Raw genomic sequence first — 72,089 nt, 5'->3', positions numbered from 1 at the left:
AGAGGCTGTTCCTCAGAAGGGGGTCGGCAAAGCTGACACTCTCCCCACACCTCAGTTTCCATCTGTGTGAAATGGCACCTTGGTGGTAACACCCAGAAGCATCATCAAGAGTGTTGGTAACTCATGTGGGGTGTCTCCCTTCTTCTTTTAAGTCTTCTCCAACAGAAAGACCAAAATACAGCTCTAGGCTGGCTTTGCACAATGTGACAAGAAGACAGGGCATCCCTGAGGTCTGAGGGAGGCTGCTGTCACTGTGGGAAGAGGACTTGGCAGCATAGGCAGTGTCCACACAGAGATACAATCTCCAATGTGTCAAAATTGTTTTTTCTTAGAAGCCTTGATTATTCTAGCATGCTGTCTATCTGATTTGATAGTCTTTCTTCGACCTTCTCCCTACAACTGTTACCACAACCAGTCAGGTTAGATTGAGGCCAGGAAATACACACACCCATTAGGGAAAAACAACATATGCATGTATATTACTACAAGGACAAAACTGAGAATAAAACACACACATCATATTTTTTTAGACCAGATTTTGTAGGGAGAGGTAGCAGGAGAGTATGAACAAGAGCTAAAGGAAACAAGACATTTGTGAGTATCCAGGAATAAAAATATAACTCAACAAGTAGTTCTTTTACCCAAAGGACTGGAAATGTGTTTAAGAAGACACGCCACTGCTTGAATCAGTCAAGCAAGTCATCTAGAGAAGATAAATAAACAGGATTTACTCCTTGCCTCCTCTTTCCTCAGCCTTGGCTGTTGACTTGAAGCCCTTGGAAGGACAAGTTTGGGTGGAATCATGACAAAGTTCCTGAAAAATGGGGCAAGCACAAGGGATTAAACCATCCATACTTTGACAGCTCCTTTCCCCCCCCCCCAGTTCGGCCATTAGAGAGACCTTCATCTCTGGATGGACTGGATCTGTTGTTAGGGCTCAGATGAGAGGTGAGAGCATCATGGGTAATAATCTGAACTTGAGTCTCATGGCCAAACAACTAACCATGCAAAGTGTTATCAGGAGCTTCTTCTGAACCATCCTAAAAAAATTCTGGAACATTCTGCTTTTGAGAGAGACTTGAATCTGGAGCTTAGAAATAATATTAAAAGTGATGGCATGCAATACATTTGACTGAGACTCAGTATAAAACAGATGTTGGACATGGCAATCTATATATACATACATTCATGGAAATGAATCACATTGCAAAGCAATAACAATTCTGGATAGGGATACCCAGTGGTCTTTTTAAAAAAGTATATATTTTATAAAATTTTATTATAGATAATGGTTTACTCTATTGTAATTGATTTCCATTTTACTCTTTTTGGTCATCCATTCTGGAACCTGGTATTGGGTACAAAAGAGACTTTCTTGGAGCTTGGTTTCAAAGTTATCTTACTACATGTAGATCTGTTTCATGTGCCCTTTTATTCCAGGTTTTTCAGTCTTTGAATACCTGGGAAATATTCTTTTAAAAGAAAGAACGGGCCTGGAGATATAGTTGCATTGGTAGAATGCTTGCCTAGCATACATTTGATCCCCAGCACTGGATACCAATCCTATAGTCCCCAACTTTGTAACATAGAAGTAAAGTAGGCACATCAAAAGTCCCAAGTTCTCTTCTACTGCATAATAAGTTTGCCACTAGCTTGGGATACATGAGACCATATCTTAAAATATAGACATTAATGGAGGACATTTGAAAATGTCTACAGATTATTATTTTGCTTTGGTGTATCAGACTGAATCAAACATAAGTTATTTGAAGCTAATTTTAATATTACATTAACTTATTCATGAAACAACTATTTAGTTTAAATTTATGTTGGACGAAGTACAGATGTGAAGGGCACTAATATTTACTAAAGCCCAATATGTAGCCAGAATATTAAACATGTTATCTTATTTAATCTTGAGGGTCTCCCTGAGAAGTAGGTGCCACCCTCATCTGTTCACTGAATGCAGGCAGAGAGATACTATATATACTCTGGGCAATTGCTGATTAAGGAATTTGGTGTGGTTCTGTTACAACAAAGTAGATGTGTTAGTCAGCATTCCATTGAGGTAACAAATGCCCGAGACAACCCATTTATAAAGAGAAAAGTTTTATTTTGGTCCACGACTCTTCTATCACAAATTTGTTCACAATCTTCAGGTCTCTAGTGAGGCAGCCCATCAGGGTATGAAATCTAGAGAAAACAACATGGAAAGTGGAGTCCAGAGCCCTACGGCTTCATCAAGGGTGTGCCACCATGCCCTAAAGCTCTCATTCAGCTCTACCTCCTAAAATCTGACTGTCTCCTGGTATGCCATGGGCTTGGGACCATCCCTGTAACACGTGGACCTTCAGAACATTCCAGAACTTTTTACCTTCTGTAGTGCTTCCAGCTAAGTTCCACTTTCACAGATTTCCTCTAAGAGTGGTTCTGTTTTCTCCTATATCCATATCTACATGAAGCATAACTGAAATAAACACATTTTAATTCCATAATAACGAACATTTTCTGGACAGCAGAAGATCCTGGTTTGGGTTATTGCTTAGAATATGTATTGCATTTCATAGCCTTCCTGCTGATACCATGAATGCTTTTGAAATACAAAGATCTTTAACATTCATCTGTTATGGAATATTTGTTTCCACTATGTGAAGATGTGTCACTGTGGTTGGCTTAATAAAGAGCTGAATGGCTAATAGGTAGGCAGGAGAAAATAGGCGGGACTTCCTGAAAGAGAGAGAACTTTGGGAAGAAGAAAGGTGGGCGGTGAGTGGGGGGCGGGGAATCCAGCAAGACAGAACAAGTCAATCAGAGGAGAGGTAACCAAGCCATGTGGTAGAGCATCGATTAATAGAAACAGGTTAATTTGAGTGACAAATGTGAGCTGGGAAAAGGCCTAAGCCACGGCCAAGCTTTCATAATTAAATAACAGAACAAAAACAAACCCACAAAGATCTAGGGAAAGGGAAAATAGGACCTGCCACTAGATGTGCTTGCCTACCAGCAGACACCAGCCCTGCTTAGAAGTTGAGCGGTATGTCGCTGGCAATTATTATGCTGCAGGATTTGACTTTTAGTTGAAGGTTACTAATTAGAGAGAGGATTGCATCTGGGAGGGACGGCAGACTCCGGAAATCAGAGGTACGATTTCTAGTGTAGGATGGACCTTTCACTGCTGTGAAAATCTGCAAAAACTGCCTGATCCCCACAAGCCCATTTCCTCATCCTGAAAATGAGAAGAATTATGGATCTAGTCTATGGACTTGTTGGGTGAACATGAACATACAATAGTGTATCCCCCAATTCAGTCAGCTCTGCTGTCACTAGTTCTCAGAAGCCACAATTCATGTCTGATTTGTGGTGCCAGGAAGCAACACAGACTGCGTGGGCTCCAGATAATGTTACTTTTTTTTTCTTTGTCGTCTCAAATTCATTAGGCCTTGCCATGCAAGGTCCCTGATTCTTCCATTTTTCACATCCTAAGTGGAGAGACCCCTGTTGAAACAGTGAGGCTTTGAGGGGAAGTTAGTCTTGCCGTAGACTCAGATACTTTAGGAATTTCACTTTCTCAATTTTGATATGTGTTCCACTCTCCCCTCTGTTATCCATATTTTGGCAAAGAGGTATAGTACTTATGGTTTGCTTGTGTGCATGTGTGAGCAGCGTGCATGTGTGCAATAATGAGACCATTATTACTCACAATTGTTTAGAAACAGAGATAAAATGGAGGCATGAGTACAGAAGTAAATGGGCGTAAATTTTTAAAGATGCGATGTTAATTATTTCTGAATGAACAACAGACAGTAGTGAGAATAGCTCTCAATAGGAAGGTCTGGGGAAAGATCTGTCTTTATTAAACCTCAGGGACATCTCTGTAGCATAATTAGCTGGAGTTGGAGAGAAATTAGTCAACAAAGGAACTCATCCATGAGGGTGGATAGAAACCAAAATTTGGGACCTGGAACTTCCACACGGAGACCTCCCCTAAGACCCATGTTCTTCATTGCTATTTCCACTAATGTCACCAGAGGAGACAGGAGGGGAGAGATGGCTCAGGGTGTCACTTGTTCAAGAGGATCCTAATTAGAAAAGTTACTTTTCTCAATGCTATGATCAAACATCTGACAAAAAGCTACCTAAGAAGGAGGGGCTGGCCTTCAGTCTGAGGTAATAGGATCCATCATGGTGGGGAGTCATGACAAGAATGGGAGGCAGCTGGTCATATTACATGTGCAGTCAGTGAGTGGAGAAGAAACAGGAAGTAAGAATGAACAGGAAGTAAAACCTCAAGGCCCACCCCCAGTGACCCACTTTCTCTAGTCAGGCTCCACTCCCTAAGGTTTCCATACTCTTCCTGAACAGCACCACCAACTGGGTACCAAGTATTAGTGTTTAAACATATACCCTAGGGGGCATTTCATTTCAACACCGAACTAGGCTCCTTCATATTCAAGGAAAAGAAATTGGAAGTTCACTTCTTTGTCACGAAGAACATTGACCACAAAGGCTCCATGTTGAGCTCAATTTTCTCCAGAACTGAATGGCCAACGAAATGTTCTTGAGCAGGTGTCCACAGTGGACAGTGACCTGTGAAGTTTCATCATAGCTAGGGTTGTCCAGAGACATTCACCCAAGGAGAGTCAGAACATTTCAGATTTGTCGTGATCCTAATGTATAATTATTGGCAATCCAATGGTGCTTGAGGGCTGGACCACTGTACTGGATTTTCCTTGAGGCCATTGGCCTAGCAATGAAGTGCTTTGTCTTTAGTCAGGATATAATTAACAGTGGCTCCTGGCGGCTTGTCATCTCATAGCTTGTATGGAAAATCAGTGGCCTGTACTACCCCTCATTTGCATGCTGTGGCTTTTGCTTAAGGCTCTGGACAGAAATTGGCTCTTGTGGGACACACTGACTTCAGAGAACCAATTCATTATTTCTCTGTTTTATAGAATCTCAAGGGATATGTTTGTCTTGTTTCTGTCCCACTCAGATAGTATCATTCAAATGCATTCTATCTTCTCAGCCCAGGCATCTTCCTTCCTGCTGGCCCCTGGGGAAAGGACGGGGCCTGCTTCTTCCTAGACTGCATCTTACCCAAACTCTCCCAATATACCCTGACTTCAGACTCAACTCCCAATTCCCATTTCTTAACCTCAAGTCCAATCCTACTATCAAAAGCAATATGAAAGTTTCCTCCTGAATTTTAACACCTGGTGCCATTGAAAAGTTTGGCCTTTGGGCTGGTGAGGTGACCCAGCATTAGGTAAAGTGCCTTCCCACTTACCGCTGAGCTCGAAGGTTTAAGTTAGTTTCCTGGGACCCACATGTTTGGATGGAGAGAACTGACTTTGTCACCTGACCTCTGCCTGCATGCCATGGGAGGTATATATGTATGTGTTTACAGGGGTGATCAATACATAAATTTGCATGTAAGTAAATACATAAGAAAAAATGCTTAAAAGCCTGACCCTTCTCAAGGGCGTCACATTGCATATGGTGACACTGTTCCTAGGGGTTGACCTCTCTTCCTTATTTTTCCCATCTCCTAATCTGTGATAACTCTTCACGCTTTTATTTCTACAACTTGTCTTCACCCTTTATTACCTGCAGAGCTCATTGCTGCCTTCTCAGATACCGAGATCTTCACAATTTCTAAAGAACATAAAACTCGACTTAGGGTTTCCCAGCTGTCCATCTACACTCTCTTTTCCTCACTGCTCTCTGGAAATGAACAACCCTTTATGCCATTATTGGGGCAAACCGATAGTTTCCCTCCCTGGAACCAAACCAGGTCCATCTTGAGTGCACACCGGTCATCTTACCTCAAGCAGGCTATTGATATCAGAGATTCTCAGATGGAAACCCAAGACTCATGGGGACAATTTCAGTCTTCTGAATCTGACACACTGTCTTTTTCCTGGGCAAGTGCCCCTTTTACAAAGCGCATTTAGAAAAGTCAGAGAGTCAGCCAACTAGATGCTTCAGGGAAATCAGACTTTGGGTCCAAGTTTGGGTCTTTTGTGCACTTGGGTGGCACGATGCCCCTCATCTTAGTGTTTTGTTTATTCATTTGTTAAACCTAAGACCTTGTCCCATCATTTGTGGACACTAAGATGGGACTGCCACCTGGAGAAGATGAGACATTTACATGTCCTAAGCACAAGGAGGAGCTCAAGTGAAAATCAACACTGTGACAGACACACACACACACACACACACACACACACACACACACACACACATTGGAGTATATATACATATGCAAACACATGTATATATGCTTATATTGTACAGATGTGTCAGTGTATATCATGGTATATACTGTTTTGTTCTCAGTATGAAGTGTTGGGTGATGAGTTTTATCCTATAACAAAGGTTCCTATCAGTTTCTCACACCTTATGAGGAACATGTCTCTCGGGAGCTTGATATTTGAATTTCTCAGACATTACTTTTAGCAAAGTTTTATGAGGATGAGGCATGTGGTAAGTTTAGGGCATGGTCTTCAGCCTTGTCAGAAGAAGTAAAAGATGGGTCTTATGCTCAAAGAATATCTTCAACCTGGTGAGCTAGGGAAAAGTTAATGTGAATGCTTAAACACAGAATGAAAAACATTACAGATATTATAATACAAGTGTTGAGAAAAATTCATGAGAAGAAAGATGAAGGAAAAAATAATTCTTGTAGAGTGAAAGGCAATAAGAAATTGCTATAAACATTCTAGAGAAGCTAGCAACTGATTTGAGCCCAGTGAACAGGCAGATTTGAGGGACACAGAGAGGAAGAAGGTGCATAGGAAGCAGAGGGACTAAAGGATGAGAGGAAAGAGCCTGGACATGGCTATAGTTGGGACCAGAGAGAAGAGACTAGTGTGTGAGGCAGGTGTGTTTTGAAAAGGAGGGTAAAGTGAGAGAAAGCAATGAAGGTAAGATAAACAGCCTTCAAATTTAATGCCATGTCAATAAGTGACCGACCAGGTCTCATTGCTGGAGAAAGGAGGGAATGCTTCGTGATACATATCCTGGGAACAAAACCATACACTCTTGGGGTTAGTTTTGGAGCTGGGGAAGTGCTTAAATTGCTTAAATTCTCCTCAAGCAGATCTCTTGACATATTGAATGTGCACCCTCAGCCTTTCCTGTGTTCACTGAACTCTCATGACATGAACTGGCTGACCCTAGTCCAGTGTATGCCTAGACTGTTGACTCTGATTGTCTCCTACAGTTCCTAGCTCCTGCGTACAAACAACGACATCCTCCTCTGTCTGAGTCTGCCAGCCCTGAGTGAAGCTTTTCATTGCATAAATACAGACATTTTGCCTTGGTAATTCTTGCTTCTGCTGAATTGTTTTCCACTAGGCATTTACTTTATTGTTGTGTAGCTCATAGTTTCAATGCCTGGGATGGCTTTCAATGCTATGGATGCCTTAGGAGCACACACACACACACACACACACACACACACACACACACACACTGAAACAGAAAACAAAATAAAAACTGTCACTATCAAAAGGCTTCTGACTTCAATGAGTAATGAAGTTGCATGGATCCCAACTTGTGGTTTCAACAGATTTCTATAAGCCTCTTGATTTCCAAATGAGAAATTTCTGATAAGCAGTTAATTAGCTGCTTGAGCAAAGGCAAGACACCACAGACACCATGAGGTTCTCCATGCTCCCTGGAGAGGGAGGACAGCACCAGGGCCAAGAAATTATGCAGCATGGGCATGAGAACTGAGTGCATATAAATTCAAGTAATGTCCTTTGACTTTTCATTAAACCGGGCATGTCCCAGTTATCCCTTTGAGACTCCCTTAATGTTATCATGGCAACATACAATTAAGTCAGATTACATTTTTTATATGCGGGGAAAGGTGTAAAGATACCATTCTAAATTATTCATTGGCTCACTTTTCACAAAACAACCCTAGATATGACTTGAAGATGTGCAATATTAAAAAATAGCAGATAATTTGATATTGCGAGATGACATAAAGCCGCCTTTCCGCCTCTCCCTGGGAGGACAAAGGACTTAATGGAACTGCACACGTGTGGCTTTGCTTATCATAATTCACCACATTACTCTGATTTATGTGGCAGATTGCAAACTCTTTGAGAATTAACAGAAGTTTCTTCCTCAGGCTGGAATATTCCGATTTCAGCATTACAAAACCAAGGAGACCTCTGAAAAGAATAAAAAAAGATATCTAAATCATCTCTCTCTCTCTCTCTCTCTCTCTCTCTCTCTCTCTCTCTCTCTCTCTCTCTCTCCCCACCCTCTCTCTCTCATGTGTTTGACCTACTTATCATGACACAGTCACTAAGGCCTCATTAAAGACATTTATTCAATAAAGGCACCTTCAGAATGGCATCTGTGAACAACGGTTAGCCTTAACGGTTCCCCTTAGTCACTGGAACAGGACCCCTTTGTTTTTTTTACTGTTTTTATTGAGCTATACATTTATCTCTGCTCCCCTCTCTTCCTCCCCTCTCCCATTTTTCTCTCTTCTGTGACCCCCATGATCCAAATTTACTCAGGAGATCTTGTCTTTTTCCCCTTCCTGTGTAGATCCATGTATATTTATCTCTCTTAGAGTCCTCTTTGTTGTCTAGGTTCTCTGGGGTTGTGTGCTATTTTGCCTTACTACAGGTCAAAAGTCAATAGTTCCTATGGACTGACACCTCTGAAGCCAGGATCCAAAATAAGCTGTTCTGCTTGTTTTTTTCCTCAGGTATTTTTCATGGTGATAGAAACCTAACCAGCAATCTTCTCAAATTTGAATATTTCTCTCGATTTATCTTGTAATTTCCTAGATCCATATAATCATAATTTGTTATTTATTTTCTATCTTCAACTGAACTGACTAACCAAATTTCAATGCTTTTCCACCCACCCCCAGAAAAACTTTTCTTTTAAATACCCAGTTTTTTGTGAATGAATCTTTTGAATGCCTTTTTTTTCTGTGTACCATGTGAAGGCCTGGTTACATGGTACCCATGCAGGTCAGAGGAAGGCATCATAACCCTCAGGAATACTGTTACAGATGGTTGTGAGTCACCATGTGGGTTCTGGGACTCTAACATGGGTCCTCTGGAAGAACAGCCAGTGTTCTTAACTACGGAGCCATCTCTCTAGCCTGTCAAACAACTTAAGTCCTCCAGTTAAAACAAGCTTTTAAAAAATATGGAAATCTAGACATGGTCTGAAAACTTTCCTGCTTAGAAAATGCTCCTACGATAAAATCTGAACAAACAGTTCATAGTTTTCCTTTTGTGACTGTTTCATCCCTCACCTGCAGCAATTTTTGCAATATCTTCATTTTCTTTTTGCTATAGTCATTTGGAACCTCATTCCTTTCCATAGATAGTGATGCTTAACGTCCATGAGTATAAAACTTGCTCCTGATTCAACCCTTATACTTTACTCTGGTGTCTCTTCTTTTGTGTTAGTTTAGATTTTGGTCTCACAAAGACTGGAGTAGGTGCTTACTAATTTCTTTCCATAGTACCCTTTGTTTTCTTAGTCCATCACCATGTTAATCTTGCTGTCTGAATGTTCTGCCTGCCTCATAGTGGCTAAAGTGTAGTCTTTAAAGCCTGTGTCTGTGGAATTTTTTTCCTGAAAAGTATTTGATTATCGGACTAGTTATGAACCTTCATGAAGCTCAGTCTTGTCTCATGTAACTATGAATCACAGCAGAGCCTAGTACATGGAAGGTATTTTAAGTATCATTCTTTGGGGTTATTTGCGAAGAAAATAGGTATGTCTAGTTTTCTGAAAAGTTTGCAACTAGACGTGCTGATTACTAAAGAAATTTTTTGAGTCTTTTAATTGCCTATTTGGTTAGATTAATAGTGTCTTGAGGGCGAGTAAGGGTTAATAGCTATTTAAAAAGGAGGAAAGAACCTGTCTATGTTCATGATGACATTAATTTATGAGGAAGGGTTGGAGGAGCAAGCCAATCAAATACTGGATGCCAAATGAACATATATCACACAATTTATGAGGCAGTCAAAAGTGTTATTAAATTGGAGAAGAGACAACCTTCTTAATTCATCCTTATGACAGTGATTGTAATGACTCTCAGAACCTGATTTAACCTGAGTTCATTATCTGAAGGCTTTTCATTTTTTAACATTACATTTATTGAATTTTATGGAAGTCCTGGCTTAAATGTATACAGTTAAAGCATAATAAAAATTGCTCAAATAATGGGCCTACCTTCTATACCCAGGTTTCTGGCTCCCATCACCTGTGGAAGGTATGCATAGATCCTGGTTCGCACGTGTAAAGTGAGTACATAGGCTGAAGACAACACTGTACTATTGCAACCAAAATATTTCTCTATAATATGAGATTTGTTTCCATGAGCAGTGACTATTACATTTTTCTTTAATGATGTTTCTGTAGCAATGTTAAGACTAATACTGTTCATTGTATGTTCTCTAATTGAACTGTCATTCATCCATTTTTTTTTTTTACAAAAAGGAGGCTGTTGCTTAAAAATAGTCTTGATGTATTTTTCTTTCTCTCTATAAAACAAAATGACCTCGAGATTTTAGCAAAGCAGTGGTTGCCTTCCTTTTTTCTTTTCTTTGGGATTATTGTCTGTGTGTTATTCATCTCTCCAACTGGACACGAATCTTAAAAGAGCTTAGTTGGACCTCATAGAACCCATTTTCTCCCCTTCTTTCTTTATCTGTTTTTGAACCCCGCATTCCTGGGTAGCCATGTTTAACAATCATCACACAGGTTGTGTGCAAGGATAGCTTTGAACGCACTGAACTCCAAAGAGCAAATTTATTTTAGGTGTTATGATGGATTGGTGAGATAGCACAGCTAATGAAGGTATGTGCTATCAAGGCTGATGTCCTGAATTCAATCCCTGGGATTCATGTTGTAGACGTAAAGAGAAGATTCCTACATATATGTGTAACCAGTAATTTGAATTATGAGTTTTTTTTTTAACTCAATTGAGCATTTCTTGAGCATGAACTTTGTAGAAGACAACCTCATGTTATATTACCAAAAGGTTGAGAGTATGTGTTAGGTGCCTTATGTGTTAGGTGCCTTATGTAACTCTAGAGAACTCGGCCTGCCTGGCTCATTTAATGATATTTTATTTATGTTTTAATAAATAAAATTTGTGTAAAGATCAGAAGGACAAAGATAAGCTGTTAGAAACCAGGCAGTGGTGGCACACACCTTTAATCCAAGAATTTGGGAAACAGAGGCAGGTGGATCTCTGTGAGTTCAAGACCACCCTGGGCCACGTAAGACCAATGCAGAAACAAATCCAGGTGGTGGTGGCTCACACCTTTAATCCTGGTACTAGAGAGTCACACCGTTAGTCCCTACACTAGAGAGAAAATAAAATGGGAGGAGAGAGGCTCTGTCTGCTTAGTCTGTTTGCTTAGTTGACTGAGTCTGCTGTGTCTGCTTAGTCTGCAGTTGCCCAGCCTTGGTAGAGGTAAGACTTCTCTAGTAGCTTGGATGCTTTGCTCTTCTGGGTCACCCCAATATCTGACTCTGGGTTTTTATTATTCACACCCTGTATCTCATCACACCCTGTATCTCTTTCTTTGAAGCTAGCACTTATTCACAAAGAGATGTAGTTAATGAGCTCTAGCAGCACAATTATACCACTCAGTAAAGGGAACTAGCTCTTTTGGACCAGGCTGTCCTTGAACTCACAGAGATCCACCTGCCTCTGCCTCCCCAGTGCTGGGATTAAAGGTGTGAATAACCACCGCCAGCTAAGATTACTGATGTTTGAAGTTAGCCTGGTGTACATAGCAAGTTCCAGACAGGCCTACACAATAAGACACTGATAAACAAAAAACAAAGAGATAAAAAACTAAACTCTAAACAACAGAAAGAGTAGGACTTGGGTATCATGGGCCTCTGATCTTGTGAAGTCAAATGAAAGTCATGAGAACAATGCTATTTCTACCTCCATTGTTGACTCTTAATGAGAGGGGATGGTAATAGGTATAATATTTGTACATGACTTTCAACCAAGCACCAAGCTATCAGATGTTCAGCAATTTTTGTGAAAAGAGAAAAACATATTTTTATTGTTTATTCTCTAAAATGTCTTGGCCTTTATAACCCATTGATTCACAGTGTCCATCCAAGACCGATTCGGATGAGGATCAGCTATGATGCTTTTGTTTATTTGGAGCCGTTCTGTCTAGGATGTTGCCATGGATGTGCGGAGCTCATGAAGCTGGAGGCAGATCTACCAGACTGAGTGGCAGTGAGAACAGCATTTCAGTGTGAACTGTGCTGTGGCCTCAGGTTTCAGAGCATCTGACTCTCTCCATGACAGCCAGTCCCTCTGTAGTGGAGAACAAGGGAGCCTTTGCATTCTCAGCTCGGCCTCTTTGCTAAAAGTCATGTTTCTATTGACCTTCCAGTTGGCATGACCCCTGCAGGGTCCTGCCACTAATGGATTAGTTTATAGACACATCATTGAAAAAAGTTAAATATAAGGGACTTATTATGTAGCCATTACATAATGTCAATACTGTATTTTATTATTATTTAAATTTTATTGGAACCTGTGCCAGTTTGTCCACTTGTTGATATTACTAGACTTGGAAAAGATAAAAGACAAGTAAAGGTAAGAAACATTCTTAAATTATGAAGTTTTACTGATCTTTTAACAGTAATTATGAATTATTAACTCAACTCACACTACAAAGCTACTGGAGTAGAAACAAGTAATTCAAGGTAAGACACAGAGAATGAGGAATATCAAGGAGTATATGGAAAATTCCATGAATTTCAGTAGTGTGGGGCCTCAGTGACTGGAATTTAAGGTAAAGGTTGAATTTTAAATAGCTGAGAAATTTCTAGTAGGTTTAAAATTTATAGGCAATGGTTTGATGTCCGTGAAGGAACACTGGGAAATTTTATGCAGTGGTGAATAAATTGATCATGTTTTCAAGTTTGAAAGATCACTTTTTCTGGGATATTGAAGGAAGCCGCTAGTTAGTTCCCCGCTGCTTATCCCCAAAATAATCACACAGAAACTGTATTAATTAAATAACTGCTTGGCCAATTACTTAAGTGTATTGCTAGCTAGCTCTTACATATTAATTTAATCCATTTATTAATCTGTGTATTACCATGTGGCTGTGGCTTACTAGCTAAAGTTATGGTATCTGTCTCTGGCAAGGCTACATGGCTTCTCTCTAACTCCACCTTTCTTTCTCCCAGAATTCAGTTTAGTTTTCCGTGCCTACCTCTACTCCCTGCACAGGCCCAAGACAGTTTCTTCATTAACCAGTGGTATTCACAGAATTCAGAGGGAAATCCCACATCACTGGGAACAATATGGGGAGTAGATTTGAAAGCGAAAGTCGAGGGAACGCATTAACAAGTTGATACAAAAGTGACCTCTAGGAACTGATCTACTGTTTCTAATTTTCTGGAGCCTGATCTAATTCTATCCCAGAATGTCTAGCCCAGCATTTTGAGCAAAAATGAAAAAATACAGATAGACTTCTGGGAGCTTCTACTATTCTCTCCAAACAGGCTCCCTTATAAGGCACCCATTGTGGGTCCCCATTCTTACTAACAGGAACAGCCTTAGGTCACTTATATAAGCTTTTCATTATTTAGCAGCATGCTACACATTAATCTGTTTTTTAGATTCTTTCTAGAATTTTAGAATCTGGGATCAGCATTTACTGCAGTGTTAAGATCTTTTCAAATATTCCCTTGTTGACATCTGGTGCATCCTTGAATGCTCCCATCAACAGGAAATACTCTATATTTTGTGTGTGAACTTTCAATATTATAATAATCAGACTCCCAAAATCTGTTTCTACCATTAGTTCTGCTTTTGTTCTATTTTCTGAGCCTGACACATAAGGACAGAACAGCATAAACTCTTGGCCCTCAGCATCCATGTATCACAGCCATCTGTAACTGAGGGCGAACATTCTCCATATCTGCAACTATCCCCCACGTTTCAGGATTTTTAAACTCACTTCCATTTCCACACTGCTCTAGATGTATTTCTTTTTTGTATTAGTACACGATACACTGACTCTAGTTACAACAATGAGCATTCTCATAACGAGGTATGTGGTGGTGGGGATTAACTAGGAGGGAAGAACAGCAAAGGTCTGAAGGAAAGAAAGGGATAGGGAGGAGGAATTGGTGGTCAGGACTCTCACTGCAGATAGATCTATTTAGTGAGGGAAGGCAGGGAACACCCGGCTGCCATTATCAGAGCTTTTAATCAGAAGCACCCACTGTAGCAGCTAAAGGAAAGCTTTTGTTGAGTGTGGCTTGGCTTACAGCATCCTTCTGGAGCCCGTTGCTGTGACAGGAAGCACTGAGGCACTGCCTTGGGTAATGCTTGTTGTATGATGTTTTCCTGTAGCCAATGGGAAAGGCTGGGATGGAAAGGCACTGTTGTGTTTTGGAGACCCTCAGAGCATCCTGGAGTGTAAGAGGAGCAGGTTTCCTGAGAATGATTGCTACTCCTAGAAAAGGAGGGTAAGGATGCCAGGCAATCAAAATCATTGGCTGTCTCCTACAGAAATTGAGGAAGAGAAAGAAATAGCAAGAATGACAGGAACAAAGTCAAGATACTCATCCTTGCACTTCCAAATTAAGCCAAAGTCATCGGAAGAGACTTTGTCAATGCCATATGTCTGCCCTTCACAAGGCTTTCACTAACCTGCCTGAAGGATGGCATCTATACACTCTGGGGTGTGTTTCCCGAACATCGTATGTAAAATAGGCTAGTAGGTGCCATAGTTTCTATCTCAGATTAATAATAAATGAAAGGCATATTTTGCCTCTGTCTACCCTCTACCAAATAATGTCCCTTTGAATTATGGATTTGCAGAAGGTGCCGAGTCCTATCTATCTTCTGCACAGAAAAGAGTAGGAGAGCTCAAAAACAGCTTGGCTCTGGGCCCTTGAATTTTCATACACCCAGAAAAAAAAATCCACAAAACTCTCGTTGATTGAATTTCACCTTAATGGACCCAGAATTTGACCTTATAATTGAATGGCCACTTAAGGAAAATCTTAATAAGCAATTCCATCCCAAATATCCTCTTAATGTGATGTTTTGAAAAGTTGTTTCAGCTCCTTTAAGCAAAACGCCTGCCTGTACTTTATCGTAATGATTTTCTCAATACCTCATCTCCCCAGAGCATTCGTGCATTGTGGGTACCTTCTGTCTGCTGCTTAAGCTATTTATTAATCACATTCTTTCCTATTCAGCCATAACCAGGAGAAATGACAATTTTAGGCATTTCTCAGTTACCTCCTATAAATTGGCCCAATTACTATATGATCTTCTCAATGATTCCTTGGGATGTTTCGTCTGCTTCAGCACCGTAATTGGTTTGCTAAAAGGGGAAAAAAGGGGGTCCTAATGCTTTGCTATGGGGTTTTGGCTGGAGACTACGTTTTCTCTTAAATAGCTAAAGGAGTTTAGCATGTATATCATTATCGCAGCTGTAACACACACAGCAATCACATTTAATGAGGACCTAACTGTGTACCACAATTTTCATGAGAATATACTGTTTTTTTCAATATATTTATAAACCTAGAAATTGAGATGATCTTTCAATGCAGAATGGGCTACGGAACTGAAAAATCTAAGCTGGCTTCAGTAACCATTTCCTGGATATTTGGCAAACAACCCTTCACATCCAGGCATTTGGGCATCACTTTCTTTGTCTTTCCGGAACTTCTCAGACAGCTAGAGGTTTTCTTATTTTCTCCTCCTCCCTCAAAGGAGAACTCCTTGGTCAGATTTGTCATTCGCAGTCCTGAGCGTGTGAGATGCCACAGAGCAAACACTGGGGACATGTGGATAGAGAGCAAAGAGGCCAGCTTCATCAGACTGATGGTTCCTTGGGTTGTGCAACAGGGCCACAGGGTAGCGCACATGCACACAGACACATACACACACATTTAAATCATGGGACTATTTTTAGAAAAGTAAATTTTAAGTTAAAGGTGGCACAGATGAGAGTTTAAGAAACTCTTCAGTGCGTCTCATTTACATCCTCAGCTTTCTCCACACTTACTTAGTACAAGTCTTCTCTCTAGAGCATCAGTGCTGAACACCAGCCCTGGGTTAGTGACTCCCTTGTAAATTCTCAGACCCACATGCTTCCAAGTACCAGTGACATTGCATAACAATGATCCAGTTATAAAAAACAAGACAAAACAAACAAAATGGAGGGAAATAAAGAAAGAAAGAAAGAAAGAAAGAAAGAAAGAAAGAAAGAAAGAAAGAAAAAAAGAAAAGGTGGACACCAGGCAGTGGTGGTGCTTACCTTTAATCCCAGTGCTTGGGAGGCAGAGCAGGCAGATCTCTGTGAGTTCAAGGCCAGTCTAGTCTACAAAAGCTAGTTCTGGGATAGCTAGGGTTGATACACAGAGAAACCCTGTCTTGAAAAATCAAACAAAAATATTCAGTTATTATTGGCTGCCTTCAGAAGACTGAGCCTTTATCTGCCTCGTGCTTGCTCAGGGCCTGAGATAGTAGGTACACGGCACATAATTGTGACATCTATTGTGAGATCAGGCCTAGTATCCTAGGACCCTTTTCTGTGGGAACACAATGTGGTGTTCAGAGCTACAGACTACATGTATCAGAGCATGTGAGGATTTCCCTCCTTTGGTTCAGGATGCTAAACAGAGCAGAGAGTCACAACTGGGGGATATGTGGACCCAGCCTGGTACAGTAAGGTTGAATGGTGATATAGAGTATGCAATGGATACATGATGGCAGAAAGATCTCCTAGATGAAACAAAGGAAATTGACTGATGGAAGGGAAGCCAGATGAAACTTTCCTCTTAGCTATCGGGGATATTGGTAGGCGCTTTTTGACCTGTGGGCCCTACACTGTCTAACCACTTTAGGTGTACTATGTTATTCTTAATATTGGAATATTAGAGAATTGACAGCATAGTCATCAAGTCCTTTATTAGATAATATGCCTCCCAAATGTTATACAATTGAGGCTGGAGCATTAACTGACCTTCTAAGGCCAGATACTGAGAACAGAATTCCAAGTCTTCTTTCTTTCTTTCTTTCTTTCTTTCTTTCTTTCTTTCTTTCTTTCTTTCTTAAGATTTTTGTCTCTTCCCCGCCACCGTCTCCCATTCCCTCCCCCTCCCCCAATCAAGTCCTCCTCCCTCATCAGCCTGAAGAGCAATCAGGGTTCCCTGCCCTGTGGGAAGTCCAAGGACCACCCACCTCTATCCAGGTTTAGTAAGGTGAGCATCCAAACTGCTTGGGTTCCCCCAAAGCCGTTCGTTGCTTTGGGTTCAAAACCCATTGCCATTGTTCTTGAGTTCTCAGTAGTCCTCATTGTCCGCTATGTTCTGCGAGTCCGGTTTTATCCCAGGCTTTTTCAGACCCAGGCCAGCTGGCCTTGGTGAGTTCCCGATAGAACATCCCCATTGTCTCAGTGTGTGGATGCACCCCTTGCGGTCCTGAGTTCCTTGCTCGTGCTCTCTCTCATTCTGCTCCTGATTTGGACCTTGAGATTTCTGTCCGGTGCTCCAATATGGGTCTCTGTCTCTGTCTCCTTTCATCACCTGATGAAGGTTAATATTCAGGAGGATGCCTATATGTTTTCTTTGGGTTCTCCTTCTTATTGGTGGGAATGCAAACTTGTGCAACCACTTTGGAAAGCAGTGTGGCGGTTTCTCAGGAAATTCGCGATCAACCTACCCCTGGACCAAGCAATACCACTCTTGGGAATATACCCAAGAGATGCCCTATCATACAACAAAAGTATATGCTCAACTATGTTCATAGCAGTATTGTTTGTAATAACCAGAACCTGGAAACAACCTAGATACTCTTCAATGGAAGAATGGATGAAGAAAGTATGGAATATATACATATTAGAATACTACTCAGAAGTAAAAAACAATGACTTCTTGAATTTTGCATGCAAATTGATGGAAATAGAAAACACTATCCTGAGTGAGGTAAGCCAGACCCAAAAAGAGGAACATGGGATGTACTCACTCATATTTGGTTTCTAGCCATAAATAAAGGACATTGAGCCTATAATTAGTGATCCTAGAGAAGCTAAATAAGGAGACTCTAAGTCTCTTTCTTAAATTTGTCTCTGTAATTGCCCTCATCTACTAAATGTTCCGTGTCATTTTCCACTGCCATGCATTTAATTATGCATCATAGTAGGGCTTAAATAACAACTTTTACTTCTAAAAGCCTTCTTCTCCATGTCTTTCACCATTGCTAGTAGAAATCCCAGGGATTCAAGCCTGTATTAAGATACCAAATGAAAAATGCATAAACTACATCAAGCCAATGCAATGTCAAGCTTACCAATACATAAGAGTGCAAATGAATAATATTTTATTAAATGTAAAAAACATGCATAGATTCCTATGTGGGACTCAAGTATATTAGTAATAAATATGTCATAAAAGTCAACTGTGGGACAGCTACAAAAATGAAGTAAACACTTCTATTTTAAAGTAAACATTTCAAAATGGGAGGAATAAATACATTTACTATGTAATTGCAACTGGGAAAGTTGACAGTGATTTAGTCATTGGTCCCAAGTAATCTCCAAGCACTTTAAGATCTCTCCATATATATGGTTATACAATTGTGGAGCCCGGGAAGGCTCAGAGTCTGGAATCTCTAAGCTGGATCCAATGGTCCAGCTGCAGTCTGGGGTGAAATATGAGAGAAATGGAGAAATGATGATGTGGAGGAGTCCAGAGAGATAGATAGAGATGGAAATATAGATAGATAGATAGATAGATAGATGATAGATAGATGGATGGATAGTAGATAGATAGCTAGATAGCTAGATAGATGGATAGATGGATAGATGGATAGATGGATAGATAGATGATAGATGGATAGATGAGAGATAAATGCATAGATAGATAGATAGATAGATAGATAGATAGATAGATAGATAGATAGATAGACAGACAGACAGAGAATGCTTTTGTTTTATTCATGCCTTGACTTTCTAGATAGGAGCCCATATATTGGAGTAAACCATCTGCTTTGCTCATTTAGTGTAAGTGCTATTCTCATCCAGAAACATCCTCATAGACACATCCCCAAGATAACATTGGACCACATGTATAGAACTTCATGGGCCAGTCAAACTGATATATGAGATTAGCTATGATAACTTCTATATCCTAGTGTGTTCCAGCAAAGGTGGGGTGCCTACCTGAATTTGCAGGAGTAGATAAGTGGTAAATATGACTTATATAAAGATTTAGAATAACCACTTTTGGACTGAACATGACATCAAACTTAGTGTTCATTTTTGTATATAATATTTTGTCTCTAAATTAATTAGAGATATTGTGTAATGATTGTGATAAAATTTACTTAAAAGAGATGGATGGATTAATATTGGAAGGCATTTGACTCCTACTTCTTCAAAATACTGTTTTTCCTAAGGCAACAGGCTTAGAGTGATCAAATGGAACCAGAACCTTTAATAACCACCTGATTCTGTGTTCCCTGATCAACTTATAGTCACCTTGGGCCATCATGTTTCTCCATTTCTTACATACAAATTTAAAAAGAGAGCAACCAATGTATTTATAGATGAAGTCTTAAAGGAACCCACTCTTTCTTCATTCTTAACCAGATGTTACACAAGTTTTATGACATGTGACCTAGAGCAAACTTTTTAGTTGGAGTGTTGATGTTTAGAGGCTTGTGTAGGGACTGTTAAGGTGGCTCAGCTTGATGACCTGAGTTTGATTTGATTTTCAGAACCCACATAAAGGTGGCAGGAGAGAATTAATTTTGCAGTTATCCTCTGATCTCTATGTGTTTGCTGTGCATACACACACACACACACATGCGCACACACACACACACCATACACACACACCATACACACACAGAGACACAGACACATATACACTGACACACAGACACATACACACATACAGACACATAAACACATATACATCACATATACACAATACCAATAAATGAAATTTCATAAAGAATTGTCTGATGAGAGTATTATATTTTGTATTGTTTTATTGTCAATAACTGTGAAAGACTTGCTTTGAGATGACTTGGGTGAAGTAACGGTGTTTGTATGACATTGCTCTTGACAAAGTTCCTCTAGGATATAATGGAAAAAGCCAGAGAACCTGGAGCTGTATTCTCACTCAGGAGGGCATGGTGCTTGAATTTGGGTATCCAGAGCTTTTGTGATATGCAAAACTACAGAACAAATATGGCATCTCTGTGAAGCATCAATTTTGACTAGCAATTTTGAGGAAAATTGATTTGATATTAAACCAACCAGGTGCTTCTCAGAGTAGAATACAAAATCTGCAGAAACTTAAAAGAATTGCAGGCAGTGGTTTAAAAGACATTTCATGCTTGTGGCCAGCTGCTATGGGTTATAGCCCCTCCCCTTGGAGCTATTGTACAGCCTGTTCTGTAATTAAAGATCTTTTAGGTAGGAGACTGTGAATGTTCAAAGGAAGGACACTTTTTAGATAAGAGACTTAATTTGTAGATTCAACTATTTCCTTGATTGAGTTTTAGACAACGCATCTAACCTGCCTTTACCTCAGTCCCCTCATCCCAAAGATGAAAATTTTATGCGGAAGCTTCAGGACAATCCTTTGAATGTCTCTGAACTACTGGCCCTTTAATTTTCATTGCACCTGAGAAGAGAGAGGTTTGTTGGCATTTTGGGTGTGGTGTACTTCCCCACCCATTCAGTGAAGTATCTGTTTCACTGAACTCAGACTTCAGCCTCAGAAAGCCATCTTCGCTGTGCTTCTCTTGCTCCCACTGCAAATGGCCCCTGATTGTCGGGACAGAGCCTCCCTCCATCCTTCCTTATTAGAAAGAGTGATTGTAACCACTCAGCAGGTGACAAACTCCACTCAGCCTACTGGGGGTTGGCTGTGGAATCACACACCTTATTAAACATAACCCATGACAGATTGAAGTGCTGCGAACACTTGTTAAATGGCTTGGCAAAAACACAATTCTTTATGCCAAGTAAAGACTGAAAATGACACATCTCAAGTTTTCAGCGGAACAGTTTTATACCAAGGGAGAAGCTGATTTGGATATTTGAAAAGTATCATAGCATTGACAGGTTTTTTTTTTTTCCCTATATTTGCATTAAAAAGTAGGTCCCTTTCAGAATTCCTAAGATGTTTTTCGTTTAGGGGGAAAATGAGTTTTAGTGAAAAAGAAAGTGAATGCAACCATGCCACTCTTGCCTTCTTTGTGATCGTAACCTATTTGTGAATGTAGTGGGTCTTGTACTCAAGTTATAGAATTCTAAAAGACCTGGCAGTGTCAACTCCACTTGAAAGCTTAAAGGAAAGACACTTATTGACTTTCCATGTGTATCTATCCCAGTGGGGCTCATCTGAAAGGTTCTCAGTTTACCTAAAGATGCTCACCTTACTAGACCTTGATGGAGGTGGGTGGTCCTTGGACTTCCCACAGGGCAGGGAACCCTGATTGCTCTTTGGGCTGACAAGGGAGGGGGACTTGATTGGGGGAGGGGGAGGCGGTGGCGGAAAGGAGGCAGAAATCTTAAATAAATAAATAAATTAATTAAAAAAAGAGGGTGGTATTGAAGAGAGCTGACTCGGTGGAAGAGTGTTTGCTGTTTCTGAAGGGAACTAGTGGGTTTGTTTCCTAGCATCCACACCAAGTAGCGCACAAATGTCTGTAACTCCAGCTTCAGATAAACTGATAACATTTCTTTGGCCTCTGTGGACATTGTCATTCACAGACATAGAAGGATGCACACGTGTGTTGTATTAGTGTTCTTTGGCTGTAAAGAGACACCATGGCAACTCTTATAAATGAAAAAATTTAATTGGGACTTGCTTATAGTTTCAGAGGTTTAGTTCACTGTCCTCGTGGCAGGGAGAATGTTGGCACACAGGCAGATAGGGTGCTAAGGAAAGAGCCGAAGGTTTTGTGGAAACATCTGCATCTGCAGGCAGTGACAAGAGAGGCTGGGCCTGGCATTGGCTTTTGAAACCTCAAAGATTACCCCAAGAGATAGGCTTCCTCCAACAAGGCTACATCTATTTCGGCAAAGTCATACCTTCTAATTCTTTGTGAGCAGTATCATTCTCTGATGACTAATCATTCAAGTATATTAGCCGATGGGGGCACCACATATGCACATGAAATAGTTTTTAAAAAGAGATTGATGTTTAAGACTTTGGTGTAGGTTCTGGGCTAAATAATAATATAGCCCTGTGTCGAGGGCCAGGTGTTGTCATCCATGACCCAAGGAAACGATCGAGAGCTTTGACTCAGAGTCTATAAATTCATTCATTAGTTTATCCAATAGATACTTTGAGGACTTTACTAAATGCTAGAAAGTAAAGAATCTGAAAAATGCAATTTTTTTTACTTTTACCCTTAAGGGCATTTAACCATATTTATCTGTATTTCATGTTTTAAAAGCCAAAGGATATTCTGTCTCCTATATCTGTTTTTCTAGATGACAGATCTCTTTCTAGTCTAACAACTGTCATGGTGTCCTAGATACCTGGGACGACCCAAACTGTTAGAGTCTAGGAGCGATTTTCAACCTGCGGGCTGTGACCCCTTTGTGGGGGTCAAATGACCTCACAGGGGTTGCATATCAGATAATCCTGCATATCAGATATTTACATTACAATCCATAACAGTATAAAAGTTATGCTTATCAAGTTGCCAAGAGATAGTTTTATGGTTTGGGGTCACTATGATACGAGAATCTGTATTAAAGGGTTGCAGCATAAGGAAGGTTGAGAACCGCTGCATTAGATCGAGGCTGAACTGCAATATTGCCCCTGCGAGGCTAGATAATGTCTACTGCATTCTAGGATCAACTGCATCAGACAAGTACATTGGAGAATTCTGTATGGCTTTAAGGATGTTGAATATCCCTTGCTTCGGGGGGCGTTAATGACCCCCCATGCTTCCCTTAGACTAGCAGTCATAAAAATGAACTACAACCTTTATTAAATGTCCTACTATACTTGTAGACTAGAGGCTCTAGGAAGGAAGTAATGGTGTCCCCTTCTTTGTTACCACATCCCAATAGTTTAAGTACAAACATCTTTGTACATCATAAATACCTGCTAAATACTGATTACAAACACACACTTTACAGCATTTGACCATTAATTTTGGTAAAAGGAAGGCAGAATTGCCTTCAACACACATTTCTTTATTCAACACATTTTCCTTTATTCTATAATATAGGGGGAAAACTGTTAATGTAGGTGTCAGGGAGTGGAGAGTCAAGTTAGACCCCTGGCAAATATGTACTTGGCTACCACACAGTATGAGATATAATTCCTGAAACCTAGGTTTACTTAAATGACAGTAAAAGAGATCAAACTAAATATAGAGATGCTTTCCTTTTAGATATAGTAAATAACAACCCAAAGGCCTTTGTACTAGTCCAGCAAAACAACATTATGTTCAAGACAATTAGTCATTAATCACATTCTAGAGTAACAACCAAAATAAACTTTCCGTATTGTTTCTCTTCCATTTTCACACCTTTCATTCAGATGGTAGCAGGTTTTGTAGGATAAGAAGAAATATTGAATATACAAAACAGCACATTTCTTCTAATAAATTCTTACTTAGGCTCGTGTGTCATTCTAAAATAGAACAGCATCGTCATCTTCCTGTGGGAGAAAATGGGAAACGTATGGTCAAAACAACCAACTTTGCCTTTAGCAATTTCATGTTTCTCATGAAAACATAAACAATTCAGTTTAGACAGTTCTGTCTATAAATACTGACTGGTTAAAGCAAAATATATGGCACATACATTTTAATGGGTGATTCACTGACAATTGGCATAGAAAATGATAGCGAAAACTGGGGAAATAATAAAAATCTTGAAGAAGTGTTTTTGAACCATAGCACACTTGTCTGGTGAATATTGTCCTCTGTGTACAAAACCCGTAGGATGTGAAGCTATAGAAATAGATCTGCCTTTGAAGGCATTTTCTCAGTAGGACACCACACACACACATTCACAGAAACACACACACACACACACACAGAATTACAGTGCTCTGTGCTCAGAAGAAGTTTGAGCTGAATGATGAGGATGCATAAAGATGAGAACTGGACTTGATAAGACTTGGTGATCTGTCCTACATCTCCAAGTTGAGTTAGAAGTCTCTTGATAGGGAGGCAGGAACAGGATTTCTTAAGATGCAAAACAATATGTGGACATGAAAGAATCAAAGAACTTGCTGTACAGAGGGCTATTAAGGGATGAGTTATGGTCAAGAAGGAGTAAGTTCATTTGAATTATCCAGTTTGCAAGAGAATGGAAGATGAGAAGAGAAGGGAGATTTGCCCCAGTCTCCTAAGAACCCAGAATACCAAGGGCGTGGACAGATGGTGGGGACAAACAATGGTCCATCCCGTGTACAATGCCAATTAATTAGAGAAATCCTGAACAACAGAGTAATACATTTTTGTGATGTTAAAGCAATGTGTGTGAACTGCCTGCGTGAGTTCATCTGACTCCGAGTTCAGGAAAGGCCTTCTGCAAGGGTTGTCTTAGGGAAAAATAAGCCAAAGCTGACATCCAGAGAGGTGACTTCCAGGTCAAGGGGTTCTCTGATAGGGAACAACCCAAAAGTGACTGAGGAGAAAGGGAAGGGCAGGGGGGAAGGAAAGAAGAGGTGAGAAGGGAGAGGAGGGAAGGAGAGAGTTAGGGAGAGGAATGGCGGGGAGAAGGGATGAGAGGGGCTACATTACCAGAACTCAACACAGTTGAGATTGACAGTTGAGAGCCTTGGAGGAGATTAACCTTGAGCAGGAAGGAGAAGGATGAATCAAAGCAAGATTTTGCCTTCAATCTCAGGCTAGGGGTACTTCTTGAAAATTTCAAAGCGGAGAGGTTAAATGTTCAGTTTGCAGTTCTACAGGTCTGGAGAATCTATGGATAGCCAGGGAATCCATCAGTCAGTTGATTCATTAGTCTAGAAAAGACTGAACGAGTCTTTCTGTTTGTTTCTGAGACAGGATTTCTTTGTGTAGCCTTGGCTGTCCTGAGCTCTCTCTCTGTAGAATAGGCTGTCCTTGACCTCAGAGATGGCTGCCTGCCTCTGCCTCCGGAGTGCTGCGATTAAAGGGTTGTGCCACCACTGCCCACCTGAGTGAAAGAGTCTTAAACTGGGGTACATATTGGCAAGATAGTTGAGTCCATTTATTGGGGGAAGGATTTAATGGAGGAGAGTGCCATTTGAGCACAATAAAGGAAAGTGTAAGGATATAACTGAGCTCAAAAGGAGTAGAAGACATCACAATCAAAGGTTCCATGGGCTTGGTGATTGGCTGTGGCAGATACAAGAGGGGTTGTTGCTAAAGTCTGTGGTACTCAAAGGCGATGTCTAATCTGTTTTTATTTTAGAAGTGGAGTGTTTATTGGCAGCAGTAGTTTTATAAAATGAAGACTGAGAAGAGAAACAGAGGAAAAAGGGGTCTAGATGAGGGAGACATGGATTAAATGAGGGTATTGTGTCTGGGGGCAGGCGGGTTGGAACCTCCAACCCTCTGTGTAAAGAAGAGAGTTGTGGGTCAACCACTGTAGCTTTTTTTGATGAGAGTGAAGAGATGATGATGGTGGTGATGATGATGGTGACAATAGAAAATAGTAAAAAAAAGAATGTCAGAAAGGAGCAGACACATTTTATAGGGAAGCAGTGGAGAAACAGTGCAAAGACCACTGGACAACTGTCAGAGAATGTGCAAGAATGATCCAACTGTTTCCAAATGCAAGAGAATCAGAGTAATTTCCGAGGAGGAAGCCACAGTTAGGGTAAGCCCAGAAAGAGGGAATAAGTTCTTGTTAGAAAGGAAACCTAGAATTTGTGAGAACTGGAATGGTGTTCTTTAGTACCCAGATGGAGGAAGGGAAAAGCGAGACGGACTTTGGGTGGCTAAAATGAACTTGAAGGTGATCCATGTGAGTTTTGATAGCTTTAAGGTTTCCAAAACTGCTGGAGGGAGCAGGTTGTTCAAGGTCTTAGAGAGGATTAGCTGGGAATACTCTTATCCAATGTGGAAATAATAAGCCACCAGTTCCCCTAAGTGGACTTTGTGTATTTGGGAGTGGAGCCACAGCTCTGTGATGCTGCCAGTTGGCCTAATTCCTGACTGCAGCTGAGGGATGTAAAACTACACAGGGCATCACTAGGGATCTGTGTCCTTGGCATAAGCCATTAGCTGTATTACCAACCCTTTAAATCGGTGTATAACAATGAGTCACAGAGATCTGATATTATGGTTACCAGAAGAGCATCGAAAAATTTCTGCCACCATGTCTTTTTCACAGACTTCATCAGAAAAGACATATTTCAACCTTTTTATTTTTTTTCTTTTTGTGTATTTAAAGAAATAAATTCCATCCTTGAGGGTAGACAGAATCAAAGATCTGGCAACAACATTTGTCATAAATAATGAATGAAAAACATAAAACAAGTTAATTGGGAAAAATTAAGTATCAGTGTAGTACTTGCACAAATTAGCTCGTGGGAATTGTGGTGGGTTTATCTGGCTGACAAGCCGTCTGTGTGAAATTCTCCTCCTCCAGCATCCTCAAGGCACTGTGTGGCTTCTCCTCCTCCCCAGCTGATCGTGCCTTCTGTTTCCCTTGACTGCTCTCTGAGTGGGTTTTGCTCTGAAGTTCCTGTTCCCTAATGTACTGCCGTGTGCTTCCGCTGCTGTGTAACCAATTTCCATCTCTACTCTTTACCATCAAATAAATCATACCTGTAAAGCCAATTATTGTCTCAATACATCATTTTTTCCTATTCCATTAAAATATCCAAGGAGGGCCAGAGGTTGCCTAAACTGGTAAAGGGCTTTCAAGAATGAAGATCTGAGTTTGTTTCCCCAGAACTCAAGTAAAAATGCATGGTGCGGTAGCTTATACTTGTCCCAGTTCTGAGTGAGAGATGGAAGGAGGCTTCATGGCCAGTCAGTCTAGCTAATAGGCAAGCTTCAAGTCAATGAGAAACTCCATGCCAAGGGAGGTGGGGAGTGTTCCTGAGGATGACACTTGAAGTTGTTCCTTGTGCTCAACATGCATGCACACATATCCCCAACACTCATGTGAGCACACACACACATTTAAAAACCCATGAAGCCTTGGGATTGATATGTGTTTGTGTGTGGTACATGCATGTGTGTGTGTGTTTAGTGTGTGTGTGTGTGTCTGTGTGTGCATGTGTGTGTTTGTGCTTTAGTGTGTGTAGAGCAGGACTTAGGGTGTCTTCCTCAATTGCTGTCTTATTGCTTCAAGGAAGTTTCTCACTAAACTGAGAGGTGTGCCATTTTAGCTAGTCTGGCCACAGCAAAATTTTGGAATCTGCCAATGTCCATCCCACCTCCAGTTGGTACCAGAGGCAGGGCAGCTCTGGGTGTGGGTGCTGAGGATTTGAGATCAAGTCTTCATGCATGCAGAGAAAGTGCTCTTACACAGGGAGCCATCTCTCCAGTTCTCAGAGGGAAATTTATTCAGCCATTAAGAAGAATGAAATCATGTCATTTGTAGGCAAATGGGTGAAATTGGAGATGATCATATTAAGTGAAATAAGCCAGACTCACGAAGACAAATATCACAAATTACCTCTTATATTTGGAGATTTAATTCATATACTTATGCACAGCACACACGCACACAAACACATCTCCCCCCACATATGGTATAAGGGTGCTATTTGTGGAGCTGAAAGAGTGAGGGAGGATAAGGAAAGGCAACAGGAGTGAATATAGGCAAAGAACATGAATATCTCTTCCCCTTTTTCTTCTCTTTCATATGTATGTGGTGTGTGTGATGTTTATGGTGTGTATATGCACATGTGTGCATACGAATGCATACATGTGTGTGAATGCATGTGTGCACGCACATTTGTATAGGGTGTTTATGCACGTGTATATATGCATATATTTCTGTGAACATGCATGTGGAGGACACAGGTTAATATTGAGAATATTCCTTGATGACTATTTCACATTACTATCTGCAGCAAGGGCTCTTAGTCAAATATAGTCAGTATTTGGCTTGTCTCACTAGCTAGTTTTTCCCAGGGATTCCCTATCTCTATATTTCAAGGCTGGGATTATAGAGAGCCACCATACCCATCTGATGTCTACATGGGTTCTGCAGATCTGAACTTGAGAATTCTTGCTTGAACTGCAAATGCTCTGACTGCTGAGCCATTTCCCCAACCCAAAGATTATGACATTGTTGGATGAAAAGATTATTATAAATCCCATAGCCTTGTACAATGAACATATACTTAATGAGCAGAGCAAACAGCATTCTGAAGAGGTAGGTGAGTTTCTGTGAAGATGGACACTGTGACAGTGGGGCATATACACACAGTAATGACTTCCTAAGTCCTTCCCAAGAAAGCTACAATGGTGGATAACTGCACTGGGAAAAAGGTCAGACCTGGATACATTCAGAGTCATTGAACATTGAAAATCTGATTTGTTACAAATAGGCAACAACCTAAATTACAAGGTTATCCTGTTAGACTAAGAATGTACGGGACCCTGACAAATGTCTAGTGATTATTTCCCACCTCTTTAATATATAATTGATCTTGGCAAAATGTAATAGCGATACATTAGCTCATAGGATTAGTGCTACCTAGGTAAAGCACAGGACCTGCCTCTACATTTCAATACCCTAGGGTATTCCTAATACAGTTTCAAAATGACACAGCCTACGCATATGAAATGTGCGAAACACTGGGATGAGCATCTTTGGGATGAAATGCAAGATAATAGACTTAACAATTGTATCCTGATTTGCTGAGTCATGGAAGGGTTACTCAAAAGTTTCCTGAATGATACATTCTAGCTTTAATAGACTACAGTGTTTTTGGAACAGCAAAGTATTTAACAAATACTCAGTCTTCAAAGACAAACATGGGAAATCAGCTTAAAATTTCTCACTATTGTCCTTCTGCATATAAAATAACTTTGAGGTGCTAAAGAAAGTAAAGTTTGTAAACTTGGTTCACTCGAGAGCAAATTCATATATGAATTGAAAATTTTCATAATGCAAATTAATAATAATGACGATGTTACATATGTCCCCAACATGAATCAATGTGGAAAGGATTTTAACTGCAACCTTTATGGTTATGGATTATGCAAATTGATTTTAAAAAGTATGAGAAAAGTCTGGGGAACACTTTCTGTATTGATAAATTTTGCTTTCCAATTTTTGCACTGCTCCTTTGGATTCCATTTTAATGACACCACTTGACAAAAGAGTTAATGAATTTACTCAACTTAAATAGGCTTGAGCTTGAAGTAGATAGCACATTTGCTTCCAAGCTAATATAATTTTTTAAAAAGACACTTCAGTTTTGCTCATATAGGGACACACTTTAACACAAACATTATTTTTGGTAACTGACTCAGATATCTATAATTTTTAAAGCATGTTTGGTACAACTTGGGAATGTGGGTCTACTTCTTCAATGGTAAATTTTTTTATCAGGTGTATCCAGTTGAAAACTGAGCACCTGAAATGAGATAATCTGTAAATATAAAACAGAAAGGTCCATAAAATATTATAGAAAATGTATCTCACTGATCATTTAATTGTTTCATGTTGAAACAATACTTTAGAAATATCAGATTAAATGTTATGCTATTAAAATTAACAGTGCTTCCTTTTAATATTAATTAGCAGTGCTTCATTTTAATACTAATTTTCTGCTAGAAAATTTTAAACTATCTATGCAGCACAATGTTACATATCTTACTTCTATTGACTGTACTGGTTCAGACCTCCTCAACCTGTATTATGCAAGAAGGCAGGAGAATTAACATATGCCCCTGATTAAAACTTATACTTTTTAAATGATGCCTGAACCTTCTTAACAATAGTAAAAACAGAACCAATTGCCAAACCAATGGCTGTATTCCATGTATCCAAGGTTGCTGTGATGAACATCTCCTGCAAAGCTGGAGTTACTATCTCACTTAGCTTCCAGTAATCCAGTATCGTCCAAATTCTACCCAGCATTTGTAAGAACAAGACTCACCACTCAAATGGAACTAAAGTACACCACCCATTGCCAGTAGTCATCTCCAAGATGTAATATTGGTTTGATTTTGACCATGAGAGCATAAAGGGATGGCACTCATCTGTCAGGTCAGCATTTTGGAGGTAGAGGCAGAGGAGGATTTAGAGTTCAGGACCAGTTTCTATTTCACAGTGCATTAAACAAACAAAGAGCTATACAGAAATAAAATTGAACATGTATTATATCCAGACAAATTAATTAAATAATGGAAACACAGAAACTTGTTTTAAGATGCAACAAGTTTGATTTTTACTTAACATAGCTAGTGCACCACCAATGGTGATGTAAGTTCATTTTTCCCCACCAAGATGAAAATCATCTTTGAGAGGTATAACGAAAATTTGAAAGTATTTATTCCTTGTGGCATATACAAATCTGATGTATACGGATTTCAAACATGCAATTTGTTCATAATTTTCAAGGTCAAATTGAGACAAAATATACCAAAGTATTAAGTGGGTTACATATTTTAATATTGCAATATTCACCTAAAGTATTGAAAATTTTAAATTTTATGCTAATATATTTTGATACTGTTAAAAATGTTTGGTATTCTGATGATAATTGTTATGTTGCTTAACTGGACACCTTTTAGTGATTTCTAAAAGTATTTTCACATAATTTTATGATGTAGATATAATTTAAACAGTGATTTCTTTAAACATCTTCACACCTCTAAATCATTTTCTATTGTGTATACTAGTTCAACGCATCCTGGCCTTGGCAAACACTCAAATCTTGTTAAGATTAACAAAATTATTGATGGTTGTTTAATTCTACAGTCAGGTGAGTTTTATTGATTGCTTCCCCCTGTTGAGAGGGGAAGCAGTTTACTATATACTGGCTTATCATATTCATTATATATGTGCTGAAAATGTCTCAATAGGCCTCAGAAGTTCACCTAATCAATTTGAATTTTTTCTATACAACTTTTTATTTTATTTGTTATTGCAAATTTTGAAACCAGTTATTATGTATTTTGTAGTATGCTGTCTCTCAGCCTGTTTTCAACTTTACCTTTGGAGATACAGTACCAGTTTTTGCATGTTCTCTAAACGTTGCATCCCTCAGTTACCTTAATTTTAATTTGAGAAAATGCACGATTCTTTCAATTAGAAAAATTAAATTATAATTTTAATGACTATTTCAGTTTAATTATGGATTACATTTTATGTGGGCATCTTTAGAATATTTGCATATACACAATATGACACAAAAATCTGAAAAAATTCACCTGTAGTTCATTGGCACCCACTCAGTAAGAGAAATATGTATATACAACTTTAGGAATAGTGTATATTCTTGACATATGCTCTACAACGGAGCAATATCATAGTCTCTGGATGACATGTAACCCTAGAAAAAAATAGTGCTTAGTTGAACAAGAATTCATTTGACCCAGCTTCATCCTTTCAAATTAAATTCATTAAAATTAATTCAATTTAAAACTATTTTTCTCAGTTTTGCTCTTCACTTGACACCTAATAACTACATTTAGCTTGTGAGGCTACTATAATGGGCACCAAAGGTCTAGATCTTCTGGAACCTTTTCGGAACATCACATTTGCGTAATACATGAATGAATCCTTGTTGACTGAACTAAATGAAGAAGGGGTAGCTCAAATACAGGATGTTTTTGTAAGCCACTTGCTCCAGGAAGAACAAAGGAAATTCTGAAAATATATCAGGGCCTCTGATGGTCAGTTAAGTTCTAGAAACCTGGTTGCCAGAGGCTTGGCACAATATCTATTTATTTTTTTTTCTTTTTTCTTTTTTTCCTTTTTTTTTTATTGAGAAAAGGAAAAAAAAAACAAGTTTCCGCCTCCTCCCAGCCTCCCACCTCCCTCCCCCTCCTCCCACCCTTCTCCCCCTCCCTCTCCAGTCCAAAGAGCAGTCAGGGTGCCCTGCCCTGTGGTAAGTTTAGGTCCTTCCCCCTCCGTCCATATCTTGGAAGGTGAACATCCAAACTGGCTAGGCGCCCACAAAGCCAGAAAATTAAGTAGGATCAAAACCCCTTGCCATTGTCCTTGGCTTCTCATCAGCCCTCATTGTTCGCCATGTTCAGAGAGTCCAGTTTCATCCCGTGCTTTTTCAGTCACAGTCCAGCTGGCCCTGGTGAGCTCCCAGTAGATCAGATCCACTGTCTCAGTGGGTGGGTGCACCCCTCGTGGTCCCGACTGCTTTGCTCAGGTTCTCCCTCCTTCTGCTCCTCACTGGGACCTTGAGAGCTCAGTCCAGTGCTCCAGTGTGGGTCTCTGTCTCTATCTCCATCCATCACCAGGTGAAGGTTCTATAGTGATATGCAAGATATTAGTTAGTATTGCTATAGGATGTAATAGCCAGAACCTGGAAACAACCTAGATGCCCTTCAATGGAAGAATGGATGAAGAAAGTGTGGAATATATACACATTAGAGTACTACGCTGCAGTAAAAAACAATGACTTCTCTAATTTTGCATGCAAATGGATGGAAATAGAAAACACTATACTGAGTGAGGTAACCCAGACCCAAAAAGATGAACATGGGATGTACTCACTCATAATTGGTTTCTAGCCATAAATAAGGGTCACAGAGTCTACAATTGGCGAACCTAAAGAAGCTAAGTAAGAAGGTGAACCCAAAGAAAAACATATAGTTATCCATTTGGCTATGGTAAGTAGACAAAGTTGCCGGGGGGAGAATTGGGATCTTGGGGGTGGGATGGGATGGGGGTAAGGGGAAATGGGGAGAGAAAAGGGAGAAGGGGAGGATGGAGGGAACTTGGGGAAAAAGGATGATTGGGATAAAGTAAGGTTGGATAGGGGAGCACGTAAGCACAATTCTTAGATAAGGGAGCCACTTTAGGGTGGGCAAGAGACTTGAACCTAGAGTGGCTCCCAGGAGCCCAAGGCGATGTCCCCAGTTAGTTTCTTGGGCAGCTGAGGATAGGGAACCTGTAATGAGCCTATCCTATAGCAACACAATATCTATTTAAAGGAAAAAGAAATGATCACACACTGTTTTCTGTTTTGGAGAGGGAGGCACAGCAATGCTAGCGGACACTTTAGATTAGCAGTTCTCAGTTAGCAGTGACTCCTTTGTGGGATGCATATCAGATATCTATATTATGATTCATAACAGAAGACAAATCACAGTTATGAAATAGCAATGAAATAATTCTACGGTTGGGGGTCACCACAACATGAGGGACTGTATTTATGGGGTCACAGCACTAGGAAGGTTGAGAACCACTGCTCTAGATCAATTGACAACCTATTCTACTTGGGGAGATATTACTGTGGCCCGTGAGTAAAATAATAGACCAGATTGCTAGAGCCCAGAACAGGACGGTTTTTTTGTAACTTTGGAACCTGGTTAATATCACCCAGTAGACCTTATGTTGTTGGGCATGGCAGTGGATGAAAAGATGCCACATGAGAAATGAATCAAGCTCCAGTAGCTGAGTTATAATGCAGTTCCAAAATAAAAGCTATTTCCAAGAAAAACATTTAGTATAGAGCTTGGTACAGACAGAATGCCTGACAATGGAGAACCAAATAAACATGTGGCTGGAACTTCCCATCATTATTTGAGTCCTGTCAAGCCCACCAACAGTTTGGATAGGAAGACCCACACAGTCATTGAAAAAGGAAAGTGTGTTGAAGATGAACATGTCTGGAGGTCACAAGTTCATGAGCAGATAGCCCAAATCTCTGTGGTCCCCACTGCTGTTGAATCTTTGAATCTCTCTCAGCACATGCTCAAGCCTGTTGCTGTATGGAGGATCCCATACAAACAAAGAAGAAGCAAAAGGGCTGTAATTATTTCCATATCTCCCAACTTGTTCACAAAAGCCAAACTAATACCTCTACACTATAGTCTTAGGGTTGCCTTCACAAATGTTAGTGGGAGAAAACTCTGTTCATTGTAAGAGCATCAGATACTGCACTGAATCCTAAACTTTGTATGAAAAGAGAAATGTCCCAAAATTTTCTATCTACAGATTTATGAGCAACTACAAATGCAAATTAGGTCAAAAGTAAGGAAAACTGGGCTTTTGGGAGCTGCAGACCCCCGACCCCTTGATTTTCTTTGCCGGCCTCAGACCCTTTGCCTGCTGGAGTGAAACTTGTTTACCTGTGCCTGCAGCTGCTCTGAGCACGAAACTCTCATGAGTTCCTGATGGCAGGGAGTGAATTCTGGTGGGTTTTACAGCTGGAAATCCCAAAAGCTGGGGAGTGGCTATCAGTTAAGGATCCCTATATAAGCTTCCCTGGAGAACAATAAAGTTAGTATTCTTGTATCGAAGATGCCCCATGTCCTCATGTCTCTGTGCATGCGTGTGTTTTTAAATCTCCAACCTAGTTCCCAGATCACGTACAATCCCATAGTGCAGGCACTACACATATATGAATAAACAAATAAAAAGTACTTGAGACATGGGAGATGTTACAATACTTATTAGCGCTATTAGAGCCTGCCACAGGAGTACTAAATAACAAAAATGGCTCATCTAGATGATGCCAGTCAGTCTCTGACATCAGCTCTTGCATGATGGATGCATGACAGAGGAGGCATGATGGCAGATTCAGAAGTGGATGATTGCCATGGTCTCAACAATGTGGTCTGACTTACGAAGCTGGAGGTGTCTACCATCACTGCCAACTTCCCAGTCTGTAGCAATGGACTGATGCAGAATATCCTGATGGTACCATTTCTTGAAAACATCAAGTGGCTTCTTGGTGGCAGATTAAGAGAACACCAGGCCTCTTAATTTTACTTTCACAGGAATAGACTTACATAAATGGTGTGTGTGTTCTTTCTGCCAGCAATGTACCAATGTTCAGGATTTTATTTAGTATTAGGTCCAATCCCAAGGGGAAGAAGGAATGAGGAGGGAGAGGGAGGGAGGGAAGGAAAAAAAGACAGATGAAGAGACAGAGAGACAGAGAGGAGGGAAGGAGAGAGAGAGAGAAAAAAGAGAGGTGGGAGGAAGGGAAGAAAGAAGAGAAAGAATGTTTAAATGAATGAGAGAGAGAGAAAATATGTGTGAATGAGTGAGAGAGTGTGTGTGTGAGAGAGAGAGAGCAAGAGAGAGAGAGAGAGAGACAGAGAGAGAGACAGAGAGCACGTGAGAGAGACAGACAGAGACAGAGACACACAGAGAGAGACAGACAGACAGAGAGAGAGACAGAGAGAGGGAGAGAAAGAGAGAGAGAGAGAGAGAGAGAGAGAGAGAGAGAGAGAGAGAGAGAGAATCTAAGAATAGAAATACAGTTTAGGAAATGGAAGGACTATAGATTACACAGTCTGTGAGCCCTGCTAAAAAGTTTGGAGCATGCTAATATGGGTGATACTGGAAGGTTCTACAAAAGCAAATGACATGATCAGATTTGCCATGAACCCCTTATTATCTTTGACTTTCCTTCTTTACTACATTTGTTGACAAGAGGAGGATGTGAAGTTTGGAACTGAATTACATCCTCATGAGAGTCAAGCCCCTGTCCTGTTTATCTCAGAAGAAAACCCTCTCATTTTTATAATAAGACAATTGCCAAGACAGATTTTTTTTTTTTCAAATAACAAAAACCTACAAAAGGGCTAGGGGATCTTTGCCTGCTCATATTTGTGAAAACTAAGAGCAGAATATAGAAATGCTCAAAGAGCATGTTTGAATACACTTCTTTGTAAAGCATGACAGAAAGGAGTGATTATTTAAATTGGACAGGACTTTGCATTTCTGGCTCCTTGGTGGCACTGTCTTTTGTGTGAACTCCTTACTAGAAAAAAAATGTCACAAAGGATAAAAAATGAGTCCAATAAGTTTTATTCAATTTCAGAGTCTATTATATATTCTGTTTTACACAAAGCATATAATTTTAAATTTCATAGATAGGCACGGTGAACATACACTTGGTAGATATACAGCTATTTGTATGGGTGAAATTGAAACCCTCCGGGGAGGGAACATTAATAATTCCTTCCTTGTAAGACAGAGCAGCTATCTCATATCCCAAACAAAGCCTGGCTAGCACAAAAGTGATTCACGGTCATTTATGAAAACTGATTACCAATCACCAGATCTTAAAGCCATGGCAACCTTTATTTTTCAATCTCATAAACAATAAAGCTCCCTTTTGTTAAACACATGAGGGACCTCTTTCCCACAGAGGAGTTAGTAAATGCAAAAGCTAATTTTCCAGATCTGACAGTAGGCATGAGAGCTGATGAATACATATATGATAAATACATATTTCAGTAGGAAGAAAAATATAAGGACGTATGTATTTTATATAGGACTTTCTTTCAGTCAGGTGTTGATACAAGGGAGGGTATACTCCTTTACAGTGTCCCAAAGGCAAACACTTTTTTCCTGGTAAGATGACTTAACGATATTCAGTTCATTAATCCCAGATAAAGCCATATTCATATTTAGCTTAAAAGGTTCTTTCAACAGATATTAAAATTGTAGTTTCTGTGTTTAACAATGAGAAACAAGGGATTATGGTAATTCCTGGCTTATGGCTTAATCTCACTATTTGTTAAAGATATTAGACAAATAGTTTGCCAATTTTCTGTCATCAAAATGTCCTAAGGTGAACCAGAAAGAACCAAATATGACTCGGTGACAAGTGGATCCTCCTAGGGTCCTCTTTCTCTATTGCAGTGGTTGAATAACAAGTCAGATAGATAAGAGAAAGCAACAAGGTCAGTTTTCTACTGACCTTCGCTTGTTCTGTCTATGTCTCTTATGTACCCTATGGAGATAGTAAGTTTCTAAGGCCAGCTTGAAAGCCCGGAAGAGCGTTCACCCATCATGTCACCAGTAGCGTTGGTCAAGGGCTATAAAATCTAATACCCCATAAAGGATAGACAGAGGGCGGAGAAATGGAAGAACAAAGACCAACATCCCCTCACTTCCCACCATGTGTGCAATTGCTGTTGCATTTGAAAGGCCTCTCTAACGCATTTTAGTTCAGAGTTAACTGAAGAAGCTGAATCAGTACTAACCCAAACTATTGCTTGGGCTGCATCCAAACTAATTGACCAGAGCTGAGCAGCGGTACCCTAGGAAGAGGTACACTAGTATTTTTCATTCACACTGGCATGTGATGTGGCATATGAAGGGCCAAGGGCACAAAATGACAGAGAGGAGTCATTATAATAGAGCGATAGGTGAGTTCCCAGAGAGGGGACTCTACTGCCGCGAGAGACTGCAAAGTCTTCTATAGATGTTAAAGGGGAAGTTACTTGGTCTTTTCTGGGCCATTTTCATTGGGCCCATGTGTGGATAGACAAAGCATTTCACAATCCTAGTGAATAGTACGCCTTCTAGCTTACGTGGTCTTGCTTGAGAATGAATGTCTAGATAAGCCCCATGGGTAATTAGCAGTTGGGGTCCAGGTATCTTTGTAAGATATCATCAGTCACTTAGTACGAGGCTCTAAGAGATCCTAGCCCGATTGTTAGAAACTTGAGGACTTCTTTTGTGATTGGCCTTTGGTTTTCACACAAACCATAAATAAGTTATTGACAATTTTAGATGACGTCCTCTTTCCTTGCTTCCTTCCTTTGTGCGTATGTGTGTAATAACTAATAACTCATTGTTGGATTGACTTATGGGGCCATAGATCAGGGTTCCATACAGAAGCATGGGTGACTCAGAAACATCTGTATCACTGAAAAATCCCACCCATCATGTTGAGACCACTTTCAGTATACTCATACACCTTACAGGTCATGTGCAGCTGTGGGGTAGGAAAATATAACGGGCGGAATCCCAGGTGGACATCCTTAGCACTCTCTCTTCTAATTAGAGATTGATAATATTACCACATGTCACTGCTTCCCTAGATGTCACTGCATACTCTATTTCATTGCACGGGGCCATGGCTGTCACTGCTCTGTGATGAGAGATGGTCACGCCCATGCGCAAAGGAAATCACTGACCCTAACATCCACTTCTAATATCCCTTTACCATACCGTCTTCCAGCTTCATCCTGTTCCGTTTGTCTGCCATGTTCCTTGAGATTAGAAGAGGGGGTAGCTGGATAATCCTTTTCTGAGCATTGGATGGCTGTGAACAACTGTTACGTATTCTCTCAGCAGTTTCAACAGGAATCCAGTAACAACTTCCCGTTCTAAGTAAAGTGTCCTTCCAAAGCCAAGGCTGATAGCCCTAATCTGGCATGCTGCAAGTTATACTGGGTCATTTCTATTTCCAACTGGACACAAGCTAGAGTCCCCTAGGGATGGAGGAATTTCATCTGAAGAGTCCCCTAGACCATGCCTGCCTATGAGCACATCTTTGGGAAATTTTCTCGATGGCTAGTTGATGTAGGAGATCCCAGACCTCTCTGGAGAGTGCATCTCCAGAGAGATGTTTCTGGGCTGAGCATGAGTGGGGAGAGTAAGCAGGTAAGCAGTGTTTCTCCATTTCGGGCTCAGTTCCTGATTGAATTTCTGCCGTGACATCCCTCAAGGGTGGATCGTGACCTGGAAGTGTAAGCTGAAATAAACACTTTCTTTTCTGAGTTAGGTTTGGTTGATGTTTTATCACAGCAGTGGGAAAGCAATTTAGAAATATAGTGTAGAATGTTCTATTAGGTAGCTAATTGGAAATTAGCAGACTTGAAGGTCACCAAGAATGGAGTCCTCCTTCATTATCAGTTTGAGCCACAATACCTGTGTCCCTGATAACCGTGATGTCTCATGTGAAAAACAGTGATGTGTCACAATGCCTCTCCTCAGACTGCAGCACCACGTGACAGGATAAACAAAGGCAACACAGAAAGGAGGGAGGTGAAGCTAGCAGGGCTTTGTTGAGGCTCATTAATGGATGGCATTTCTTCCTCTTAAACCACGGCCATTTCTATATAGATTTAGCTTTTAACTTCTTCCTCAAATCTTTAAAATCTCCATTAAATGGTTTTGATTTGAATCTCTTACCCTGGGTGGAGACATGACATTCTAAACTGTACAAAAGAACACAAGATCACCATCACAGAGATTTTCAGGTAAGGAATAAAGATAAACCAATGGTAACATTCCTTCATTTAAGAGTTAATCGAACGAGCCTGCCAATAATCCACACTGGAAAACACAACCCCTTGGAAGACTGCATCTTCCCAAAACTGAAGAAATAGTACAAGGCCTATTGAAATATGTTGGCCAACACAGTGGTCTCTCTGGCTACAGTGCACTCTCTTGGGTCAAGAGTCTTTACTTTGCCATGGTCCCCTAGGCTATTACCCATTCTCATCCTTAATAGCACACTTCTCATGATTCTGTCCAAAACTCTGCCTGTCTACCCTATGCTTGTGTCTCATCTTAATTCATTACAGGGATCATACATACTGGGGAGTTAAAGGGAAGCCAAAGCCAAGATAGTTCAAACTGTTCAGTTGTGGGGGCAAAGGTAGTCCAAAATCCACAGTCCAGTTCTGACTTTAAGAACAATCTTTACTTCTTGTTCTGCACCAAATTCACAATCCCTCCTGGGTCTGTTCTAAGCTGTGTAAGCAGATAATTTCCAATTTTTCAATGACATTTTTAATAGTTGCCTTCTGGAATTCAGCTTTCAAGGGATTTCCTGATAAGAGCTATGTAATCAGGATGGGATCTCTTATTAAAAGGATTTTCTTTTTCCAAATCTTGAAAAAAGTCTGTTTCTCTCTTCTCAAGTTATCAGGCTATCTATCAATAATTGAAGGTGAGATTGAAACTATGACCTTGGCAGGTAGCGTGGAAGATTTGCTGAAGTTGTTCAATAGCGGGAGTCAGTTTTTAGATTATGGAGCGGTTTTGAACTGCATTAAAAGTAAACTTCTTTTTACACTCTTTGGGGCCCTCGGGACAAGTTCATTTATTCAACAAATATTTCATTTACTCAGCAATGAGCAGCATGGGGGTAAAGCAAAAGAGCACATGGAGAGCATTGCCTCTCACCCCTTTCCATGGTGTTGATGGCATGTTCATCCATGACCCATTGTTGAAGGGTCATGAGCAGAAAAACTGAAACTAAATAGCCAATGTGCTATATGAACATGCAGATTCTAGGAACTCAGAATTCTTGGATTTTATGTACAATCAGTAGCCTAAAGGGAAGACAAGGAACCTTTATTTTTAATAAGTTCCCCCGTATGACTCTCATGAGCACTGCAGATAGAGACTTAACTTATTACAAGTTGTGGCTACAGACCTGTATCCTCCACTTAGTAGCTTAAGCTCCACAATTGTGCCTTTCATTAATTTCTTTGTTAGGGAAGGTAGTAACAGAAATCTACCCATGGGGTAGTTTGGAGAATGATATAAATAGATGGAATTAGCAGGCAACACATGCTTTGCACAGCACCTAGAAATGCTATGTAACTCTTCTCCATTATTATTTAATTATTGTCACTCTGGGATTCATTTTGGTCCCATATAGATGGCAGCATCTTCTGTGAAGATATTTAGTAGGAGCTTGATAAGTGTAGTGGTACACTAATGACTTTATTTACTTATGTAAGTTTCTTAATAGACATAATGAACTGCTTAGGTCTTTCCTAACTCAGCTCCCAGTAGCCTTCTCCTGACTGATATTTAAAACTCTGTTTTTGATAATCAGTGTATCCAGAAAGTTGATATATTGCCACCATATCAAGCTGTGATACAGTGGTGATCATATGTTGTATATAAATAAAGAATACTGGTTATGCTAGGAAAAAGGTTTGTTCAGCAAGTATCTATTAAGAGTGAAGAAACAATTCAGTTTGTACCTTGAAATGCAAAACAAAACAAGCAAAAATTCCATGGTTCTCTATTCTCCAGGGCAGGCCTTCTGTATGCTGAACAGAGCTAAAGCCATGATTTCATGAACTTTGCCTCCTGCTGCAATGTAGGGTCACTCTGGACCACCAGCACAAATCCTCTTGTGATGAGGAGTGATGGTGCTTTGATCCATGCAAATTATCTTAGTGGCTGTATCCTTTTGGACAGCTCTATTATCTCTTAAATGTGCATATGAGATGTTCCCTTAATCTCTATGGGTTTGGGTCGGGTCCCTGGGATACCTAGGCTAGGAAGGTAAAGAGCATCAGGAAGTGGCAGCAGAAAGCCAGGGTGCAAAAGAGAGAACAGAAGACCATCAAATGCAGGCATAAAGACTGAAGGAGAGTAGCAATCTGGGGCTATTTGTAGCATAGGAAACAATCTTCCACCTTTCAACCTTTCTCCTGTATTAGCTCAAGACTCATTTAAAAAGAAATCTAACTTGGTGATCACGATTCATGAAAGAAAGGTTGTATTATTTCAGTAGAACTGGAGAGAAGAATTCCATGTCTGGTGAAATTTATTTCCTAGAAAATGGTGGTGCTTTATTCCACATCAGATCAGAATTAGGTAACTGAAAATCTGCTTTATCAGGCTTAGGGGCACATTAAGACTAGTCTATCTCCTCAGATTGTAGTTTTCAGTAGGTGACTCTAATGGCAGTCATTTGCATCTCGTAGAATACTGGTGATTGACCTAGGATTCACAGTTGGTCTTTATTGACTCTTGTTCTTTACTCAAAGGATTCATCATTGTGACTCCAGGGTCATTTTAGATCACTATGAACCATGACTTTTATCCTGCTCTTCATTGAAAGGACACATAGCTGTGTATCCTTTAGATCCATAGATCATCCTCTAGAATCCTGGCTCATTCTAGAGCTCCATGAATCAGAAGCCTTGTCTTGTTCTTTGTTTAAAGGCTACACAGCAGCAACTCCTGGCCCATTCTAGATCTCTACGAATCATAAACCTGATCTTTAAGTGGTAGCAGTGAAGACCACGTTGTGGTCCAAGCAAGGGCTTGAGAAGAGTGTGAATGGTATCATTCTATTAGGAACTTGTCTGGATGCCATAAAACACTCGATGAAAGCACCTTAAGGAAAGAAGTCCATACAGGAAGTAGATGCAGTACATCATGACAGGGTGGGTATGGTGGCAGTGTCAGGAGGCAGCAGGTCACACTATACCCAGTCAGGAAGCCTGAGACTGTAGTCCAAGGAATAGTATTACAAACATTCAAGGTATGCCTCCATACCTCAACCAACCTAATCAAGATAATTTCTTACAAATGTACCAAAGATTTATTTGCGTGATGCTTCTAAAGTTGATAATTATGATGAACTATCCCATACATCAACTTAGTAAAGAAAGTTGATGCATTGTTTTCCATGGCTAAGTAGGAGCTTCATCTCCTCAGAGGCAGCTTTGTGGCTGGTGTGGATGGAGTTCAATTGGTAGAGAATGACATGGCTATCAGTTGGTCCTCTAAAGCTGGGCTAAGAGGAAACACTTCCCAGTGGGGACCTCAGCTTCCTGTCTGAGAAACAGGGGGAGGTCTGGCTTCCTCAATAAGGGTCTTCCAATACTGACTTTCCAAGAGACCATTTCTTGTTGCTGTGATGTGCCTGGCAGGATGTGCTTCTGTGGGCTTGATCCAGTTAAAGGCAGAATGAAGTGCCACATCCCCAGAATTAGAAACTCTATGGTTCATACATTCTGTGCAGCAGATTTTGGTGGGATCAGAAGAAGTTATTATGGAGCATCCCCTACTTGCATATTCTTCATCTTGGATACTCCGTGGGGCTAGCGTGTTGATTAGCTGCAGTTTAAAAAAATTCTTAACCACCATCCAGTTGACATTTTTTGCTATATCTTACACCAACCCAACTTTGCTTTACTTTGCTGGTCACATGCCACCAGAATTGACAAGTTGAGGCTCTTTAAATCTATAATCCCTCCAAAACAAATAAATGATGGAATGAGTGATTATTAGTTCATCTAATTTCTATTTCTTATACTGGGCAATAGGATATTCTTTTTATTATTCTTTGACAGTTTCATACATATGTATAATTAATTTTAGCAATATTATTCTTACTTCTGTCTTGGAACTGGTATCTTATGTGTACCTAATCCTATGGATACCTCTCGATGCTCTTTCTTCTCTCTGCATCTGTCTCTACAACCTTAATTAGACATTGTCTCACAACTTACAAATTTTCTTTAACTTCGTTAACATCTTAAATTCAACCGATTGAATTAATGATGCTTGTATGTACATTAGTATGGGTCATACACTGGAGCATGGATAACCTGCTAATGACCATCCCTTGAAAAGGAGGTGATTCTCCCTCTCCCAGCAGTCACCAGTTGCCAATAGCACTTCAGATATGGGCAGTTTCTAGAGGATCCTCCTCCATCTATGCTGGAATTTTGAATGGTTTGGTCTTGTATTGGTAACCATAGAAGCTGTGAGTTGATGTGTGCATCAGCTATGCCAAGACCAGAAGAGAGCATTGCACAGCACTTCAAAACATATTCTGGACCTTCTTCTATGATCTTCCTGAGCCTGCGGGGGAGGGGATCAGTCTGATATATGGGTCTTTTTTACAGATTAGTAGCAGTACTTGCTCAGGCTCGATGACATCATGAAGAGTTATGAGTCTTACTACCCACTGCAACAGGAAGTTTCTCTAAGTTTGAGAACAGCACAAATCTATGGCCACAGACATAAATATTTTGAAGGTAGTCTGACATTATGACAAGTTGGAGAAGCGGTAGTGGGTTCCCAAGTAGGGTCTGTGATCTCCTGAGGCATCAGTTTTGATCGTGGTGGAGTACTAGGATGGATTTGTTCCCAGTCCTCAAATCCAATCAAGAGAGCAGGTCGTTTACCGACATAAATGGTCCAGTCACTGCTGCATTGATGGGCACAACTTAGATCCACTGCTCTAATAACCTTCGAAATTTTCTGCCGTGCCTCACGTTTTTAAATTCTCAGATTCCATCACATGTGTATTTCTGTATCAGTCTCCTAAGTTTCAAAGCCTAATCACGTCATGCAAAAACTTTAGTGTTTTCTATCTAGTCCCAAATAGAGTCAAAACATTTCTCAGCTGTACTTTTGCTATCTTCCAAACTTCTTCTCTGGTCTTTTCTTCTCATCTTGATACATCCCAAACTACAACCTCAGTGCAGTCTTCAGTAATGTCTGAGTGAACTTCCAGAGGACTTTAATTTTGTTTTATTACTTATATAGTACATGGATACCTTAAGCATCTCATTCAGCTGTGAGCTCTTCAGGGTAGTGTTCAGGGACTTCCCACATCTTCCACATGGAGGTTAGACCAGAGGGACACTATCAGCTTGTAGGTTTTTAGAATTTCTCAATGAATCTATTCCACAAAGACACCACTATGCCTCCTATCAGCTCTTAGGTAATGTGTGCTGCTGAAATGCTCCCTGGGTTCACTTTAACATTTTTGTTTATTTTGGTGGGTAAAATTTCATCTAAATTCCCATTTATTGGCAGAGACTCTTCATAAGCTGCTCTTATCTCATCACAGCATCTTTAATTAAATCCTTGTTTTACCCATAGTCTAGTTTACTCATGCATCCTCTGCCTTTTATCCTGACCAATCTTCCTAGAAGTTTGTTAATTTTATTACTTTCTACAAAGTGCCAAAATTTGGCTTTTGTTTTATCTTTTCTATTGTAGGTTGCTTTTCTGTTTTATTAATTTCTGCTTCTGTTATCTTTATTATTTCTCTCTTCTACTTTCTTTGAGTTTAATTTGATATTCTTGCTCTCTCTCTCTATCTCTTTCTCTCTTAACTTTTCAAGACAGATGTTCTGCTCATTACCTTTAGCCCCTTCCTTTTTTTTTTCTAATCCAAGCCCTTGAGATCACATGTTTCTTGGTCAGTATTGTTCTAACAGGTTTTCACAATGATGAGAATCCTAGCATCAGTATATTTGCCTTTAGACATGTTCTAATTTATAAAAAATATTTATTCATGTATGAGTGACTTATGATTACGCATTTATATTTACAATTATGAAGCTTTTCCTAGTTAATTTTTACTCACTCTTTCTTATTTTCTTCATGCTCAGAGTCTCTAGAGTGATATAGAAGGCTTTGACATTTGCTGAGACTCTTTTTATTGATGAATTTTGTCAGTTTCAAACACATGTGTAATCCATTTTAATTACTGTCTCCTATCCACTCTGTTTTATTTCCTTCCCATTTCTATCAATCCCTCAACCCTTACTCTCAGACCCTTTCCCAGATGTATAACTTTTGTGTTGGTTTTGTGACCCAATTAGTTTACACAGGGCTATCCCTGTGAGCTCTGAATTAAAACTGTCCATTGGAGCCTGGTGAAGTCACCAGTCAGCACATAACTCAAGACAGACTGCTACCCACTACACAAAGAAGTTTCTGTGACCAAGGCTGAGAGCAGCACTAATCTATGGATGCAAACATAAATATTGAGAAGGCAGTTTGATGGCATGACCTTTAGCAAAATAACAATAATGATTTCTATCATAGGGTCTCTTTTTTTGTTATGGTTTCTATTGTTATGATAAAATATCATGACCAAAAGCAATTTGGAGAAGAAAGGGATTATTTCATTTTGCATTTCCAGTTGATCGTCCAAGACTGATGAAGGTCAGGGAAGACACTCAAGGCAGCGACCTGGAGGCAGGATCTGAAACAGTAGCTGTGCAGGAATGCTGCTGACTGGCTTGCTTCTGATAGATTGCTAAGCCTACTTTCTTATACACCTCAGTACTATCTGCTCAGGTATGGCACTAGTCACAGTGGGTGGGGCTCTTCTGCGTCAACCATTAACCAAGAGGAGTCCCTTCAGACATGTCTACAGGCATATCTTTTTAAAATTGATTTTATTGATCTCTAGATATTTTTCTGCTCCCCTCCCTGCTTCTCCCCTCCCCTCCAACCCTCTTGCATGGTCCCCATGCTCCAAATTTACTCAGGAGATCTTGTCTTTTTCTACTTCCCATGCAGATTAGATCCATATATGTCTCTCTTAGGATCCTCATTGTTGTCTAGGTTCTCTGGGATTGTGATTTGTAGGCTGGTTTGCTTTATGTTTAAAAACCACTTATGAGTGAGTACATATGATAATTGTCTTTCTGGGTCTGGGTTACCTCACTCAGTATGATGTTTTCCAGCTCCATTCATTTTACAGACCAATCTTATGGAGGTGTCTTTGCAACAAATAGTATTTCTTCCCAGAAATGTTTAGGTTTTTATCAAGTTGATAAGAACAACCAGTATATCCTCTGACTTCTCAAGCCATGGACTTTTGACTAGAGTTATGGTACCAAGCATGAAATTCCCTCCTGTGTAGAAAGCCTCACATTCAGAAATCAATTAGCTACCCCATTATTATTCATTCTGCTGTTGTCTCAGTGGGCACATCTTGCCTAGACATTGAGTATTACAGCAGGCAGGGTCCAGCACTGGGTCAGACAACTGATGTCTTTTGTCCCTCAGAGCTTTTCTAGTACTTTCCTCAAGCTTGTCAACAAGGAGGATGTTTATGTCCTTAGCAACAGGATCTAACCACATAATTCTTTGGGTACCCAAGGACAATGGTGATACTCTGTGTTTTCTTGGAGACCTCTGTGGTCTGTCTGGCCAATAGCTCACAGGGAGGTATTCCCTTCCTCAGATTTTGATTTTCATTCAAAAGCCCATGTCTTCCAGGAGTAACATTGTCCACCCATATGGAATCATTCTATTTGAACTCTATATTTTAAGGTTGCGTAATGTGAAAATCTGACTTATAATTTCAACCTTTATCCTTAACACCAACTCCATAAGCCATTCCCTCTGTCTCTCACCCAATATTTTTTTGTTATTATTGGCAGCTTTGGCATATAATTTCATGTGACACAACTCACTCATTAAAAATGTAAAATGCAGTGACTTTTAAAAATTGTATTCAGCATTTTGTAACTTTCACCATCATCTGAGTTTAGAACATTTTCCATCTCTCTAAAAGAAACCTGTACTCATTTTAATTGCTCTCTATTTCTCCCTACTCCCAGATCCTATTATTCACTAATTTATTTTTGGCTTCCATATATTTGTCTATTCTGGACAATTTATAGGAATGAGTAACAATATGCATGGCCTTCTCTGGCTGATCTCTTTCAGTTAGTGCTGTTCTCATGATTCAGCCATGTTGTACTATGTATGTACTGCTGCATTAATTCTATATATGGCTAAATGGATCTACCTGAGATTCACATTGCTTGTACTTTTGTGAATGTTTTAAATCCAAACCTGGCTTTAGTGAGCACTTTTAATTTCAAAGCTCCTTACTTTTCTGGGCTGAATTATTTAATGCCTTTGCTCCTTATGATAAATCATAAATCAAGCCTTTTTCCAGTCTACAGCAAGAAGTTCAATCTAGCTGCCATATTGTGTAGCAAAGCAGCCATGCAGAGGCTTTTCTTATGAATTCACCTGATCCATCCATCCTTCCATACCAGACCAAACTCTTCACTCAGAGGCTTATTTTTTTCTTATCATCTGGCACAGCAAAACTGCCCTCTTCTCCAATTCCTTCCAAGGTATTTTTGGAGCTTTATTCAGATGCTTTTGAAATGACCCTCTCTGCCTATTCAGTTGCTAATCATTTTGGAAAGTAGCATTGGACAGGCTTGGATGGTCTCTGACAGTTTGCTGTCCTTGTAGAAAGGCAACCCAACTGTGCCTAAGGTCCTGTAGATGATACATGGAACTACTGAATTAGTAAATGAACAGATCCAAAGTGTTCTCTCTTTTCCCCACAATGATTGGCTTCTCGGAGGCAGATTTCATCTGTCTGGTTCCTAACACCTGGATGAAGTGAGCTCAGATGGAGGTGACAATACAGCATGCCCTCCGCACCATTTCCTGGTCTGGCTTCTTGATCTCATGGATATGGAAGGGGCAGAGTGCAAGCTCTCCTTATTTACAGACTCCATGGGGTATGCAGGGGAATATTGAACAAGTCATCCTTGCCAGCACGGCTCCACTGATGCCTTAGACTCTGGAGGATGGCGAGGCATTTGTTGCAATTTTGATTTCCCAGGTTCAGAGGGGGCTTAGAGATGTGTCTGTCTTAAGCTCCTTATTGTCTTTCTGCATATTAAGTGTCGAAACCCCGGTCTCCATGGAACATATTCAAAAGGGAGATCAAGAGAGGAATTATAGCAGATCTAATGAAACCCTAATCTCCTTATTATTGCCACTTTAAAGAGAAAGCACTGACCAGCTCTAGTGGTAGGCATTTCTCAAGGGACTGTTCATACCACAAGCAGGACATAGCGATCTGGGAGGTCCAGAGCTTTCTTAACTCCCTTCTCTGTCTGAATCTGCAAATCTTTACACAGTGCTGGGGATGGAGAGCACCGAGGTTTAACAAATGGGGCATGGCGACTCCGTGTCGGGAAAATGAGAAATTGGAATGCCCAGATAGCAGAGGCTCTGGAAGGACATGACCCCTCCATCGTAGACGGGATTGGGTAGGCAGTAGAGAGTCGTCCCCCATGGATCTCTGTGGTCACGTGAGCAAGCAGTGGATACCTGTCCTCTTCCTCTCTTCATCAGTTCATCTTCCAGCTGTTTCATCAGCGATGGGTCATATTAACCCAAATTAGCGGATCTCTCCCTCTGTCTTTTAAGAAAAGATCGACTAGGTGGAACTCAAATGAAAACATAGTGTTGCAGCTTGGCAATAGCAGGAGGTTTCATATAAACCAAATCTAATTTATAGTTGGCACTAGCAAAGGGTTGTGCAGTCTTACACATAATAGAGGCTTAATGGGTATTTGTTGAATTTAATGATTTGAATCATTTGCAGCAAAACAAATTCCACTTTGTCTGAATTGTTCATATAGGTTTCTTTCTCGCTCCATTTAGCGCAGCAGGCAGGTGAGGGCTTCCACGTGCAGCCAAACCTGAATGAGGGGACCCTTGCCCATCCATGTACTATACCCTAAGCCACAAAGGCGTGCAATGGCTCTGCTGAAATATAGCTTGGCCACAGTCCCAGTTTTCTCATTTACCCATCAGTAAATGTACAGGGCTCATTGATGAGAAATAACATTTATGATGAAGTAACCCTATGTCTGGCACAGAGAGCCCTTTAATAAATGTCTACTATGATGATAACTTGTTATTCCTCTGTAAGATACTAAGTAGTATTTGCTAAAGTCAGGGCCAGAGTCTCAGAGCTTTCTGCTAAAATGTCCATTCCTTGTGACAGAAAGGCTGAGGAGTCTAATACGCCCCAAGTGCTCATGAGCCTGGTGTCTCAGATGGGTTTGCATCCTGACACAGTCTGGGTATATATGGAAATCATGACCATTGTGGAGGCTGCTTCTTTTGCCATTGGAAAGATAGACCTTGTCCTACAGCTATGACGCAAGATTTGGAGGGACACAGGATGAGGAATAAGGATGCATCAATGAAAAATACACGATTAAAAACTGCTGAACTATCTCAGCAGCTAAAGGTGCTTGCTGCCAAGTGTGGAAGATGACCTGAGTTCAAAAACAGGAACTCACATGGTAAAAGGAGAGAAATGATTCCAGAAAGTTGTCCTATGATCTCCACAAGAGAACCACAATGCATACACACACACACACACACACACACACACACACACACACACACACACACACACACTCACATTTATACACATACACACAGAGCAAAATCTAAACAAGAAAAGTCCTGCTTGCTTAAGGGACTGGTAATATTTCATTCTACCCAGTTTCTACCTCTCTTTCCTCTGTTGCTCAAAGGATGAAAAGTCTAATCACATGGAGGAGGGGCAGACACAGGCCCAAGAAGAGCCTTTGTAACTGGGAGCTTTAGAGGAAAAGGCTGTGGTAAATGAATGCCCTTGGGAGTTAGAGTGCCATGTGTGTTTGCGTGAGAATACCTAAAAGAAAAGCTTCTGTCTCAAGACATTTTTTTTTCCCTCCAAACTTGCCAGCAGCTTCTAATGTGTAGGAGGGCTGTGAGCCATGGTTTCTGATTATCCAGTAATAAATTTTCCTTTAGGCAAGCAGTGGAATCAAATCATTTCCCAGCCTACTATCTGTGGTAGATAGATGTTAATCAAAGCAACGTTTGTCAAGATGCTTGTTAAAAATACAGATGATGGATGCCCACTCAAGATATATTAAATCAGAGACTCTAGGAAAGGCATCAGGGCTGCGAGAATCTGCATTTTTAACCAGCTCTCCAGCTGATTTTCAGGCTAAAAGCCTGACCACTAATAGTGGTAGATTGCAAACTTAGCTTCATATGAGAACCATTCAAAGAGCATTGGAGAGAACCCAGTTCCTGACCCTCTACTCTAGAGATTTTCATTTAGCTGGTCAGGCAGAGGCCCCAGGGATCCAGCAGTCTGAAATCTCCCCCAAGAAATCCAATGTGCTGCCAGGATTAAGAATCAGTGGACTAGAGGCTATGTATGTTAATAACCAACAGGCTTAACATGTGAAAGTGCCTACAGCAAGACAGACAGAGACAGCATCTCGATTGCTTATTTGTTATACATATTTTCAATATTGGAGATTATTAAGCAAACGAGGCAACCATAGAACAATAGGAAATGCTGTGATTATATGGTGAGCTGATAGTTATTGACACAGCTAAGGATCACACAGACAAGTTCTATTTAAAAGAAGACTATGATATAACTGTGTTTTTTTTTGTTGTTGTTCTTGTTTTTTTGGAAATAGGGTCTCACTAGTAGTTCTGGTTGGTCTTGAACTAACAGATATCCACCTGCCTCTATCTCCCAAGCACTGGAATTAAAAGTGTGCACCCTATGTTCTGGCTTTGATATTCATTCTTACTATGATTTTTGTGTGTATAGTTTCTTTTTGGGGGGTGAGGGATTGACTAATGAAACAAGGCAAGACAAATTAAAGCCAGAACTGGTGAAATAGATTAGCAAAATCATGATCATTGTTGACAAAGCAGTTCTCTCCCAGTGACTATGATGTGTAAACAGCCATAGAGATTTGTCAGAAAAAAAGTAAATCATTTGAAAGTAGCCATCTCTCCTATATTTTTACATTAGATCACCAGAAAAATAATGGAAGATGATATCATTCACCTTAGCAACATTAAAACAAATTTTAGTAATCAAACGGGGCCCAGGAGATGACTTAATGGATGAAGAGCCTGACACACAAACAAGAGGAATTGAGCAATCACACAAAAAGTGGGCATAGCAGCACCTCTGCTGCCGGGCAGCAGAAACACCAGGGTTCGCTGGAAAGCCTGTCTAGCTGAATCAGCAAGTTCCAGGTTCAGTGAGAGATCCTGCTTAAAAAAAATGAGGTGGAGAGCCATGAAGGAGGACAACTGACAGCCATTTTGGGCCTCCATGGTGTTGACTGCACCAGAAAACAGGTACGCAACACACATCACACACACACACACACACACACACACACACACACACACACACACACACACACTTAAAAATAAATCCTAATAAGAAAAGGCAGGATTTATAGAAACAAAAGCACAAAGCATTAGCAATGTAAAGATATTTTACATAAATGGCATTATTGTGTTCCCAGACAAGAAAGATTGATCTGTAGCCAATGTGGATTTTCTGTAAATGTATAGTTTAATACATTTCTACATGAGGTAATACTATTTATGTAAAACAATGATAATATTCCTCTGAAGTATATCTAGCAAGAGAAGATCATTTAGGCAATGTTAAGAAGGCATCCATCTGTAATTTCTACTATTTGTAAGAATATATAAAAATAAAAACCCAGAGTAATAACTTTTATGAAAAAAATAGTTATTAAAGATAGAACAGTAAAAAAATGAAATAAGTAAAAATTGCAGTATCAATAGGATACATAAAAATTCACAGTATTTTAGGTCTTTATAAAAGTTAATTATTTGAGTATTAGGATCAAAACAATTGATTTACCTTTAGAAAATATAATAATGTTAGACTTTTACATCATATAACAAAATTAATTCTACTTTAATTAAACTCAACTAAATGTTTCCTTGTCAATCAACATAGAGCTGACTTCTTTAGTATGAAATATGTAAAGTTCATATGCCATTATTAAAAGAAATATAAATAGCAAGGATATTAATTAAAAGGTTATAGTTTTCATTTAAATGCTGTATAAAGAGAAAAAAAAGTGGAGAGAAGCCTTAGCTAATTGATTTCTTTCCTATTCCACTATTGAGAATGAAAACTGCCATAATAATTTTTGAAGGGCACTTTGGAATTTTATGTTAAATACCATTAGAATACATGTTTCTGGGCTGATGAGCTGGCTCCGTAGGTAAAGGTGTTTGCCCCTAATCCAAAAGGTCTGAGCTCAATCCCTGAGACCTGCATGGTAGAAGGAGAGAAACAATTTTTGAAAGTTATCCTCTGACCTCCATCTGTGTATGGCACATGCACACACACACACAACAACAACAATAATAATTAGAAACTTTTAAATACGAAAATATGTTCTTGAACCAGACTTGGAGGCAAATATTGGTAATCTCAACTCTTGAGAAATGGAGGCAGGAGGATTACAAGTTGAAGGTCATTCTGGGCTATCACATGAGTTTGAGGCTAGCATGTGTTACCTGAAACCTTAACACGAAGAAACAAACCAGCGAGCAAGCAAAATAACATGTCTCAAAGTATCTAGAGTTTTTGATAACCAATTGTACTTCTCAGGACTTTTCTTTAAGACATAACTAGAGATTTGTATTATGGTTATTAGGCAGGAACGTTCAGGGTGGCATTATTTTTATAATGGAAATTTGAAGCAACTTTAATGCTCATAACAGGCAATTGCTTATATGAATTTTGATTTAGTCCCATAGTGCAATTTTGTAAAACCTTAATAAAAGTATCCTTTTCATAGAAAAATGTAGGGAGAGTATAAGCTGTAAATAATGGCTAGAGAAGACCACTAGGTAATTTGTGTATTAGTTTTTGAGAAAATGCTTAAACTTATCCCATGTTCCCTGTTAGATCCAGTTGGACTTTGATTTAAATTGTATGTATGTATAAGTGAAGACCAGCGGTCCATGCAGTGTGTTTTCTACTGCTCTCTATCTCGGTTTTTGAGACAGTCTCTCACTGTATCTGAAGCTCCGTTCCTTCATCTCCAGTGCTGAGATTACCGGAGCATACTGCCAAACCTGGTTTTTCTGTGGATGCTGGAGATCCACACTAAGGTTCTTCTGTTTGTGTGGCAGGTACTTACTACCTAAGCCATCTTCCCAGGCCCAAGTCTGAATACTTTTACTGAGTTATATGTTAGAAAGTGAAACAACGTTGCCTCCTTTGAAGGTCTTGCTCAGGTGGCAGCGACTCTTGTTTCTACCCTGTCACACCTACAGTGGCCTTTTAGAATGCATACCTTTGTATAGTTTTCTGCTCTTGAAAGTGAGAGTCTGCACGAAAGCAGTGTTTGAGAGAGAATCCAGAGGCTTCAGTCACTGGAGTGTGCATTTTCTTCCCTTTTCTTTTAGTTCTCTGACCCATGTGCAAGCGCGCCTAGTACCATCCTTTATTTTACTGCAGTGCTAAGGGGCAGGATCCAGATTTGGGGTTGGGACATAGAGAAGAAAGAAATTTTTTCTGACTAAAAAGTTTTCCTCACATGAGAATTCTGTCCTCTTGCTTACCAGAGTCACAGATCAGGGCATGGGACCAAATAACAGCTAAAAGCATCATTATCTGTTACGATTTGTCCTCTCTGGGTACCAACTGTACTTGGAGACCTTTCACATCGCACGGCTCTGAGACAGGGTGGGTGGAATTTAAGTATTGATCCAACAGCATCTTCATCTCAGAGGAACTTTTCTCTGTCTCAACTCTCCCTGTCTCTCTGGGGTGATTTCATAAATGGACAATAGTTAGGCCACATACAAAAATAGAGCTCTGATTCACGATCCAGGGAATGAGTCTAAGGAGACAAACCCTAACATCTATAGCAATCAGGTCCTAAAAGTCAGGACATAATCAATAACCATTTCCAGTTTTGAAGCAACTGAAGAAAGCCAAATTTCACCCTCCTACTAGATAGTCCACTTCTATCTTCTCCCAGGCTGACAATATCCAGCAGAGGCATACATGGGCCTTGGTTTTCTTTCTTTACTATAAAATATTTATTCTTCCCTGCGTGCCTCTGAGAGCCAGTGCAAGGAAAGTTATGGTGGCTTAGTTCCTTTATTAAATGATATTTGTTCGTCCTCGTGTGAGTGGTTTTTATTTTCTTACATACTCTGTGTTTCTTTAGATATATGAGTACGTACAGAAAAGTATATGAAATAAAATGCTCAGCTGATCCCCATCAATGTGTGTGTGTGTGTGTGTGTATTTTGATTCCATGGACAACCTTTTTGGTCATGGTGTTTTGTTGTAGCAACTAAGACAACTCTATACTAGTCCACATGAAAATATGATATTCACACAAAATTCATATATTCCATATACTATAGGAAATTCTATGTATCTTGTGAGACTTATTATAAGATCTGGCAAATCAAGGAAAGGGAGTTAGCTCCTTAAGCTAAAGGATGCTATTGGCAGATATGGGAAACAAAGACAGAGAAAGGCGTGAGATGGAGAAAGAACTTAACCAGTTCTCTTCAGAGCAGATGGAGTTTCAAACAATAGGAGGGTCGCCGGCAGCTCATTTCATGCCCTCAGAAGTGTTCTCTGGACGGGGAAAACATCAGTAAGCTATAAAAACCTAATGAATTATAGAGAGGTTTGTTTTATGAAACAATTCCCTCTAGCTCGGAAACAACAGTTTTCTTAAGGAATGCCAGCAAATTTTAATCAAAAATAATTTTCATTTCTTTTGCCCAATAATTGTGGACAGAAGCAGCCCACACTACTGGGAATGATGTGGAGGGAAGTAACAATTTTTTCCATATTGCTAATATTTTGCAACTGAAAGCAAGACGCAATTGTTATGCAAAAGTATCCCAATTGCCAGTCTACCCTGAACTCCGCAGGTGACCCCTTCACTCTGCCACTCTCTGGCTTGCGCAGCCTCAGCTTCAATAGTGTACAGAGGGATTGCTCCAAAAATGTTGACTGTCAAATGCATCAACACGAACCAGGGTTAGAAAAACAGGATTAATGCAGCCTGCCTAATGAGTCTTCTCTGCTGAGTGACTCCTTGGCAAGAAGGCAAACGTCCAAGAGACTCAAGAATGTAACTGGAGCAGCGAGAACAGGTCCGCTGGTGGCGTCTTTCTCCAAGCTGTCTGATGCCCTGCCTCGTGCGGCGGTCCCTGCACACTGAATCGTTAACCTTTGGCACTGGATAGGGTTCAGCCCTTCAGAAGTGTCTTGATTATGAAAAATCTGCCAGCACTAATGGGGAACCTCTGACCCAAATGCCAGCCCAGGCTTCCAGCTCCTCAGCTGCTGTGAGTTTGATTGAAAAACGGGTCTCTGGTGTCAGGAACAAAGTAACCGGGAATTGGGCCACCTGTAATAGTTACACTTTTATGCAGACCACGAAGACTTTTCTTTTTTTCCTTTTGCTGTCAAAGGACTGATTTCTTATATTGTCTGAACACAAAACATACAAATCACCATTGTCAACTGCCTTTTAACCATCTCTTTCAGTTAGGGGCCCACTGCATACCAATTCCTGCTAGTTGCATGCTCCTTTAGAATGTGAGAGTCGTGAGCACACATCTGCACACATGCACACACATGCTCACATGCATGCACACACATATCAATTTCAGGTCTTACCTGTCATGTGCAGACTACTTGGTGACAGACAAGAGGCTGACAGCATGGACTTGAGCCGTGTGGAATGATTTGTACACGGGGGGGGGGGGGGAGGGAAAGGGCCTGGAAGGTGAATAGAAAAAAAAACTGAGAAGATAAAGTGAGGAATTTTAAAGTTGAGGAAATGCCTGATGTGTGATTTAAGCCAGAATGGCCACTAGAGTTCTGCCTTGGAGGCTGTCTTTGCATCCCTAGGATTGTGAGTTGGATTACAGGTTCCTCACGGGCATGTGTGTTAAGAGTGTATGGAGTCCAGATGGCGGTATTGCTGTGGGATGCTGTAGCACTTTTGGAATAGAGGATCTGGCTGTCAAACATGGACCACTAGGCGTGGTCTTTGAGGATTAGATACCAGACCTGCTTTCGGTCCTGTCCTCTGCTTTGCATTTCATGAAAAAGTAAGCAAATCACTCCACAGGCTCCTACCTCCCTAGAGAAAGTCACAATAGCTACCTTCCCTTTCCCTGCCATGATTAAGTGACATTCCTTGAAACAGTGAGCCAAAAGAAGTTGTTTCCTACTGAGGTCATTTATCTTAGGTATTGTGTCACAATGCCGAGAAGAGCAACTACTGTATCCAGTAACCAGGATGTGATAGGCAGCAAGGCTAATTAAACATCGGCAGACTGTTTGTGTCTTCACAGGGTAGTAGACAGGGTGCCCTGAACTATTTAAATCCACACCACCACCAGTTAGAAGATGCTGAATGGGGCTGGAGAGATGGCTCAGAGGTTAAGAGCACGGACTGTTCTTCTGGAGGCCCTGAGTTCAATTCCCAGCAACCACATGGTGGCTCACAACCTTCTGTACTGAGATCTGGTGCCCTCTTCTGGTTTGCAGGCATACATGGAGGCTGAACACTGTGTACATAATAAATAAATCTTAAAAAAAAAAAAAAAGAAGATGCTGAATGAAAAACACTCTTTTTTAATTCCCATTTTTTGTTTTATTTAAATAATACTTTTTCACTTTTATGCACTGAAAACTCTTTTATAGTCTCATTTTTTATTTTATTTTATTTAAATAACATTTTTTTTATTTATTTTATGTACTGAGCACAGTTTTTCCTCTCTCCTCTGCTCCCGCCTGCCCAACAGCCCAGCTTCACATCTACCCCCATCCCCATCCACTCCTCTGTGGTGTGAGAGTTCATGGACTCTAGCCCAACAGTTAGGGAGCTGTCATGTGTGTAACAATTGTGTAGCTTGGTCCCTCTGTAAGACTCCTAGTAGTGAGACCAGGACCTGTCCCTGGTTTTAATTGACTATGGAAACCTGTTTTCCATGCTTGATTAGCAAAGAAACTCTTTAAGAATGCTCCTAACAAGTTCTTATAACCTAGAATTTGTCAACTTCTTGGCATAGGAGAAAGTGGTCATTATAGTTTTCTCCTGAGTGAAGCCTAGATGAAGATTTGAACAGAGCTGATTCATCAGAAACCATTCTAGCCTCATTCTGTGCTCCAAGTGCTGATTGCGTGGAAGTGACAGAGACACAAACAGACCCCCATTCTTGCCTAGCTTATTTTCTAGTTATAATGATAGCGGAGAACCAGTCTTTCAACATAATTCCTAAATGATATATGTGATTCATGTGTGATATGTTATACAGGGAATGGAATGTATACCAGTTAATGGAATATACTAAGGTTTCAAGTTCAACCGTTTTCACTGGTGCAACTTAAATTCTTATAATACACTCTTATCGATATAAATGTGTTTATTAAATTTTCTCACTTAAAGAGGAGGATTGACCATTCTTATTCAGAACATTTTATGACTCTGTCCTCCCCCAAAAACCCTGTAACATTGAGTAGTCAATAACTATGCCCTGAGTCTCCTAACATTCAGAAACCATGAGCCATGCATGGTTTTGCCCATTCCGCATATTGTTATTAATGACACAACATAACACAGAACCTGCTGTAGTTGGGTTTTCCCATCTTAAGATGGTTTTTAAGGCTCATCCATAGGATAACTTTTAATAGGTGTAGAATTGTGCACGTTTTGTTTATCCCTTCATCAACTGATTGACATGGAGAGTCATTCCTTTTGGCCACCTTGAAGAAGGCCACTAAAACATATTTCACATGGCCATGTACTTTATAGGAGCCATGGATAGAAGTGCAGAAGTGAAATTGCCCAAACAAGAGGCAAGAGGTGATCTATGCTTCAGCTTTAATTGTTCCTGTAGCTGGCAAAGCATTTTCTAAAATGTTTTCCAGTTGTTGCTGCTGTTTTCTCATTCTCATCGGCATTTGTTAGGATCTACCTTGGTTGTGGTAGTCATCTAAATAAAATATCCAAGTGTTATTTTAAGTGGGATTTTTTTTAAACTTTGTATTTCAATCATTCATAGCTGTGGTATAGAAGTAAAATTGAACTCATGTTATCATAGACTTTTGTGGACTGTGTAAGGTTGGTACCTATGGGATCTCTGCTACAATGCGGTTAGAAATGGAAAATTAAATGTCTGTCTTAGTTATTTTTCCAGCTGTTATGATTAAAACATCATGACGAAAGCAGCGTAAGGGAGAGTTTATTTTGGCTTCTCATTAGGGGTACAGCCTGTTATGGCAGGGAAGTCAGAGTAGCAGGGCTTTGAAGCAGTTGGTTATGTTGATCCGTAGTCAGGAATAAGCAGGCAATGAATGGTTGTGCTCAGTTCACTTTCTCTGTTTTACACAGTTCAGAATCCTGCTCCATGGGGTGCTGTCACCCACAGTGAGCAAACATTCCAAGGTCAATTGGCTCAGTCAAGATATTCCCCTCTGGGTACAACTAGGGGTAATTCTAGATTCTCATCAAGTGGACCACTGAGATGCCCCATCCCTATTGAACTGAGGTTCTGATCTGTGAGGACAGCAGCAGAGAAATGCAATTTTTAAGTTGATACTCAGTATTAACTTGTATGAGGAACCAACCTTTGAAGATGATTTGGAAGGAAATTAAAGTAGGGTTTTTGGTTTTGTTTTGGTTTTTTGGAGGGGGATAAAGTACAGGTTGAAGAAATATCCACATTGAAAATGTAGGTTTAAGAGTTATTGATATAAAAATGGTACTTAAAGCCAGAAGACAAATAATATCATTAAGGGGGTGGTGGATATAGAAAGATAAAAAGAGAAGAAAATCAAGTAAGGAGTCATGTGGCATATGGACACCAGGATGTTAGGGAGGAGAAAGAGGCGCTCACGACAACACACATTTTCCATGCTCTGGAAGCTAAGTCTTTCTTCTATATTTATGTATTTGTATTTGTTTAATGTTTAGTCTAGTTGGCATGCAAAGTAATGGGCTTTATTGTCACTTTACATCCTAGCTATCAGCTGTGTAAATCATAATACTTTGTACTTATTTATCCTCCCCTTTTTTCTCCCAACCCTAGTCTCCTTTCTCCTCTATAAAAACAAAACAAACAACAACCACATTGAGAAGCTGTGTTACTTTCTTCAGCCTTTGAAAGACTAAGTGCCCTTTTTTTTTTTTTTTTTTTTTTTTTACCAGATAATCACCTGACTTCCTACTTGGGAATTTGATTTTGTTCTAATATGTAAAGATGAGGGATGGTGCTTGCAGGGGTTAGAGGTGACTGGGGCAGAAGTTTTCGCATGCCTCCTCTCTCTGTGGTTCTCTTTGCCTGGAGCGTTCCCCTGGTCTCTCCAGTTCTTTTGAGCCACTAATCAAGTATGCCAGATTTTCAGCTTCTGGTTTGCAATCTCAGATCCTGTCAGTGTTATCCCATTGGAGCGAGAGTTAATTAAAGCAAGATTAAAATGTTAATAATTTTGGGGGCAATATGGCAAAAGCTGGGAGTCTCTGGAGGCTGAATGAGAAGGCTTTTCATGGAAACTGAAAGCATGGGGCAATGAAAAAATCCATCTAAATTGTCAAGCCAGTCTCATTGTAGAATTGAATATTTGCTTTGGAGAACAATTATGATCTTTCTCATTTGCAAGGAAGTTTATGATTTGCTGTAGTTCATTGAGTATGCAGGCTATTAAATTCATGAACACAGGACCAAATATGGCCCAGGGATTTGGGGGAGAATATAAATGGCATCTCTCTGAGCTGTTTCCCCAGGTTCTGCTGTAGGAAGGAGAAATTTTTCATATCACTAATCATCAAGTAGGTACCATTCTTGAATTGTTTAAGGCTGCAAAAACATTTATAAAAAAAAGTATTAGAGATACTGAACATCTTATTTCATGTAGCTCTTTATCAGCATCTTTCAAATGCTTGCTTATATCCATTAAAATCATCTCATTGTAGATGCATATGAAGTGGAGTCAGATGGTCTACCTGAAGAGCCTCTTGCTGGGTTCTGGAGGTCAGCATCATCTGTCCATCTTATCATCCTGGAAACTTCCTGGACACTGCTCATGGCCTTAAAGGGGGCTGGAGCTTTATTTTGCCCTGGTTATATACTATCATGATTCAATTTCTGTAGTATTGCAAGGCAGGTCTGGGATTAACTTCCCATCATTACAGTGGCCTTGGTTTCCACTCATTGTTATGTCCCATGGGTGCCATACTGACATATAGGACCAACCAATTTGTCCTTGACCTCTGGGGACTTTGTGGCCCAGAACATATTGTTTAGAGTTGTGAAAAGAATGTTCTAGGTCCTATTTTCCTTGTGCCTGAGTGAGAAAATATATTATCTAGAAAGGCAGAAGTTTCTCAGAGGTTTGAAGAGCTGTCCTGTGCATAAGAGCTTGTGTTATGGACTACAGTTACTGCAGTCTGATGTCCTGCAGGCATTCCCCTCTATGCAATGTTTACCTCTGATTTGCGGCTGCATTTCTTCTGCCTGATAAATATGTCGTCCCATGTGTTGAAGGCTCTAATCTACTTCAGGGAAGAATCAATCTGCTAGGGAGATGGTGGAAGCTCAGTCATATAAGCATGTGAAATTGAGTTAATTTGTGTACAATACATTATCTTAAGCCTTGGGTTATTCTTGTGTCTTAGTGGCTTTTCTTGTTTCTGTGATATAAAACATACTGACAAAAATGTCTTAAAGAGATAAAAGATTTATTTTGGGTTATACTTTAATATGCAGTCTATGGTAACTAATTTTGTGTCAACTTGACACAGACTAGAGTCATGGTGTTTCATCACAGCAATAGTAAGCCAAACTAAGACACAGTCCATTATGATGGAGACATCCAGGAGTAGAAATTTGAAACAGCTGCACGCTGCATCTACAGTCAGAAAGAAGGAAGCAACAAAGGTTTATAATTAGCCCACTTTCTTCTTTTTATACAGCACAGTCAAAGAAAGGAGGGGTGTCAACCACAGTGGGTAGATTTTCTCACCTAAATTAGTCAAACAAAGATAGGCATGCCCAAATGTGTAAATCTAGATCTCATCAAGTTGACAATTGAGAATACCATCTCACCTCATTATTAGGACTATCAGCATGATGATGATGATGATGATGATGATGATGATGATGATGATGATGATGATGATGATGATGCTATGATGTTGTTGATGATGATGGTGATGATGATGATAATCATGTAAGGGCTTTCACAGGTGATCTTTCAGATATAGGCTAAACTTTCTTCGAACTCCTAAAGGCACTATCTCTTCCTCACCCCTTGTCTGCATTCCTAGAAGACTTCTGCAAGAGGAACATGCATGTGTGTCCTAGATATGATCAGCCTGAAGTTTTCTTAGTTTAGTCGAGCTTCAGCAAAAACCTCTTGGCTCCACTGACAGCTTTTTCCACAGTTTTTCTTTTCCCAGAAAATAGAACATAAAGCCCTTTCCCTAGTCTTTTTCCTTGCTAATTTGGGACTAAGAGCAGGCAGTCTCATTCGCAGTGGCATGGTCCTGCATTGTCCCATGTGTCTCCCTTACCGTCCTACACTGTGTTCATTCTCTTGCAGATCACTCTCGTTTAAAAACGTTATTTATTTATTCATTTATGAGGGGGTGCCATAGGGCAGTGTGGAGGTCAGAGGATAGCCTGCAGACATTTTTCTCCTTCTATAATATGGTTCCCAGGAATCAAACTCAGGTGGCCAGTCTTGACAGCACTCACTTTCTCCTTCCTGAGCCATTTCACCAGCCCCCTTTCTTTTATTAATCATTGTTTTTGTGACTCAGCTTGAATGTGTCATCTGTTGCTCGGTGAGGTCCTGACAAACACACATTCCTCCTTTTGTCATCTACTAACAAGATACAACCTACGCTCCTTTTCCCCTCTGACACTTCAGGATATACCGTTGACTTCCATTCTCTTCAAAAACGAACCTTGTCCTGAATCTGATGGTGCAAGTGATATGTTTGTCCCTGTTTTGAATGTATTACTCATCCTTGCATTTCTCCTTGAAGCATGATCCAAAAGACAAGCCATATCTCCACAAAATATACGATACTCTTTGCACCTGCCTGCTTGAGCCATGATTGCCAGACCTTTATGAGGTCTGTCTTTGCCTAGCTGTATTCTTAGACACCCCCCCTCCCCCCGTCTCCCAGCCATAACCTCTTTTATCTTGGGCTGACTTGGACAACATTTCCTTGCACTGGTGAGATCTGGCTCCTGACTTGATGAGAGTATTTAGAGAATCATTTTGAAGTAGACTTTTCAGAGTCTTAGATTACTCTGGTCGGGGAGGGCAAACATTTGAGAGGAGGACTTTACAGATAGACAGCTTTGCAATTCATGGGCATGAGACGTGCAACTCGGAAATAATTGCCTCATATTTACCTCCCTTTGTCCCGTTTCCTCTCTAAAGTTTTTGATGTACTTTGAGATATACAGATGAGAGTTGAATTATATCACCCTCAATTATAAGGTTTGAGAAGTCAAACCTGTCACTAGCACATAATGTTATATTCCCAATGAGTATCCTGAGCTCATGCAAAAGCAGCAGCTATATCAAGTTACGGTGGAGAGCACACTGGAGTAGCTGAGAGGTCAAACTGGGTTCTCTAAAGAGCATTTGCATTCTGAGTAGGCCCAAGATGATGTACCAGAGATCTCCTGGCTGCTTCAGCCTCATCACTCTGTGATGGCTGTGATGTGAAACAAGCCCTCTTGATTATAGTCAATGGGAGTTTGAATATACATTGTTTTCCATATCTGAATAGGCCTTGTTCTCTGTCTGCCATGACAGACAATGTACTTCCTAGGCAGACAATGGCCTGTGATGAAGGGTGTTTGTCAGAGAGAAAGTTAAGACTCAGGAGAATTAAAAATAATCTTCCCAATGCAGATTTTTCTCTGAGAGGGAACTGTGATCTTCCTTTTGTATTTGAGGCTTGGCATGGGGTCTAGCCTTCTCAGGGGGGCCAAAAAGCAATCCTGCACGTTAAGAGGAAAAGTCATACACAAATCACTTTATAAAAGATATTAGCCTCTATATCATGAATGGATCTTAATTTTACATATATTAACATTGATATCATAATGACATCATGAAAGTGTTTCATCTGTTGGAGAAGGGGATAGAAGAGGAATTCTTTCATATGTAGATTTTTTTCTGGGCAACTAAAAGTCTTCATCTTTTTTCTCCATCAGTTAACTAGTCTAAATGGTCATCTTGACACATTGTAGGATCACCTAGGAAGAGAGTCTTGAGGGTGGTTTGTCTTCATCAGGGTGGCCTATGAGCATATCTGTAGGATATTGTCTTGATTGCCTTCATTGAGTTGGGATGACACACATGTTGTGGTGTATCATTCCCTGGGCTTGCACCTTAGACTGTAGAAGGAGAGAAGGTGGGCCAAACACTAAGCATTCTCTCCAATATTGAACTATGCATAAGGCTTGCTGCTTGAGTTCCCAGTCATGGCCTGTGACCAGGAACAAACCCATTCTTCCTTAATGTAGTTCTTGTCAGGGTATTTTATCACAGTGGCAGAAATGGAAGTAAGACACTGGCTATGATGTAGTTCTAGAGTTTTTGTGTCTCTAATGTGATAATTGCAAATGCTGAGTGTCTAAGGGTGAATGCCGCAGGCTCTTTAATGAAGCAGGGATATAGTTTCTATTTTTATTTCAGGTCCTTTTATGGCACTACCTGAAATACAATTAATAAAAGCTCAGGATCAGAAATTGGGGTTCAACTTGAAGATCTGAAAAGCAAAACAGCCAGCCACTGGCTCTTACCTTGACTTCAGTCTGAAAAATGCTGATTCTGTCTCCAGGAATCTCAGAAGGAGACTGTGTCTGAGAGCTGTCTTCCCCATCTTATATTCCTCTCTCGGGCTGGGATTAAAGACATGCACCACTGTCATTAAATGCATACACTGCCCAGTTTCTATGGCAGTTAGTGTGGCTACTGGGATTAAAGGTTTGTGTCATTATGGCTACTCATCTTAAAGGTGTGTGTTGCCGTAATCTTGCTTTAAGGCTGACCAATGGGACTGTTTTACTCTCATATCTTCAGGCAGTCTTTATTAATACACAGTGCAGGCGAAAGATTGAAATGCCACTACAACTGCGTAATAATTGGTCTATTATTTTCCCTAGAGTTGTCTGTAAGGGTAAAGATATCACAAGCACCCCCTATGGAAACTTCACATTGTTGTTATGAGACCAATAATTTTAGAACACATTAATCTCCAAGAGAACTTTGAATAATTCTTCGGTTGTATTCCACAATAGTTTTCATGCTGAATTTGCTTGTCAGTGTTGTGTCTACTCCTGCAACTTCCAGCTATTTTATATTTCTAATCAAGTTGACTTTAGAACCAAAAGAATTGCTGCCAAAGGAAACATGGGGATAACATTGAATTTCTTCTATTATCATCCATAGGCTGCTAAACAAGATTTTCACTCTATACAGCTTCTTTGGCTAAACTCTTTGTCCACCCACTCCTACTCGGTGTTTCTTTCTTAAATCTAGCCTTTGATTCCTGACAAACAATTCTTTCAAATGCAAGGTTAATCCATTTTCAATGGCCTTTGATATGAACACATCTAAGTGGCTTAGAAAAGTATTTCTGCTTATTCTTTCTTATTCACCTCAGGTCAGGGTAATTTGCCTTGGAGTCCAGGTTTCCAAAGAGAGTGCTGTGGACTCTGGAAAAACTTGGGGACTTAAATTAGGAGTCTGCAAAGCTAGATGCCTTTCTGGCCTTTCCCGAAGATTAAAAACATAGTAATAATCTGAGCATACAGGTAATATTTTTTAAAATTCTTGTTGGTTAATTTGTGATTTTTGCAAACCCAAATTGTCCTTTAACAACTTGTGCAATTCATAAACTTGTTTAGAAAAGAATGTATAATTTAGTATATTAAAATCCAGAGACAAAATTTCCATTTATGTAATTTTAAAGCTATCTTGCTCTCCAGAGATGTTTGTATCTATGTTTTAAAAAACTGTTGGAGAATTTTATTATATGCATGCCGTGTGTTTTGACCAGGTCTATCCCCCCTTTCCTCTGTGTTGTAGGGTAATATTCCTCTGCCTTAAAATGATGGTGCCAGTTTTAGCAGTTGACAACAGATCCTTGATGTGCAGGTAGTCTTTATATTGAAAGCAGATATTTTACATTCTGCTCTGCAGCCTTTCAGACCGAGGTCACATGTTGATTCTACAGCACTCTCTCATCAAACATTCACTAATCAGTCCTTCTAATATTTGTTTCTCTTAAAAAACTGGGTTAGTGATAAGTTGTGGGGCATGTTAGCTATTGACCAAATCACCAACGCTTCTTACATGATTACTTTCCCATCTATTGATAACTCTTTTTTCCTAGCCACTCAGATTGTTCCTGACTAGAAGAAATAAGGTAAGATTAATGCTTCTTTTTTTTTTTTTTTTTTTTTTTTTTTTGGTTTTTTGAGACAGGGTTTCTCTGTGGCTTTGGAGCCTGTCCTGGAACTAGCTCTGTAGACCAGGCTGGTCTCGAACTAGATTAATGCTTCTGAAAGTGTCACTTGATTACATGCTGTGGGACAATGGTCTGTACACTGTCACTTGTATTTTAAATAAACACTGATTGGCCAGTAGTCAGGCAGGAAGTAGAGGTGGGGCAACAGGAATTCTGGGAAGAGGAAAGAGTCAGTGTACAGGCACGAGTGACTGCCTCACCAAAAAAGGTACCAAGCCACGTGGCTAACATAGACGAGAACTATGAACTTATATAAGTTATAAGAGTTAATAAGAAGCCTGAGACACTAGGCCAATCAGTTTATAATTAATATAGACCTCTGTGTGATTTCTTTGGGACTTTACAACTGCAGGAACAGGGCAGGATAGAAACCTCAGTAAACAGTTACAGACTTCGGCCATTCATTGTACTCACAGGTGCTGACTGTGCTCGCTGTGGGAATCCACTTAGGAAATGTAGGTGCAGAGCACAACGACAGGCCAAGTGAGAAGCATGTCCAAGTCTTTTTCATTAATTTAGAGGCATGATACTTGCTCCTTATGTCAAAACATGAAACCTAGCTGGTGGGGTGTTTGGAGGGGACCATGTAAAGGTATTATCATTCATGGAAGGGTGGGAGGAAGGAGACCATTTCAGGGTGGCCTTGTTGGGGAAGTCTCCAGGTAAAAAATGGAACAACAGTAGGTAAGATTTCAAGATGAGGAAAGAGGTTATGAAAGTGTCATTCATTCTGGATACTACACTTGGAGCTTTATCTACATACGTATACATGTGAATATACATATAAATATACATATACATACATGCATTCAATCTTGTTGGCTCTAAGAGACAAGAAATAATGACTTTGACTGGGTGTGGAAGCATTTGGGAAACAGGAAATAGGAGCATTGAGAATTCTAGTCTGGCTAAAGCCTTGGCTACACAGATTGACTTTGTGTGTGAGTGTGTGTGTGTGTGTGTGTGTGTGTGTGTGTGTGTGTGAAAGAGAGAGAGAGAGAGAGAGAGAGAGAGAGACGAAGAGCAACAAAGACAAGGACAGACAGAGACAGAGGAGAGTTGAGAATCAGAATTTAAGTGACAGGAATCACAGATGCACCAGAAAACAATTACAGAGTTAATATTCCAATCCATAACTAACTTTCAAATGCCTAAGGAAATATTTTTTTAAGTATTAATTAGGAAAGGAATTTAAACTTTTGTTTCCTTTTGCTCACAAGCTGTTCTCATGTCAGATTTGTCGCTCATATAAATTACATCTAGAATGATGTGTAAGCAAGAAAAGATCCATAGGACCTCAGGAACCTGGAAATCTGTGTTATACATTGGTGTCCATTTGACACTCAAGAACAGAAACAGAGCTAGCAAAAACAGTAGAAGACTGTCTCCCCACTCCTGAATCCTCCTCTGTTACCAATTTGTGGGTTTAACACGGGAGGTGATGATGTGACTGAATAACCAATTCTCAGAGGAGACTGCCACTGCATCTGAGGCTGAAGCTTGAAGCCTACAAGCAGATAGATAGGAAGGGAACGTCTCAGGCAAGTTGGAATCACGTGCACACAGCTGAATCCCTGCAAGCATAAGCTGCATCTTCACGATGATGTAATAAAACTTGGGTCTGTTTCTATTGCCTCTGCTTTTTATGGGTTCCTGTAGCTGGAACCTTTATTATGGATGTAAAAGCATATATATGCTCTTGATTCCCTTTTACTTCACAGACACAAATCAGAACACCCATAACCATATGTGCATACTTCAAAAGGCATTTCCCATCTTTCCTCTCTCCAGAATCCCCTCAGTATCTCTCTTTGGGTTTGTTCCATTTGGCTACATGTAATAAAGAGAATTGGAGGAATGGTGGCTCAGCCAACCCCAGTTAAGATATCCAGAAGCCATCCCCTGTTTTAAAATGTTGCTTAAGCAGGAGAATTTTCATTCTGCCAATGTCTGCACCTACTGTTAAGGGAACAGAAACTATACTCACAGAAGTAAGTGAGTTTGGGGGAGAATCGTTCAGTTTAAGGAGTATAGATAATTAATCTTAGTCGTTTCAGGGCAGAAAAAGTCGGAGTCATCATTTGCACAAATGAAGACATTGCAATCTATGGAGAGGCAGTTTTCAATTACCATTCTAATCACAGCTAGAATAAAGCAGGAATTATGTGCCTTGTGCCATTTGATTTGCCTGACAGGCTAAGACCCTGGCTCCTGGGTACATTCCTACTTAACTTTGCCCATAGAAAAGTGATCAGAATGATTTTTTGATGATTTGTGTGCATGCTTTTGGGTTAGAAACATAGATTTAAACCTTTATCTCAACTCATTTCATTCCCGAGAAGATATTGTTCATGACATTTGCCAAATCCTAGTACATAAAGAACTATAATAGCATACTAGATGGAGAAAGGGAACTGAACGTGGAAAATCAGGTGATCTAGCCCAGGTGCCCCATGGCAGTCTGGCTATATCAAGCTAGCAGGTAGGTAGACTATTGTAAGTGTTGAGTACAAAGCAAAATGATGGAATTATCATAGAGGCTCATTGGTATTCACACAACACAGCAAGGAATGTATACTAAATCCATTTATGTATCTGTAAGTCTCATGGAATGGTCATGAGTTCTATTCAAATTAGTCAGCTCATCTGTAATCATCATGGGGCAATAACTAGGCTGGGATCACTATTGCTGGGGCCAAAATGATAGTGACATCATGGATATTGGCAGGAAAGTGTAGGTGGAAGACATAAAGCTTATTATAATAAAAATATAAATGCCTTTATTAGAACACAAGAACAGCATTTTGATCCCAGGGTGGGAGATGCCTTGCAATTGATAGGCATGGAGAAGATGCCTGAACTAGGTCTGGATGAGATCACTGAGGGGTGGAGAACACTTCGTACATTGTTTAATCTGACTTTGTTTGGTTTAAGAGGCCAGGTGAAGATAGAAGATATGAAATTTTAAAAGGGTACTTAACTCTTGATTTTTCAATTTATCCTTTCATTACAATGATTGGGACTTAAAGTGTTTACAATTAAAGTTAATGAACATTTTATTGCTCATGTCCCATCATAGCAAATTAGACTCTTGATTTCCTTCTCAAAGTGGGAGAAGGCCCCAGGCAGCCTCTCCCCGAAGCCAGTGCTGCACAGCGACAGACCCTGCAGAATATTTCATGGGTATGAAATTTGGAGTAGGTACCACGAAAGAAAGAATCTGCTGGGAAATATGCAAAGGGCATGTGGAGGTCAAATGATGAGAAAGACCTGGTATGGATAAGGAGATGGGAAGAGGGATGATGACTCCCTGGAAATAGCCAGGGGATCTTGTAAATGCTTAACTCACCTTCCGATGTGGTGCTGGAAGAGAAGAAGGCCAGAGTCCTTGTCATTGCTTCCAACACCTATCTCTGACAATGAGCCCCTTCCCTGAGCCTGTGTGCGTGCGAGTGTGTGAGAGGACGATACTCAGTGTATTTTTACTGGGTTTCAAGGGACTTTCAATAAGATTCCATAGTATATCACCCCAGAATGGAGTGATGCAGAGTAGAATTGAGGACCATCCTTTTACCTGGAGAAGTCTGGCTGTCCTGGCTGGGAGCCTTCAACCCAGCATTCCAGGCCCACAATAGTTGTTTCCTGGGCTCCCAGATATGGGCTTCAATATCACCATGTCTGAAATAAGGCATCTGTGTCAACATACATGGTGTTTTCTAGATACCTCCTAGTTCCTACAGACCCTGGACACTGTCTTATACTACTCTGGAGAGTTATGTTTTAAATATTGTTTTGTGGTTACCTGACTATGACATTTGAGCAGGCTTATGTGGAGGGCAGAGACCTTTCTTGGCTCTGTTTCATGAAGACGAACCAAAGAACATAGGTGCTTTACCACTGGAAACATAGACACACACACATACATATAAATTGGAATAACTATTTTGACTATATTTGCACTAGTATGAAATAATGATTAGAAAGATACTGGAAATGTCATTACTCATGCGGCACACTTGCTGAGACAGATTATTACATTAACTGATGATAAATATCTCCAACTCTGTTTGCTGTTTCTTCATTTTCGTAAGTGCATTTTCCGAGGAAGTTGAAATCTGTCATGGAAAAGAATCACCCATCCAGGCATCATCCTAGGACCTATCAGTTTGAGGTTCTTTTTAATTAGAGCAAAGGAGTTGTGGCTGCAGCATTTTATGTGTTTTTTTTTTTTTTCAGAATTCACACTTTGCTCACATAATTTATGTTTTCCTTGGTAACTGGTAGAAACATTTGAAGGGTCATCCTAGGAGTAGCATAATCAGTGGGAACAACTTTTCTAAACCTCTCTTCCTTGTGTCATTAATCAAAAGAAACACACGTAGTAACCCAGTCTGTCAGATTCACTCACAAAAGTTGCAATTTATCTCCCAACCATTCTTGCCCCTTGAACCTGCTAGCTGATTGGGTAATGAGTAATTACACACCTTCAGTTATTACTCTGACTTAGGATTTTTCAGCTTCCATTTTCTGTCAGCAAATGGGACTGAACTGCATGTGCGTTGGCTTGAGTACACAATGAATCAGAATTAATGAAATGTCATAGCCATTAAAGCGAACTCAGAAATTTGCATGCAAATACGGATAAGAGGTCTCTTGGTTTTAACTTTGCAGTTATAAGCAAAACTTGCAGGTCATCTCTATGTGCTTTCCCCCTATTGTCATTCTGCAGGGGGCAGGTCCTGAGAGCAATAAGGATTAAGAAGGTACCAAAGGCCTCCGTGGAAAATACCAGAAAGGAATGTGTACCCTTAGGGATGGCTTTAATTGTCAACTTGACACAATCTCGAGTCACTTGAGGAAGGAGTCTCATTAAAATATTATCTAGATCAGATTGGTTTGTAGGCATGTCTGTGGGAGATTGTCCTATTTTTTTTTCAGCAAGCAGGTATTTATTTTTAAAAAGACACAAAAAACAATAAGCAAGAACATCACAAAAACTGATGCTTTGACATTAGAAATGAACTTTTGTGTAATAAAATATACCTTTTTATTGGGATTTTTACACGACATAATGTGTTTTGACCAAGTCTACCCCTGATTCCCTTTTCTCCGGTTCTTCTCTTTTCTCCTTTACCACTTTCCCCTGTAAACTTTGTGTGCTCTCATTTGGTTGTTCTTAAACCACCAAGCCCACTTAGCTCGGGTTGTATGTGCAGGGCTGTAGGAACATTTAAAGTACGGGTAGCCTCTCGGGGGCAACATCTTTGAAGTAAATCAACTCTCTTGCCCTCAGCATTTATCAATTTCCAATGGCTTTGCAACTAGGTATGGGACTTCATGAACCACTTCTCCATCCAGGCCTTGAGTTTATCTGGCTTGATCTTGTCCTGATCTTGTGTATGCTGTCAAGGCAGCTCTGAGTTCACATGTGCAGTGGCGCTATCATGTCTGAGAAATACTGTTTTGTTTTGCTGTGTTTGGCAGACATATACTATCCCTTGTTCTTGCAATCTTTTCATCCCCCCTTCACAATGATAACTGGGTCTTACGAGGAGGGGTGTGGTGCGGATGTCTCATTTAGAGTTGAGTCCTCCACGGCCTCTTATTCTCCACACATTGACCTTGCTTACATTTATGTGGGAAGACCCAGATTCCTGTAGGTGATACCATTGCCTGGTTTTGGGTCCTGGACTATAAAAGAGTAGAGAAAGAGAACTGCATGATAAGCGTGTGTGTTTTTTATTTTCTCTCTCCTCTTCACTGTGGAGAGGATTAGATGCTTGCAGTTTCCTGCTTTGATTTCTTGGCAGCGATGGACTTTAACTTGGAATTGTGAGTCCAATAAATGCATCCTCATTTAAAGTTGCTTTTGACAGGGTATTTTATCATAGCAACAGGAAATGAAAGCAAGACACCTGCCTACTAAGAGCAGCTGTGGTTTTGAAATCCACAGGTCTTTACGTACACCACAGGGGACCCTTCCTTTCTGTGAAAAGTTGTAACATTGTAGGGAGCCAATGACATTGGCTCTGTCATTGCCTGCTGCTGTAACGTTGAAGCCAAAGAAGGGTTGACAAGCTGGCAACAGGATTTACTAATCTGGGTTTCTAGGGTCCACATGACCTGTTTCTAACGCCAAACACTTTTAAACTTGTAGGGCAAATATTGACTCTGCTGCTTCTTTGGCACATAGGTCTAAACTTGTATGTACTTTTCAGTCTAAAGTAATATTGGGACAATGTGGCAGCATACATTAGAGGAGAACAATGTGTTCCTCCCTTTCTAGGTAATAATTAGTATGCTAATGTCAGTAGTCTGCAGACTGTCCTTGTGGCTTGTAGTTGACTTCAAGCCTAGCCATGTGTCATCATAGACCTGGGAAGATTGATAAATGAGTGGTAACACTTGAGTTCCGCAGATTTTGAAAAATCACCCA

Source organism: Microtus ochrogaster, linkage group LG3, assembly GCF_000317375.1.
Source record: "Microtus ochrogaster isolate Prairie Vole_2 linkage group LG3, MicOch1.0, whole genome shotgun sequence".
Taxonomy (NCBI): domain Eukaryota; kingdom Metazoa; phylum Chordata; class Mammalia; order Rodentia; family Cricetidae; genus Microtus; species Microtus ochrogaster.
Note: the sequence above shows the minus strand (reverse complement) of the source record.